Below are 56,876 nucleotides of genomic sequence, written 5' to 3'. Positions count from 1 at the left end.
GCCCAGCCAGTGTTGCTCAGTGGTTGAGCATCGACGCAGTGGGCGGGGGGAAGGTGTGTGCGAGGTAGCCAACCAATGATTCTCTCTCATCACTGATGTTTCTATCCCTATCTTCCTCTCCCTTCCTCTCTGAAATCAATAAAAATATATTTTAAAAAAGATAAGATCCCTTCTAGCTTTCACATTAAAAAAAGGGGGGGGGGGTAATCATTAGGTTCTTACAAGTAAATACCTTCCAAGGTATTTGTTCCATGTAAATCTAAAAAAGACAGTTAAAGCAGAGAGTTTACACTGGCCAGTATTTTGATTTGAGCTAAGGTCTTTTTAAGCATGGGTCAACGGATTGGAGTTTCTGTTTTTTCTTATGTAAATCACAGACATAATGTATCATCTATAATTTTTAGTGTTTCTTTAAAGTGGACCTGGAACTTAAAAATACAAGGGAAAGAATCTGAACTGAGAGTCTTAGATTTTTCTTTTTTGCAGTCCTCCCTATCATTTACAATTCTATTGAGCACCTGACTTGACACCAACTTGTCTTAGGTCTTCATCTCTAAAGTTTCCCCAACGTTCCTCATAAATAATTTTTCATACTCATATTTCATTGGATTATGTAATATTTAACATAATTACAGCAATGACTGCTACTTGCATAAACGGATTTGGGAATAAACAATTCACTAGAGGTAAACATACAACTTACTTCTCCAGGATACTAGGGGGGTCTGCAGTGAGCCTTCTAGTCAGTATGCTTTAATCTGGTTAGCCAATCCAGCTGAAGGAGGGGTACAAGGATGGGTAAAAACTGCCTTTATTATAAGCAAACATCCATCTTTTAAAAATCAGTCGCAGGGCACACACACATCCTAGACTACCCAACACTGTAGGGCCTGAAGCAAGAGTACAAATGGAGGCCAACCCTGATATTTTAAAGTGTCTGAACAGGTAAGAATAAACTAGACTAGCCTGTTCTTCCCCCAAGCCCCTGGGTCTGTCTCCATTTACTTGTAACGTCACCTTTGCCAGAAGGGCCCTGGTATGCATGTATATGGACTCCCCAGTCTGCATTACTAAGCCACACTCCTCACAAACTCCCGCCCCTTAAGTATGGAGGTGTATACACCTGTAGAGCATTCTGTCTTCAGGATGGACCTGGGAAAGAGGCCTGCATGTGTTCTGGAAGCAAGCTCTGGGTTGGTTCAGCAGGGAATTCTACGCAGAGGAATGCGAACTCTGAGTGGGTGCAATCCTTGGCTCCTTCACTTTTTCATTCCATGGAGGCACCACCAGAGTGAGGATCAGGGCAGGGACTCTTCTTGCCCAAGTCTTAGTGCATGAATATGCTCATGGTATCATATATCTATATTGATATATCTATCTATCTATCTATCTATATCTGTCTGTCTATCTATCTATATATATGTATATATATATATAGACTTGCTTTTTCCATTTCATATCATGAATACTCTTCCATTAACAGCATATTCTATAACAGCTGTGTAAAGTTTCTTGAAAATTCCACAATCTAATCATCCCAGCAACCTGCAAAAGGAGCATAAACACACTACTAGTACCATGTGGTGTAACTATGAAATAGGGCGTAGTAAGGGAAACAGAAAAGTAGAGGGCACACAATTTCCTGAGCTCTTATCCCACAGAGATCCAGCTAGGGACAGCACTTCCCATAATGGTCTACATATTTCTAACATTTATGGATTGGGGGTGGGGGATGATGGCAGGCAGAATATACCTGAACAAATACACAGCAACAGTAGCTTGCTACTGCAGCAAGTCAGAAAAGGGAGCCTTCGGAATACAAGTCGCCCGTTCTTTTTTCAGTTAACAATTACTTTGCTTGTATTTGCCATCATAGTGAGTATATATATGAGAAATACCTAGAAATGGAATTACATTGTCAAAGGTAAGTGTATTTAAACTCTCGCTATTGCTAAATTGTTCTCCAGAAATCTTGCAGCAATTCACCCTCCATCTTTAATATGAGGCTACTGGTTTCTCAATATCTTTATCACACTCCTCTCCCTATGACTCAAGACTACCTAGGTTCCCTTCATTTTTCTCTTGGTGAAAATGATCTTAGTTACAGGAGTTCCAGCTTCACCTAGCCACCAATTTCTTTTTTCTCCTAAATTGACTTAATGTTAGAATACACATTTTAAGTTTTAGGTTCTAGTTCTTAACTCTTAGCTATCATCGACCTGCAATCTGAGATGTGACAAGCTCCAAAGTCCCTAACTTCAAGCATGTTTCACCTTCCATCAATAGCTGCACTGTCCTAAAATGGCAACTACACAGAACTTTCCATCATTGCATGAAATTCTGTTGAAAGTAGTGCCCCTTTGAGTGCAAACTATGACTTTTTTTTATCTTGTCATCCTCAAAAGCACATTGTATATTTTTAATGAGAACTGATAAAATGCACGCACTGAAGCCAAAGAAAGCAGAAAAAAGAAGTTTAATTTTTAGATGAGATATTCCAGGTGCTTTTGTAAGAATTTAACTTGGTCATTCTACACAGAGCACACAATCATTTCAACGTACAAATTACTCCACTTTGAATACACTATTTTAAAGTTAAAAACCATTTAAAAGGCTTTTTCTTGTTTCCAAGGAAAATGAGGCAATATGTGTATTATAACACTAGTTTGCAGCACTGAGTGTATTATAAGTAGTTCATGTTTTTCATCCACAACTTAAAATTTTAACCTGAGGAATTAGGATTTTGATTATCAGAACTGCATAGCAAAACCGTGTCCAGATGATAACATACCAAATAGTCTATAAATAAAGATAACATGTAAACCATTTAATAAATCCAATTTAAAGCAAAAGTTTTTCTTCGGAGAGACACTAAATGATATCCAGGTTCATGTTTGTTTGTTTTTTTAATGACAATGCAACAAAAGTCTAATGTTAAATGGGCACATACACCTTAAATCATTTATCCAATGACAACAAACTTTAACCATTTGGTTGCTTGGAAATAATTATTTCGGCCAAATTCAGTCTTTGCATACGTGGCACTGAAGAGTCATAAACTGAAAGTGCAAAATGCCTGGATGGAAACAGCTTAGATCATTTATTTATGCTACTATTCTACAGCAACACACACTAATGCTGTGGGAGACATTTTACAGTTATAGAAAGTTGATACAGAGTACAGGCCTAATGAGAAAATACAAAAAGGCCACATCATGCAAACAAAAGAATGTTAAAGGGCACTGTAGTCAGGGTTTTTTTTTTTTTAAATCATGTTTAAAGTCCTAGTGATACCACTTTAAGCACATGCTTTATCAAAGTAAATGGCATCTAGAAATACCCAAACATTTAAATCCAATATTAACTAAAAATAATCCCTTACATTTATGTAGCATTTTACTGTTGTTGAAGCAATTTCATATACTCCATTTCATTTTGTTCCTCACAACAGCCCTGTGAGGTAGGCTGAGTAAGATGTGAGGCAATGGATGCCCAAAGATGAGAAATGATTTATATAGAGGAAATAGATCTAGTGTATGGTAGAGCTAAGGGGATTAATTTTAAATACTTTTTAAAAAATGAAGCCAAATGTTTTTATATTGAGAAATTTTAAAGACTAGTGGTTTTTAATATAAATTACTTTAAAACTTTAGCTATTATTTATCTTACAGTATGAGTTAGGTATAAATTTGATTTTAAAGAGTCTCCCTTAAAAGGTAAACTAGACTCAGTGCTTTGGTACCTAAGAGATATTGGAAAAGTTAAACAAAAAAACAAAAACAAAACGCATTATTCTCATAGCCCTTAGGCTCTCCAAAAAGTTCCAATATGAATAGAAATGCCTTTTACCAATTACTTACATTTTGACTTTAAAAAAAAAAAGGTCTAAACTTAAGCTCCAAGCCAAAGTGAACAACACATTCACCTACCTTCTGCCCTACATACTGTGAAATCTTATGTATGTCTATTCCAAAGGACCAGCTTTTACTGAATGGGTGCCATTAAGAAAATATGTAGTTTAAACTAACATAGCTCAAATGGTTATAAATCAAAAGTTATTACCTTATACTGACCCAGAAATAGTAAATACTGTTTTAATTTAATTGAGTAGTCTGAGGAGAAAGTATTATGGCAATCTCTGGTATTTATAAGCCAATACTAACCTTTATATGCCCAACACTATCTTTTCAACAAAAACAAAATATAATAAATGTAATCTGTTTAACTCCAAATTACTCAAAAAAAACTAAAGTATTTGCATTAATCAAATATTCCAAGTAACAAAGCTATCACAGGTGACATATCAGGATCACAGATATTGGCATAATGTGAATACTGTAAGATACAAACAACTAAAACTACACTGAACATGAGGTATGCTTTCTGTGATGATTAAAGAAACATTCATGATCTCATAATGCTCTAGCACTGGCATTATGAAATGTACATTTTGTTTAAAAATAAATAACTTTATGGTTACTTGGATGTTGAGTAAACTTATGCTGACCATTCACTTCCCTAAAAGAATATATCCAGTGTAAAGATAAAATCAAGGGAGAAACTTTTACAGATCTATTTTATGTGATTACATAAAAATGAACATATTATGTGTAATGTGCTTATCAAAATTTGAATTTTTTAACAAACTGTAACACATTTACCTTTTAAAATTTCTGATTTTTAAGATACAAACTTTGTCATTACACTACCCAAAAGCAGCAAAACTATATGCACAGTAAATCAAACTTCATTAATTTTGGAAATCTGAATATAAAGTATGACTGCCACATCACAGACTTAAAATAATTGTGGTATTACTTAGCCAAAGAATGAACACTGATCTAACAAATATAAGCTTTCTGAAAAAGAATTGTTATGATTTGAAAATATAGTTCTTAGATTTTCTAGCCTGGAACCACATAATTTATAATAAGAAGTCTACACTTCCCTCTTCTGAAATGAATACTCTTTGAAGTAATCACTTTTCATAATATCCTTTTCCAATTGTTAACCTATGTTTCCGAAAGAAACAAACAATATAAATAACGATTATTTATATAGGAAAAAAAGTATATAGGAGAAAAATCATTCTAGGTAAGTCATGAAATAGAGTATCGTAGCCTAATTAAAAGATTTCATGACAAATTATTTGCTTTTATTATTCACACCCAGCAAGGATCAGTCACAAAAATTCAAATGATACATGATATTGTTCATGTTTTAATTTCATAAATGAGTCAATAAAACGAAGCCAATATGTTTCTTTTGATGATAACACGAGAAAAACTGTTTATAGAACAAAGTAGGCCAAGTTTAGCTGTACAGCAGCAGTTCACTGTCATAATGGTACACATGCCGTCAATTAAACCCATGTACACAGACAGGCATGCCTCTAATATTTTCCATTTGTTTACCTACACTGGGAACATTCAAAGAATCACTGTATATTAAATTTCTATGTGCAGTTATTAAATGTTTGTATATACATATTTACCAAAAATTAAAGATGTATGTTACACGGTCAGCCCAAAGAATCAAAATGAATTATAAAAGATTTCTTTTCTAAAGTGCTTAAGGCAATTCCTTCATTTCTTTATCCAATTTACTCAAACTGGTTTGGGATTCAACTGCTAAAAGAGAAATATAATACTAAAAGCATGTTTTTATAAAACACAATTGTTTTAGACCTGTGATACATCCATTACTGTCAACCTCTCATGCATTTCTTTTACAGAAAGCAATCATGTTTGACCTGTCAAAACAAAGAGTAAATAAACCAATAAAGAATGTTTGAAAGGGTATACCAACTAAACACAATGTATTAAATTGAGCAAAAGAGCTCAATATTTTTAATTTAAATGTCAATGACATATATACATATATCAAGTTGAAATAGTTACATTAATTTGAGACTATTTAATTAGGCACTATAGTTCATTTTACTCCAGTGTGAAAATGAAGGTGGCAAATTTTCTCCAGTTTAACACAAATAAACTTATAAACAACTAAACCAAAACCCCACACATTTTGCTCTTTTCTTTTAGAGACCTTTAAGAAGCACAGTAAGAGGTAAGTAAACCTCAGATTCTTATTTTGAATAATAGTATTACTTCAAGTGAATTTTCCAATTGAGAATTAGAGAATTTTCTACGAAGGGTTTCAAATGATAGCATGAGTACAGGAAAGAATCATATGCACTCCAGCAGCCCCTGATTAGTATCTCCTTTCCCCATGCCCCTGCAATAGAAGCCCTCACCAGTTTAACATAATGGCCTCTGGCTTCAATATCAGTTGACACTGAATGGGATATGGGACATGGAGTAAAAAAGAGCATCCTTAGAGGAAGAAGGCACTGAATTAAAGACACATTTATATAAGACTTAATAGTAAACAATTTTATACAAGAATTTCTGGCTTTTTCTGTGTCATTTTTGCTAAAATATACATGTATAACAGTTCACAAAAAGCAGCTCCACCACTAAACCACTGCTTTCAGGTTTGACTCTGTGGAAGATAATTATAACTTTCTGTTTCCTCAGGACCTGGATAACCTGCTATAGGAAAGAGAACATCCAAAAATTTATATCGAAATCTTGGAGAAACAAAAACCAAAATTATATTTGTTTGAAGAATCAAAAGAATATCTATTAATATATTTCATTCTCAAAACTCCCTCATAGTCTTTATACTTTTAAAGACAATGGTGCAGATATGAATGTCCTCTTTAAAAACAATACCCAGTTCAAATAAAATTCCTCATTTAGATTTGTTTCAAAATGAACAAAACATCCTATCAGTAAGCCATAAAATTTAAGAAAGAATGAGCTATTCCTATTCCGCAGGCCTTTCTGTGGATAGCAACTGTAATGTAAGCAGCGTCGGTCACTCCTTGGAAGAAGGTTGTCATAGTACAACATACTTAAAATGAGAATGAATGTTAAAATGTTCCAAAAATTAAGGAACATACCAATTCAGATCTCTTTAAAACACTCAAGAAATTCTTAAAATACTACTGTAATTACAACTTTCAGTTTGGCTCAAAGGATTTGTGTTATAAATTTTAATCAACTTTTAAAAAACAGATATGTTCTCAATAAACATGGGTTTTACTAGTTGTTAACACATTTTTCCTAACTCTGGGGAAGATTATTCTATGTTGATTTTTTTCTAAGTAATGACTGAAAAACTTATATGCCAAATAAGTCAGAGACAGATTTTCCCCCCAAAATGCTTGTTTAAACCATTCCATATCTTATCAAAAGCATTTATAAATGACCAGTAAAGAATAGTTTTAGGCACCTCCCTTTAGAGCCTTTCTTAGGTAAAATTTGAGTAGTGTAGGTTTTCCACCTTCTATATAACTTTAATAAACATTCTTCCTACTAAAAATATTAAAAATCAATGTAAGTATTACCAGTTATTACCAAATCCAAGTGGGAATTTTACCAAAGATAACTACTAAAGATAGTGTTAAACTAGATAGCAAAATCAGAAAATATAAAGCTTTTAAAAATAGTACCCATCATCCAAAACGATGGAATGAAAAGCAGTCTAATTAAATAGGGCAACATATAAAGAATATCCTTTGCTATTGTTAGTGCAGCAGGTAAAACACTGAAATTTGGGTGATTTTAAGCTATTATGTCTAGAAACACTTTCTATCCACTCTTTATTCTGAGTTATAACCACAAGAAAAATACCACGACATTTAGAAAACAGACAATTATATATATTTTAGTCAATAAAACAAAAGAGGATAATTTGGCAAAACTCAACTTATTTATAATAGGGGGAAAACAAATCATTGTAAGAAAACCTGTCTAGAATCCCCAACCAATTTTAATTTTTTGGGAACCTCAGAGGACTGTATATTTTTAAAAGCTTCAGTGTAAGAAATAAATGATTTGCAGTGATAAGAGAAAAAAATAAAGACAAAAGGCAAGATTTAAATGCTTTTTCTTCAGGCCCTAGGGCTACCATATGTAACTAAATATATTAGAAGAGCCAAAGTAATCCAAGAAACACAAAGATGAGTTTCTATTCAAGTAACTATTTAAATACTGCCTTTTTCTCCATTTGCTCTTCAAAATATCAGTTTCTTGCTCAATCTCTGCTTGCGTCGATGACATTGCACAGTAGGTTCCTTTGAATACGTGGTACTGGATGCTTAATGCTAACAGATTCCAGGACTTAAAGCAGAACGTAGCAAACCTCATTTCCACCACGCGTAAGTTTCTATGATTAGACCACCCAAGCGAAAGGAGGGGTGAAGCATTCTGAGTAGGCATTACTGAGTAACAATGTTTAGGCTGCTAGCTGAACCAGTCATGCCATTTTCACTTTTCTGAAGTGTTCTCACAGCACTTGGAACCTGCATCCCAGTACTCAAAGAAAGTCCACCACACCAAACCTAAGAAAAGACAGAAACAAAACTTCAGTCAGATTTCAAATCAAATTAGAATTTAAATGAGCCTTAAATTTCCATCTGAAAGGCAAAATGCCACATATGTGAACATCAGTAAGTTGTAAACTGATAACCTTCATTTTTGAACTGAGGGGAAGTGAAAAGGCTAACTCAAGAGTCTTTTACAATCACAGAAGTCAGAGGGAGTCTTTGTGGTAGCAGAACCCCCTGGAGCTGCACACAGGACAGGGACCCAAGGGCTGCAGAAATGCAGAGGTGAAACTGGATTAATCTAGGCAAAAGGAATTGGCTATCATTACTGATCCTAACTTTCACAACTAAGAGAAGTGCACAAAGAGCCAACTTCCTTATCCCAGTAACAACTTTAGATTTTGATGAGGTGTGCCTTGAGATTATAGGAATCTAACACCCTCCCGTTAACAGTAAAATCCATTAGTTTCTTCCCTAGTGTAACAGTAATAATGCTTTTATAATTTTGTAAAGACTTCTGAGAAAAATAAAAATCCAAATAGCAATATCCACATACAATTGTCATATTCTATTTATTATCAGAAATATGAATGAGTCTATGAAAGATAAAACTGCTTTGCTTGAGAACAAAGAGCAGTGAATGTTTACAGTGCCTTTATTCAGAACTGCCAAAAACTGGAATGTCCAAATGTCCTTTAACTGGTGAATGGATGAAAACCTGTGGTACATACATATTTGGAATACTACTTAGCAATAAAAAAGAAGGGGCTACAGCCCAGCAGGTGTGACTCAGTGGTTGAGCATCAACACATGAACCAAGAGGTCATTGGTTAGATTCCCGGTCATGGCACATGCCCAGTTTTTGGGCTCGATCCCCAGTAGGGGGCGTGCTGGAGATACTTGATCCATGTTTCTATCTCTCTATTCCTCTCCTTTCCTCTTTCTCTAAAATCAATAAAAACGTGTTTGTTTTTAAATGGGGCTACTGACAAACACAACAACACAGATGAATTTCAAATGTACATGGGTGGACCTGGATGGGAGATTATTATGCTAAGTGAAATAAGTCAGAGAAAGACAAATACCATATGATTTTACTTATATGTAGAATTTAATGAACAAAGTACACTGACAGACAAAATAGAAACAGAGGCATGGATCCATAGAACAGACTGACAGATCTCAGAGGGCAAAGGGAAGGGGGAATGGATAAAAGAAGGAGAAGAGATTAGTCAAAGAACATATATGCATAGCCCATGGACACAGACAATAATGTGGTGATGGCTGGAGAGGGAAGTGTGGGAGCTGGGTGGAGGTGGGTAAAGGTGGGGGAAATAGAGGGCATCTGTAATAGTGCCAACAATGGGGGGGGGGAAAGTCTACAAACCATACAATTCCTTTCTATGATATTTTGGAAAAAGCAAAATTTTAGGGACTAAAAACTGGTTAGTGATTGCCAGGGCTGGGTGTGACAGGAAATGTCTACTACAAAGGAGCGTGAAGGAATTTTCTAAGGTGATGAAATGCTCTATGTCAATTATGGTGGTGGTTATACAACTGTATGCATTTGTCAAATCCCATAGCGCTGTACACTATTGTAAATTGTACCTCAATAAACCTGACTTTAAAAAAGAAAATTAAGCCTAACTGGTGTGACTCAGTTGTTGAGCATTGACATGTGAACCAGGAGGTCACAGTTTGATGCCTGGTCAGAGCACATGCCAGGGTTGCAAGCTCCATCCCCAGTGGGGGGAATGCGGGAGGCAGCCAATTAATGATTCTCTCTCACCCTTGATGCTTCTGTCTATCTCTCCCTTCCTCTCTGAAATCAATTTAAAAAATACATTAAAAAGTTAAAAAGACACTAATAAAAGAGGGAAAAGGAAAGCCAGAGTGGAGAAGATATCTATAATACATATGTCTGGCAAAGGACTCAGACTGTATAAAGAACTCCAATCAATCAATAAAAAATAGGAAGAAAACCCAATGGAAATACAGGCAAAAGAGTTGGAACAACCATTTCACAAATGAGTATATTCAAATAGTCAATAAACACATAAAAAGGTGTTCAACAGCAAGTAAGTGCAAATGAAAATCACAATGTAATATGGAAGAACTAGAAAGACTTAAATATAAAAGGACTATAGGACTATCAGGACTAATATAAAAAAGGACAATACCAAGTGTTATTCAAGATGTGGGGGAATTCAAACTCTCAAATATTGCTAATGGTAAATCAGTATAACTAGTGACTTTGAAACACTCTACTATAGTTGATCACATACCACATGATCTAACAACCCCAATCCTAGTTATATACCCAATAAAAAACATATGCATTACTAAAAGACATGAACTAGAATATTCATAGCAGATCTATTTATAAATGTCCCCAAAGGGAAACTACCCAAGTATCCAACTAAATTAGAATGGATAAATTATATGGCATAGTCATATAATGGAAAACTATATGAGAATGAGTGATCTACCACCACATATAATAACATGGATAAACTTCACAACCATGATGTTGAGCCAAAAGATATTGTATGATTCTACTTACATAAAAATGGAAAGGAGGAAAAATTTTTGGTATTAAAATTCAAGATAGTAACCTCTGTGGAGAAGGGCAGTAGGGGCTGGAAATGGGCAAAAGGGGCTTATGAGATTCTGGCAATGTTCCACTTCTTGATCTAGATGTTGGTTACAAAAATGAGCACAATCCTATGAGGAGTCATCAAACTGCATGCTTATGATTTGTGTCCTTTTATGTATTATCATTTACTTCAACAAAATATAACAAAAATACACAGACAATCACAGATTTAAGAAGTGGATTGGTGAAAAGGAGGGGAATATGAAGAAAAAAAATAAGATATTCTACTTCCCAATATGTTATTCTTAAAGTTGCCAAACCAAATAAAATATAAATTAGGTACTCACCATGAAACCAGGTAGTACTGGCTGAGTAAATTTTGTCTTAAAGGAATACAACAACTGTTTTGAGTTTGCATCATAGAAAGAAAGTTGACCTAAAAGGAAAAGAAAAAACCCCGATTATACAAAATATTATAACATCTAATTAAGGCTAACATAAATCATGCATAAAAGTAGCAACTAAATGCATATTTTGACATTAATTGTTTTTGCTACAAACTATAATGGCTGGACTTAATAATTTCTTACTGAAAATCAGTAGAAAACATGCTTAAGAAAAAGTCAAAATCCAGTTCTGTTTCTCTGATTTTCAAGATCTCCAGAGTGCTTCCTTAATCTGGCAGTATTCTACTTATTCAACTATAAACTATTTCTTTATCATTATTTAACAAATGGTTCCCCTGTAAAAACTAAGGTGATTTCTTCCTCATTTTTACTATAACTAGTTTCTACCCAAATCCTATCACCATTTAAAGTTTACTCTATTAAACTTTGTCTTCTAACTACTTGAAGCCATAGTCATACCTCAGTCTCTGAGATCATAGTGTAGTTATCATGGCTTCAGCTTTGTTGATTTTTAAAATCCTCTCACAGTCTATCTTTCAGTATGATCATGCAATTAAAATAATGGTCTATTTGACCCCCTAACTGTCCAATCTGATGGCCTCCTTACAACTGATATCACTTCTTCAAATTCTTATCCATGACTATGCTCTTGGTTTGTATCCTAACCCTGAGGATATCTACTCTTTTTCCCTATTCTAAATGTAGATGCTGGTCCAGGCTCTCCTTTCTCTGCCACCAGAGAAGAAATGAAACTAACATTTATACTACTATTAAAACACTGAGTGCTGCCCAGCAGGCATGGCTCAGTGGTTGAGCATCGACCCATAAACCAGGAGGTCACGGTTCGATTCCTGGTCAGTGCACATGCCCGGGTTACTGACTCAATCCCCAGTATGGGTCATGCAGGAGGCAGCTGACTGATTCTCTCTCATCATTGATGTTTCTCTCTCTCTCTCTCTCTCTCTCTCTCTCTCTCTCTCTCTCTCCTCTCTCTCTCTCACTTCCTCTCTGAAATCAATAACAAAACAAAAAAACCACTGAGTGTTTTACCTCAAAATATTAAGCAGCCTGAGATGGTCACAAAGTTGATAAACAGTAAAGCAGGAACGTTTAGTTGTTCTGTGCAATCTTCAGTAACCACTCTGTGATGCTATCTCTAATAATTAGCTTCGGCTCCTGCTTTTCTTCTGAGTTCTAACACTGAATTTCTAAATATTGCCAGACATGCCATAGTTTGTCCTGCTGGCATCTCATATTTCTCCAGGACTCTCTCTTTCCTACTGATAACACTATCATCCTCTTGTTGACCCTGGCTGGAAACTCAGCCATCTTCAACTCCTCTTTGTCTATCCCTCCAATCTATATTTAGTTTTCAAGTTCTATGAATTCTACCTTCATACCATCAAATCCATTCTTTTTCTTTATTATGTTTTAATCTTCACCCAAGGATGTTTTTGTAAAGTGATTTTGAGTGAAGAAGGGGGAGGGAGGAAAGAAAGGACAGAGGGGAGGAGAGAGGGAGGGAAAGAAACATCGACAGGTTACCTCCCATACATGCCCCTACTGGGGATCGAACCACAACCTTAGGTATGTGACCTGACTCGGATTTGAACCCGTAACCTTTTTTTAGTATACAGGAAAATACTCTAACCAACTGAGATATTCGGCCAGGGCAGCAGATATATTCTTTTTATTATAATATATATTTTTACTGATTTTAGAGAGGGAGGGAGAGGGATAGAGAGATAGAAACATCAGTGATGAAAGAGAATCACTGATCAGCTGCCTCCTGCATGCCCCGCACCGGGGATCAAGCCCGCAACCCAGGCATATGCCCCTGGCCGGAATCAAACCTGGGACCCTTCAGTCCACAGGCCGACGTTCTATCCACTGAGCCAAACCGGCGAAGGCACCAAATCCATTCTTTATTCCTAACTGCTCAGGGCCTACTAATCACTCAGCAAACACTTATTAAGGGCTTACTATGTACAAAGCACTTTCCAGGCAATCCTATATAATAAAACTCTAATATGCAAGTCGACAGAACAGTGGAACAACCAGTTGCTATGACACGCACTGACCACCAGGGGGAAGATGCTCAACGCAGGACCTGCCCCCTGGTGGTCAGTGTGCTCCCACAGGGGGAGTACCCACTCAGCCAGAAGTCGGGCTCATGACTGGTGAACCCAGCAACAGTGGCGGGAGCCTCGGCAGCGCTAAGGATGTCCATCTGATGGCTTAGGGGAGCAGGCCTAAGCCGTCAGCTGGACATCCCCCGAGGGCTCCCAGACTGCAAGAGGGCACAGGCTGCGCTGAGGGACCCCCTGAGTGCACAATTTTCATGCATGGGCCTCTAGTGTTATAATAATTGTATGGTGCCAGTTGAGAACTGGAAATATTGGGGGGAACACTTTGTAGGGTATGTGACTGTCTGGCCACTATGCTGTATATCTGAAACTGATACAAAATAATGTTTAATGTAAACTGTAATTGGGGGGAAATTATTTATTTATTTTAATTTTTAAATATATTTTTATTGATTTCAGAGAGGAAGGGAGAGGGAGAAACATCAATGATGAGAGAGAATAATTGATTGGCTGCCTCCTGCCTGACCCCCCCCCCCCCCACACACACACACATACACTGGGGATTGAGCCGGCAACCTAGGCATGTAACCTTGACCAGAATCAAACCGGGACCCTTCAGTCAGCAGGCTCATACTGAGCCAAACCGGCTACAGTGAAAAATTTTTTTAAATAAACAAAAATGACAGAGTGCTAGAAACTATGCTGTCAAATCACTGCCCTATGATGGCCAGAAGTTGTGTGTACTACTTTAAGAATCAATCTTTAAAAGAAATGTATTGATATAATATACAACCATAGGCAATTAGGGTTTAAAAAAATTAAGAGGAATGACTAATGGTCAGAGAATGTATAATCAGGGAAAAAGCAACAGTATTAATAGTTTTTAAGTAAATAAGGATTATCTTATAAATGTGAATTAGGGAACATAATTCTGTATTTCTTTTAAATATATTTTATTGATTTTTTTACAGAGAGGAAGGGAGAGGGATAGAGAGTTAGAAACATCGATGAGAGAGAAACATCGATCAGCTGCCTCCTGCACACCCCCTACTGGGGATGTGCCCGCAACCAAGGTATATGCCCCTGACAGGAATCAAACCTGGGACCCTTGAGTCCGCAGGCTGATGCTCTATCCACTGAGCAAACCGGTTAGGGTTAATTCTGTATTTCTTAAGATGACAAAATTTAAGAGCAATAGTCTCATAAGTTATTAGAAGACAAAGCGAGTCAATTTAAGTAAAACCTTCTAACCAAGTGCTATCTAACAATGAAAGAGGCTGCCTTCTAAAACATAAACTTCACATAAGAAGGTTCATCAAGCACAGAAGTGGCAATTGCTTGCAGAGATAATGTAAAACGGATTTTATACTGTTTAGTAGATATATTGGGTAATTACTAAGGTCTACCCCAACTAGAAAAATCTGACTCCACCACTCTTTATAGGTAATAAAACAAGGTAAGAAGGAATTAAAATGGACAAAATAAAGTTTATCTTTAAGACTAAAATTAGCAAATTTTTCCTTTCAGACTGAATTAGTATATTATAGACGAGTGCTTCTGTAGGGCTGCAGGCAGACATCACACACCTTTCCAGATAATTCTGGAGCTGAAATTATGCTTATGATTAAATAAATCCTGAGAGGTCAAAATATCCTTACCACAATGTTAATGGAAATTCTCTATAGATGAAAAGTGAAAAGTGCTGAAATATAAGCAACTATGGTGAAATGAATTGTGAGAAAATCAGTAAACTTACCCCCATCAAAATCACAGAATACACCTATTCTCTCAGGAACAGTAACATCCAAGGCTTTGACTTTGTTATTATGCTTTGCTGCAAATGTGTTTTGTAGCCAGTTGTTGACATGGATACACCAACTAGTGTTTGTTTTTCCTAACTGGTCAAATTTCCCCAAAGTCTTGTATGCTACTCCCACACTATAGGATTTACAATCCTTCTGGGCCTTGACCTCCCAATAATGTTGTCCGCTTTCAATAGCAGTGTCTCCTGCAAAAGACCAGAAGGCAAATTTGACTCTTACCTCTTCCTTGTGAGTCACAGAGATTTGTACCTATCTCTTGTCCCATAAAATGGCACAAAAATCTGATTCAGGATGTTAACATTTTACTTATATATTTCTTATTAACTAATTTTTCTGAATATAAAAAGCTTCAGAACTTTTCCTTCTTATTATCCCCTTAAGAGTTATACCTATATGTGCAGCACTATGTAAAATTAAGTAAGTTTTAAACATATCAATAATAAGACAATTTGAAAACTTGTCAAAGTAATTAGGCTTCAAGAGGGAGAAAATTCAGCAAAGATTCATTCACCAGAGGCAATCACTCAAGCTCTTGGTGAGTAGACAGTCCACCAGGATGACTGTGAGACCTTTAATATAAGATAATGAAGAACTGTATTTACCCTACCCAGCACTGTGTATGATTCCCCAGTAAAACGATCTCTGCTGCCTCTTACTGCAGGTGGCCTGGAGCCTACAGATGTCCGTTTGGGGGATGGTGTCCCACTTCTACATTAAGAGGAACGAAAAGAAAAACATATATTCGATGTAAATGTTTCATAAACTAAAATTACAAATTATGAAAGGAACCTTTGGAAAGTTTTAAAAATTATGTTGCACAAATAGCACCATTTAATTTTACATTAATTATTACAAAGAGTTGTCAATGATAAACACTCACGTATAAGAAGTCATCAACACAAAGCAAGCCAAAAACACTAATATCATGCAGACTGAGCAAGGCTTACACAAAGAATACACAGTTGAAATAAGAAACAATGCCAAAATGAAATCAGATACAAAGGGGAGAAAAAGAACTCAAGATAAGAGCTTTTATAGTTTACATTTCTTGCAGTTAAATTTAAATAGAAGCAAAGGCAAAAATAAGCGTATTACAATAAAAACTAAAGAAGTATATATTCTTGTTCTGGATCTTTTCTTCTTAAAAAAGTGAAACAGTGCCCTAGCCGGTTTGGCTCAGTGGATAGAGCGTCGGCCTGCGGACTGAAAAGTCCCAGGTTCGATTCTGGTCAAGGGCATATACCTTGGTTGCGGGCACATTCCCAATAGGGAGTGTGCAGGAGGGAGCTGATCGATGTTTCTCTCTCATCGATGTTTCTAACCCTATCCCTCTCCTTTCCTCTCTGTAAAAAATCAATAAAATATATTTTTTAAAAAATGAAACAGCAATTGCCCAAATCCACGCACAGGATAATGTCAAGTATTAAAAAGCATTTCTCCTACTAGAATGGACAAGATCCAACCTGACCTCCCTTACATCAGATTACATTGTATGGTAAACTGGACTGTCGTATTAGACCTTTCACTAACTCTCAACAACTTAAAATAAATCAAATCCCAAAGATGTTTAAAATTTCAATAATACTGAATCACTGCATTTAAAAACAAAGAATTTATAACTTACCAGTAGTAAAGAAATGAAGGCATGGAAAAAGAAAAACAGACGTAACTACTGAGAATGGCAGTTTAAATTTCAGAGAAAAGTTAAACAAGAACTCTGCCTCCACAACATTCCAGACTTCTGACCCAAAGTACATTTTTGCAAGAAGTACAACGGCTATTAATGTTAAACATGCCCCCCAATCTCTTTAACTATCTGAATTAAGGCTCTTTGTTACCTCTGCTCTGGATTGTTTTACCAGCTTCCGAACGATCTCTTTGCTACCCAATTCACTTTGTTCACTGTTACCAGATAAATGTAACTGTGATTCTCCTACTTTAAAATTTTCCAGTACTTACTTACTGCCTACACAACTCAGTTTGGCATTTCAGGTTCTTGATTTGGTCCCCATTTTGCTTTTCTAGCCCTCTCACCCCTAGAGAGCACTATCCAGTTCACTGCAGTTTCTGCAGGAGTTGCAATTCCCTGCCCCTACCCCCACTCATATGCATATCTGCATTCCTAGCTTAGGCACCTCTATTCAGAGATCCCCTAATTGGTGGGGATCCTCAGCAGAGACCCTTTCCACTGCCTCTGCAGGGACCTACAAGAAGGGGACAGGGATGAGGGTGTAATGTCACTTTGCTCCCCTCTGTCTCAATACTTTTCTATGTCTAACCTTTCCCATTCTTCCATCTTCTTGGCCTCAGGTCCATTAACAACAGGATGAGCCATTTGTTTGGGGCTTTCTTAGAAGATAGATGATATCCACCATCTATGATCTGCTCTGATTTACCTGACCCTCACCTCATTCTGTTGGGAAAAATGGAGCACTGGGGAGCTAGCAGCCTTTCCTTTGTGGCCTCTTGTTTACAGGATTATAGTCAGTGAATAAAAGGCTTGATTGTTACTTTCAGTTTGGGTCGGTGTCCTAATTGACCACTTCAGCACTTGGCAGATCAGAACCTCTTTCTTCCTGTAAATTCCTTTATTCCCACTTACCATTACACACACTCTCCACTTGTATTATTGTTACAGTATTTGTATATAGATATATCTCTCATCTACTTAAGTCAGGGACATTTTCTTGAAGGCAGAGACAATGGTTATCTCTATAAACCCCAAAATATCCAGCTGACATCCTAGAGTGAACAAATATTTATGGAAGGAATAAATGTATATAATATTCCAGAAGTAGCCTACATAAAAATACTCTTAAAAGGAGGGAAGGGAGAAAGAAAAAATAATATGATATGAAATTCTAAACATAAGCATTCAAAAAATCTTCAGGTGACCAAATGAAACTTTATAGACTACTAAATCTAGCAGCATTTTACAATTTATAATATACTAACTATGAAATCACTTTTGCCAATGAGTGAGTAAACTAGAAAAAAAGAGGAAGGTAATTTTGAAAAGAGGATACATTTTGGTTTCTGATAAAGACATGTGGATCTTCCAATTAGCACATTATTACTTGTGCAATTTGAATTGATTCATCTTTTTGGTACTTTCCTAATAATTTCACTTTATAACCTTTACTTTTCATCCCGATGCTCTAAAAAACTGCATGATTATTATAAAATACAGAACACCTCAAACCTGCCTCGTGTCAAATACAAATAAAAGCAAAGCTGTGAAGTTAGATATACTGAATATAGCACAACAAGAAAGATGCTAGGTATAAGTAAATGCAGAAAAAAACCAGATGAGGGAAAATAATTCAAGAAAGACTTTAAGCAGAGTTTATTTTGCTATCATATACAATGTAATCTAAATATTCAGCACACATTAAGGGTGTAAATTCAAAACATAAGCTACTAATACAGACAGTCTACACAGAGCAATATTTTAGCTTATGAAGGCTACTGCAATGGCTTCTGCTTATTGGTTAAAGGAAAAAAATTGAAGTTATTCAGCCAAGCTAAATGTACTAAGTCCTAGAACTAGACAAAGATCATCACCTTGTATGTCTCTTCAGTGAAGTAACAGAGGCACTGTCAGATAAAAATGGGCAACTGTTAAGAGTGCTTTATGACTTAAATTTAACAGCTTATAATAAAATCAGGTCAGAAGTCTGATGAGGAAATTCTTTTTTTTTTATTTGCTGTTGTAACTTACAGTGACATTACCTTATTTCAGTTAGAGGAAAAATTTCCTCTGTTAAAAAAGAAAGAGGCCCCATACTTTGAGACTCTAAATAAGTCTAGCAACAACTAAAGGTCCCAAGCCTCTGGTTTATAAGTTTGCTGATGGGGGGCAAGGCACTGGGCTTGTGCATGCTAAAAACTGCCATTCAAGGCAGACTTTCAGGTAAGACTGGTGATCTAAAATTTAGGAACTACTACTAGGAACTTCTCTCTAAGCACTTCAAGTTGTTATAAATATAAATTTAAAGAAATGGGATAGTGGAATAAAAACGTATAAGTAAGAAGAGAACTAAGAAAGAAACTAAGAAAAAGTAATGAAAATGTTAGTGACAAATTCAAGGACTGACCAACAATATTATATGTTTCACTTTCATGTTACTAACATATCACAAACCATATTGATATACAGAATAAGAATTTCATTACAGTATAAGTTACTGTCAAATAAGAATCAACAGATTTAAAGAACTAACTTACCTGCCCTTGTTCTCTTTTCCTTTAACTTTACTTTCTTGGCCTTTTCCTCCAGTAGGATCCCACTCTACACAGGTATCTTCAACTCTCAGGTTCAAATGGGATGATGAGCTATCCAAACTGAAATTAAGTGCTATAAAAAACATTTCAATTTTGTAAAAATGAAGCACATTCCCACTTTCTGAAGCACAACTAGCATCACATTATTTTCCTACCCAATTTTTTTTAACACTGTATATACAAAATATAGAAAGCCTAATGTTTACCTAGAATCAAGAATTCTTTTATCCTCTATTGTTCTATAAAGAGCACTTTAATTTCAACCTTGCAACTGATCCATTGTTCATTGGAGTCTTTATTTATACAATATTCTAAATACAAATTTACTGACCATAACCACTTCAAGTAATTGTCATGCTATGCAAGTAAGTTAATAGCTTTCAAAATCTCCATGTGAGCAGACATGAACTTACAAAAGGAAAAAATAATTCAGCTTTTCAGTAAAAATGGAACTAGAATGCCTTAATAGATAGGTTACTAAAAAGTTAGGATTAAGCAAAATTGAGACTCTGCACTACAAAGAATGAACTGCCTTAAGAAAACAGGGTTGCCCTAGCTGGTTTGGCTCAGCGGATAGAGCATCAGCCTGTGGACTGAAAGGTCCCAGGTTTGATTCCGGTCAAGGGCATGTACCTTAGTTGTGGGCACATCCCCAGTAGGGGGTGTGCAGGAGGCAGCTGATCGATGTTTCTAACTCTATCCCTTTCCCTTCCTCTCTGTAAAAAATCAGTAAGATATATTTTAAAAAAGAAAAGAAAACAGGGTTGCCCAGTTGGTATGGTTCAGTGGTTGAACATCAACCCATGAAACAGATGGTCATGGCTCGATTCCTGGTCAGGGCACATACCCAGGTTTTCAGCAACTGATGATTATCTCTCATTGACTAGAGGCCCAGTGCACGAAATGCCAGCAGGATACTCCCTCCCTCGCCTCCCCCACCTGCCGCTGGCTGCCACTGCAGAGGCTGGGGCCTCCCTCCCTTCCCCCAGCAGGTCCCACCCCCTGGTCAAACTCCTGGACGAACTCCCAGTGGAGGGGACAATTTGCATATTATGCTTTTATTATATAGAATGTTTCTATTTCTCTCTCCCTTTTCCTTCCTCTCGCTAAAGTCCATAAAATATATATGTATAAACAGGGTTAACCTCTGTATTAGCTATTAGGTAATTTAATGCATGTGAGGGCATTCACATTTTTGAGAGAATGAAAAAGTGGATCTAACTCAAAGGTGCCATCAATTCTCAGTTACTTGTTAAAATGGGAAGGCTGGTTTAAAAAAAATAATTTAAAAAAAGAAAGTAAAAAATCCTCAGGCAGTTCTCTAATGTGTCATATGATGGAGAAGGATGGAGTAAATAGTGGCAGAAAAGGTATCACCTCCAAGTCACCAGAGAGACCAGACTTACCAAATACCACAGCATCCAAATGAAAAGACATGGGTTTCAGTCCCAGGGGTGTAATCCTCACCCCCCCCCCCCTCTCTCTCTCACACACTCACTCACACACACACACACACACACACACACACACACACACACACACACATATGCTATTCCTTTTATGGGACCTCAACTGAGTCATAGAGGCTAAGGTAAAAGGGATAATACTGTATAGTTGTTTGTTTTTAAAAAAGACCGGCTCCAACTGTGAGAAAACACTGGACACATCTCAATGATGTTTATGTATTTATACTAAACTGAAATTTGTAAACTAAGCACCCACCTGAGAATATAACACTATCATCTCAGTCTATTTCACCTATCTGAATACCATGATAAAGTAAAAACTAATGAAACCACTACTATAGTTCTAATTTCTCCATCTTAAAATTCCTATTGTTGGGAATTCCGGGTCGGGGGAGGAGGGATAGAACCATGCCTCAGATAAATCCAGATGCTGCATACATAGCTACTGACCTTACCTTTGGTCTCCAGAGTCACTGGGTCAGAACACTCTCCAGCCACAGCTTTGTTACAAGCTCGTACTCTGAAATTCATATACTTTGAATCAAACCTTAAACCTGAAAAAATGAAAATGGTTTTCAGATATGAAAAGTAAAGGAATCTACTCTAAAAGTAGGAGTATGAACCTTCAGACAGACATTTTTCCCTTTGTGAAACTTTCTCTTTACTCAGGAAGATTATAAATTTATGTTAAAACAGTAGTAATGCATGAAATCAGAGGAATAATGATTTATCTATTGTTTTCTTCAAAATAAATAAGTTATACAGTTTATCAATGAATTTTTTAAAACATAGTGATAAGAGATTCTGTCAAGCCTCATTAAAAGTAATGTTGCATTCAAGGACAGAAGCTGGAATTTAAAATAACATTCAATTTCTAGAAAGTAAACTCCCTAAGGAATTTTATATTTATGAAACACTGTCATTTTTTAAAAATATATTTTATTGATTTTTTACAGAGAGGAAGGGAGAGGGATAGAGAGTTAAAATATCGATGAGAAAGAAACATCGATCAGCTGCCTCCTGCATATCCCCTACTGGGGATGTGCCCTCAACCAAGGTACATGCCCTTGACCGGAATTGAACCTGGGACCCTTCAGTCCGCAGGCTGACGCTATCCACTGAAACAAACCGGTTAGGGCAACACTGTCATTTTTTGTGAAATATAAATTTAAAGAAAAGTGAAGCATATGGATTAATAGCAAAACTCTGAAGTTAGTCATGTCTAAATTAAAATAGTCTAAAAATTACTAGCTGTGGGACTTTCAACAACATAACAGAGCTATAGTTTTGAATCTGTAAAACAGAAATAATAAAACCAACCTCATAATTCTACATAGTAAATGAGATGTTATTATACTGGTTATTTGAGATGTACTATGTAATACATTTCAGCCTGGCTTCTGACAAATGTTCAGTGTTCAATAATGGTAAAGTTACTAATGTTATTGATCATCCATAAGAAGCATTTACTAACTCAGGCAGCATTAGGTCATTTCAAATACCCAAGGTCCCCTATATATAGAGATACCTTTTTAAAGACTTTGAAAAGGCTAACAAACAAATTTCTAATACCAAGTCACAGTTCTACTCTAAGTATTACTGTGAAGGTAATCCTAAAAGGATTAAAGGCAATAATATTTGTGGTTCTGTGTGTACATCTAGAAAGTTGACAGTTTTTTGGATGATAGAAAACCAAGGTAAAAATTAAATGTTATTCTGAAATATTGTTTCCAGAACATCCCTTCATGCTTGTTCTACATACATTGTTTTACCAGGTTGCAAATATCCAGAAGTAATTTAAATTATGGAAGAGAAATTCACTTCTATAATGAATACATAAAAAATTGGCTAAAGAAACTTAACGTTATCTTTTAAAGTAACTAAGAATATTTTCTTAATTACATTTATTTTCTGAGAAAGATTCATGAAATGCAGTCATTTTACCTGAAAGTGTATATTCAGTACCCTTAATATTATCAATTATGTCCCAGCATCGCTCATCCTTTACACGTGGAAGTCCATCAAAATTAGTTTTCCTATATTCCAGTATAAAATGATCAATCTTATTATCTTCTTCTGGCATTCTCCAAGCTACTGTTACAGCATTGTCAGCCACCAAACACTCTACTGGATCTATCTCTGGAGCTTTGGGGACTGAAGGAAAAAGAAAAAGGCTAATTTATTCTGGTACTAATCCAATATTTATGTCTGTCATTCAAACTATGGTTTTCATGTTGCTTTTGAACTATTCAATTGAATCAGGCTAAGAGAAGAGATATCCTATAAATACAATATATTTTTCAAAGCTCTGTTTAAAAATTCATTTTTAAAAGTTTTTTCATAGACTTATTCAAAGTTTATTAAATCCTAGTTGGCAAAAAGCAATTCAAACATGCTAAGAATAAAGAATCAAGAATTACTTGTTACTTCTCAACATGTACTTTTAATCTATTTCAAACAGCTGTAGGCTATAAATTAAATCACTATTGAGAAAATAACTTGCTTTAACTCCAATAATTAAAATAATTCAAAATATTTTCAATGTATTTTAAAAATCTTTGTTTATAAAATAATTGTAATTCCTCACACTAAACAAAAATGAACTCCTCAATACCCAAATACTTATGAACTTTAAAGTGTTTTTCAGAGTTTTCTGAATCATCAAAATAAATAGGGATAAATGAGTAACAATTAACATGTATGAACATGAATCAACTTCTTTTCCATAAAAGAGATTTTTCCATAGATCCTCAACATTAACAGATGTTTCATTTACATATCAACAAGCGAATTGGAGATTGTGATCCTCCACTGATACGAATGTCTCTGAAATGTGTGAAACTGTGCAGGTATTATATTTAAACATTTTGTCACTGAAAAAAGTTTTAGTGACACTGCTATCTAACAGTGTATTTAAAGTTTAAGTAAATGCAGTAAGACAAGAAAAGGAAGTAAAAGGTATATAGATTACAGAGGAAGAAATATAACTGTCTTTGTTTGCTGATGACATGATTATCTATGGAGAAAACCCAAAGAATCAATGAAAAATTTCTTGGAATTAGCAAGAGATTATAGCAAGTAAGTAGCAGCCAGGATTAAAATCTAAGAAGTCTGTGTGCAGGATCCAGTGCATTACATTGTGGTGTACTGCTGTGTCAAACTAACAATAAAATATATCCCTTAATGGGATTCTTAAAAATGAAATTTTAACTACCAGTAAAATAATTCTCTAAAAATAAAGTCTTGCAAATTTAATTATTCCTAGAATGAAAAAACTTATACTATATTTCTTTAATATTTACATTCCAATATTTATACAGAAACATCTTGCAGAAAATATATTTTTATATATAAACTAGAGGCCCTGTGCATGAGATTTGTGCACTGGGGGTGGGGGCATCCCTCAGCCCAGCCTGCACCCTCTTGCAGTCCAGGACCCTTTGGGGGATTTCCGCCTGCCAGCTTAGACCCAATCCCCCAAGGGATTGGGCCTAAGCCGGCAGTCAGACATCCCTTTCGCAGTCTGGGGCTCTTGCAGTCCAGTACGCCTCGCTCCTTACTGCCTGCCTGCAGCAGAGGTGGGAGAGGCTCCTGCCACCACCGCTGCACTTGCCAGCTGTGAGCCGACCTCTGGTTGAGCGGTGCTCCTCCTGTGGGAGCACACTGACCATTAGGGGGCAGTTCCTGCATTGAGCATCTGCCCTCTGGTGGTCAGTGCACACCATAGCGAATGGTTGTTCCACCGTTCGGTTGATTTGCATATTAGGCTTTTATTATATAGAATTTACATGTAATATGTACGCTTACTCACCTGGCAAAAACTTCAAAGTCTGCAACATCTGTCTTTCCTGAGAAAAATCCACCATTAAATGAGTCATGTTGTCACTGACCTTTGGTTTCAAAGAAAGGCGAAAGGCTGAAGCCATTGTTACTCTGCAGCAAATACAAACATACTTTTAAAAATAAGAGAATGGGAAGTATCATATATTTAATTTATAAAATGAATAGAAATGATTTCACTCTAGTGATTTCAGAAATTTTAACAAAGATAACCCAACTAAATAGAAATTTGCTTAGTCTTTGAAAATTAACTAAATAAAAAAAACTGTAAAGTGTTTTTAAATTTAAAGACACTTTCCACCAGCCAGTTTTATAAAACTGCATTCAAATACAAGTATCACAAGAGACAAATATTCAGTATAAATCATCTTTAACAGACCCAACAGCCATCTAAATCTCTGTACACTCAAGCTTACCGACTTCCTGATGCCAGCCTCACTCCTTTTCATATGCCAAATGATGATCTGTACATATACCCTGATTCAAACATTCTCCCTAGTAGTAACAGCTATTCCATGTGTCCTCAAATAAGAGTAGAGGTACATTGACCAAATACTGGATAGCTTGGTAGTGGCTAAGGACAGGCCATAGATGAGAAAGGAGAGAAGTGAAATCACTAGTAGGTGTCACTCTGATTGTCAACATCAGCTACATGGAAGGATACAGGAGAAACACCACTGTGAAACCATACACAGAAATAGCAGGAGTTCAAGAAATATTAGATGAATGTGGTATAAAAAAAACAAAAACAAAAAAAGAAAGAAGCCATACCAGACCTCATTTAATCCACAGTATGGGAAACCTGTTCTGTCAATTAAAACTGGGAAGAAAAGAAATTATCATGTTCTGGCCCGGCCGGCGTAGCTCAGTGTTTGAGCGTCGACCTATGAACCAGGAGTTCACAATTCTATTCCCAGTCCCATGCTCAGGTTGTGGGCTTGATCCCCAGTGTGGGGTGTGCAGGAGGCAGCCGATCAATGATTTTCTCTCATCATGGATGTTTCTATCTCTCTCCCCCTCTCCCGTCCTCTCTGAAATCAATAAAAATATATTTTTAAAATATATATTAAAAACTATATTTAAAAAAATTATATTCTATTAATTTGTCATTTTGTTTCAAATTTCAGTTTTTCATATTACAATAAATTTCCACAAGTATCACATAGTATCTTTTGTCAAAGAATAATACAAAAGTTAATATTCATGAGTGTTGTCCTCCTAGTACACAATTTGGGAGAGGAATAGAGCTGGAGGAACAAAGAGAATAGCATGCCTAGTCATTCAGATCTGCCAAATCTACTCTACAAATCAATGATTTAAAAGATACCAAACTTGTTGCTGTAGTCAGTCATTTTAGGATGAAAAATGTCTAACTGTTGCTGTATCCAGTTATTTTTAAAACTAGGAAAGTAATCACTTTATTTAGAAACAAAGTTAACTGATCTATTTATCAAGAAAAAAGTGTTATGCTTAAATACAATTTATGGAGAAGGGAATTCACACTTACTGAACTCCAGTCATAACACTGAGTTTCTCACATACTACTTTAAGCGGCTGGTTCTCAATAATAAAATTTCAGATGACATCAATAAGGAGTTAAGAACAAAGGCTAAGTCTTACATACTTTGTTCTTTACAGCCCTAAGTATCTTTTGATTTGAAGATTCTGAGAGAGCTATATTCAGATAGGTACTTAGTAAATGCCCACAGAATCAATGAATGGGTTTGAACCTACTTAGTTGCTTCTAAACCTTATTATTAAAATGCATCTTTTGAACTTTTGAGAAAAAAATATCTGAAAGTATTTTAGGAAATTTAATTCTGAAACTTTACCTGCAAAACTTGATTTAATCACTAAGGCCTCAAAGAAAAAGAATGTTCTCCCAAAAACCAATAGAAAGGTCTATCAAAGCCTAAAAAACAAGAATAATTACCTTCATTTTCTAGTCAATGAAAATTTCAGTCTCCATAAATCAAGTTAGATGTACAACAATGCTATAATCTTTCAAAAGACTGAACATTTTATTTTTAAACTGAATACATTTAAACAATTGTGCCTCAAAGCCCCAACTAATAATGTGAAATCCATAGATAATTATATTATAGGATCTATGTCATTACAAATGTTTTTATTCACCCTGACTTTCTTGATTTATTTCTAATAGTAAAGCTGAATACAAGGCTCACACTTCTCCATTTTATTTTTGCAAAAATAAAATAACTGCAAAACATACAGATGGACACTTTTAATTTCCTCAAACTACCTACCTAATTAACAACTCTTCCTTTCATGACCCCTCCCCTACTGGGAGACCCAGTAACTCCCGCAATATACCTCAAAAAATCATCTTCCAACATTACTAAGCACCCAGACATGTATACCAGTGCTCTGTAAAGAGATCTGCTATTTATCATCTTCTCATTTCTGTCTTTAGTGTTTCCTGTCACTCCATTATTTTACAACTTCTGTCATACCAAATGATAAATACTGAGTTCTCACAGATACTTTCATTTTCATATATTTGATTCCTTGCTCAGATTATGTTACACACTCTTCCTTAAAATACCACTTTCAACCTCATATAAGGGGATAATCCTTTCTTCACTTAGTAAAAATATTTTATTATGACCCTCTGTTTTCATATTATGAACAGCAATAATGGAATTCTAGAAGCTTGCTTCCTTGAAGCACCTAAAAACTGTATCAGAGAAAATGGACATTATGAAACTAAAAATCAAGCTTAAAAAATTAAACCCAAATCCAGAAGCGTTCCTTAGGTAAGAAGTAAACATTTTGTGGGCAGCCTAAAAAAACATTATAGGCTGTGAAAAGCAAAACCAAACAAACAAATAAATGGAGTTTGCTCTGGCCAAAATAAGAAACTCTGACTTCTGAGATCCCTTGGATACTGATGAAATCAAGCCAACAATTTGGCTTAGAAGTAGAGGAAAAGAGGTCAAGTTTCACTGAAGAATATATTCAGCCGTGAACACTGATCATAACATTAAATCCTGACAAACAAATCTGGATGGTGAGGGGTAAGGACAGAATTCCCCGAAGCACAAAACCATAGAGATTCCTAGGAGAAGAACAGGGAGGATATTGCAAGGTCTCTCACAAAGTCTTTGGACAGCCCAAAGCCTGATTAGGCAGTGACTTCTAACCCAGATAATCAGGGACCAGAGCACGATTTAGTGGAATAGGTGGCTAAATAGAAGAATAATCTAGCCAGGGTGGGAAGAAGGATCGCTCACAGTGAATTCCAACAAACACAACCCAAAACTATCTTATCCAAAACACTATCTAGCATCCAATCCTCAAACACCAATATTTTCACCTTCAAACTCTCCTAATCTCCTTTCTACATTTAGGATTTATAACAATGATCCATGTTTTTAACCAATCCCGGATACAAAATTTACAAAAAATATAAAAATTAATATTTGTGCTAAAAATGCTACGACTGTCATGTGAATCTTGCCTTAGTCAAATAAACAGCCATGAGAGAAACCCAGAATTAAAGTCTTCAGCCAAGACTAACAACAGAGACACTGGTTTTCACACAACCTACAATGAATAGTTTTTAAATTATCTGATGAAGAATAATTTCACCTAGGATTCAGAGTGGGGATGTGAAGAGCTGTGCCTTTCAGAGAATCTCATAATCCTCCAATGAAGAAACCTAAGTGATCACCTCACTGGAGTCAATGGTCAGTGACTAGCCAGGCAGATCAGAGCCATCCCTCTTGTGGTAACCCAATCCAAAATGCCAGCAGCTCCTTTAGCCTTTTAGTGTATTCATTATAGCAAGTACTCAGCTTCCTTTCTTAATCCTGACTCTGCCAATGAGAGAGACCTTATAAACTAGAGTCTTTCATTATTTTCTTTAATATTCTCTTCCCATAAACTGGTAGTAGTGGCATTAGAAAGAGAAAGAGATGGCACCAGGAACAGGATGAAACGAGAGTACAAAGGTGTTAACCAGGAGAGCAGTGAGAGAGCTTTAGCTCCTGAAGATGATCTAAAATGCTGTGACTTCTCAGAAAATAAGACACACATATAAAATTTAAGAACAACAAAAAATGCATTCCAGGAATATTTTTTTAATTATTCAAATTGGTTCCCCACCATTAGCATAGTCAATTAAGAATTGTAGTAAAACTAGTACTAAAACTAACTATATTATACCAGAAATGAAATTCTTTTAGAAGTACATAATTGTCCACAACTATGTTTTTAAAAAATCTTGCTAACATATTGCTTATTACTGAAAATATGCAGAAGACATTTTTTTTTATTTGACATTTAGGTATTTTTGTTTTAACTAAGAGTCTAGTAAGAAACTGTTCTTGAATTTCATTTCTGATTTCAATATCAACACAAATAAAAATGTAGGTTTTATTCCATACCTATCCTTGATCTGTCTGGCAGCCTTGGAGCAGATCAGGGAGGAGAGAAAGAAGGCAGTTAGTGCTTTTCATGCAAGTTTCAATGGCAGTGACATGCAAGAAAAGTTAGGATATAAACCCTGGAACAGATTAGTTCATATTCACCAAAACATAAATTATAGGAAATTTGTACAGTTTGCATCAGCTTGCATAATGTGATGTTAGAATTACAGTAGAAAATCTAGACCCCATATACAACACCTTAAACGGAGGGAAAACAAACACTTCCAACTAAAACCAGATGACTACAAACGTTTTTTCTTACCTTAAGATTACCATAACACACCTCCACTTTCATTCAGTCAGTCACTCTTCCACTAGAACCACCTCTCTCCTTCCTGGGCACCCATTTCTATACATTCTGATGGTTTTCTTACATATTTCAAATCTGCTCTCCAATTTTTCTTCAGAGATCTCTTTCAAACCACTTCATAATCATTGTTCCAAGTTTTCTCTATATGCCTTCACTGGGCAAAGACTGTATTCTGAGAGCTTGCCTGCTAACATATAAAACTAGGCTGCAGTTCTACATTCCTTTACCCCCCACCCCCAAAGAGTTAAGTTCTAATGGCAAAAATTCAGAGGAAAAATACTTGGAGCAATGGGGTCTTTCCCTCAGATGAATTCATAGAAGCTGCCAACTTAAACTGAAACCTATTCTACATTAAGATCTCTTTTCTTCTCTCTTCTTTCTTCTCTCTTCTCTCTTCTCTCTTCTCTCTTCTCTCTTCTCTCTTCTCTCTTCTCTCTTCTCTCTTCTCTCTTCTCTCTTCTCTCTTCTTCTCTCTTCTCTCTCTCTCTCTCTCTCTCTCTCTCTCTCTCTCTCTCTCTCTCTCTCTCTCTCTCCCTTTCTCCCTCCTTCCCTTCCTTCCTTCCTTCCTTATTTGTTTTTTTAGAATGTTAGCATAAGTTTAGGAAGGGGACACAGCTATTATTTGGTGACAGTCCCAGAAAAATACAAGTAAAAACTGTTATCCCCTCTACATTCACATGCAATATATCCAACGAACTTTTTTTTCCATACTGACCAGAGTGTTTAATGATATATCCATTGAAGATCATATTTTACTTGACACTCCATCCCCAGTCTCTAGCATAAAACTTAGCACACAGTAATACTTAATAATTATTAAATGTAAATGAACATTAAATATGTGTAACAAAGCTTCTGTTGCCCCTCATCTTCAGTTTTAACATTGTTCATACTAACAGTCATTTTTAAACCCATCCTAGAATATTCTGGTATGAAACCTTTCTACACAAAAGAACAAAACTGCAATTTAGATCAGCATATGATGCAGTTCCAGGACTATCATAATCAATCCTGTGATCTTGTATACTAATCATTCTATTTCTTTATTAAGGGATTTGGGTCCTTACTGTTTCTAAAGACCCTTTTTAAGCTCCACATTCTGCACCAGACATCCCAATGCTGTGACATCTATAATATGTTGCTTAAATCATGACACTATTTTGTTACTAAAATAAAAAATGTTATGGTGGTCAAAACATTGGGGGTTTTGTGTGTGTGTTTTTTTAAGTGTCGTCATTACAGCTAGCGTTACAAACCAAAGCTTTTAATATAAATGTCAATGGGAAGAGGAGACTCTTCTCTGTAGTTGATGTTTCTTCACGTACAGAGAAGCTCCACTGGAATTATCCCTTAGCCTCTCTGCTCCCTCATTTCTCCTGGGAAGGTGCAATGACCCAATCTGACTGACTGGCTTTGAAAGGAGACACCAGATATAAGTAGCTCAGCACCTTTCCCTTTTTCTGGCAGCTTGCTTGCCCAAAGAGAACATATATATATTTTGTTCTTTCCCTTGATGCAGTAAGTTTCACTGAAACAGGCTACCCCCACAGACACGTGAGGTAGCCCCCATACTGACCATACCTACGTGGGTAAACCTATTTCTACAATTAGGAAAGTTTGCCCATTGATATAAGCCAAATTCTCCAATACCATTTTAACAATATTTGGCCTCTTATCAGCTTTATTGTTTTATCTTATTTCCCAAATGGTTTAGAACTTGGTTAAAGGAATATTACTAACCAGTCACTCTCAAATAACCCAACAATATAAAGACCATCACAGTTTTTTAAACTGACGCTAATTATTCAATTTTGTTTCTAGTGTTACTTAATTACGAAGGTGCCATTTTTAGTGTGTGCAAGTGTACACATGTACACATGCATATAAAGCTTTCGTTTTATTTAATGTACTTGGCTGTTAGTGACAAACCAGAAATGAACAGATAAAAAGCCAGGTAACTTAGGAAAAACTGTTGGTTAAAAACTATTGATTTATACCCATTTGGTAAAGCTGGAGACTCAGTGCTTCTTCTTTTATTTAGGTTCAAATTTTATAGCACATTCACTGTGTAAATGCAAGAAGGTTGAAAAGTTATTCTGTACAATGACTGAGGGTGGCAGCCCAACCTCCCGATCCGCACTGCTCTGTGCATGACAGAGGGCGGTGCCCCAACTCCCCAATCGGCCCTGCTCTGAGCCCGACCAGGGGCTGCACCTAGGGATTGGGCCTGCCCTCTGCCACCCGGGAGCAGGCCTAAGCCAGCAGGTCGTTATCTCCCGAGGGGTCCCAGACTGCAAGAGGGCACAGGCCGGGCTGAGGGACCCCCCTCTCCCCCGCAAGTGCACAAATTTTTGTGCACCTGGCCTCTAGTGCTTTTATATAGATAGATAGATGTTAGAAGCAAAGTATACTAAAATAATTCTATTTATGGAGCAGCTAAATTGAATAGTATATTCTAAACACAGTTAAAAGAAGTTTTAGGCCTTGCTTATTGTACTCAATGAATCATTTTCCCAAACAGAAAAAAATTTGAGATTTCAAAATTTCTTCCCAATCAGCAGAGATTGTTTTAACTCATCAGCAAAAAATAAGAAGCAATGACCAAAGTTTAAGAGATCTGAGTTTCAGCCCATCATATTAACTAGCAAGTTAGTTAACTCTATTAGGACTCATTTATCTCATACATAAAATGATGAGCACTAAGATATCTTCCAACCCTGAAAGTCCATCCTAAGCCATCTTATATGTAGATAACTTTTAAAAATTATCCAAAATAAATTAAGCATTCTAACAATAGAATTTTCTGAAATATGGGCTGAAATGGAAAAGAGGCGGCAAAGAGTTAGTTAAAATCAGAGAGCACTAAAAAAAAAATCAGAGAGCACTGATAATCAGGAACCAAAATAAGAATATATCTATTTCTGAATTATAATTGCTGAGAGAAAAATACATTAATCCTGTCAAAAGGATGAATCTAGCTAAAGCCAGATGTCAAAACTGGTATTTGTCTGAGAGGATTTATCCTTATTTTGATTTGCGGTAAATCCCAATAGAATTCCTAGTAAAATCTGAATGCCACACAACACTGAGAAACGTTTCCAGTCTTATCTACATGTTACCATTGTTTTATACTTCAAAATTTCCTACTAGATTTGGGACAGATAATTTTGTAATGTTTCCTTGAGACAATCTGAAAATGTATAAGGGGCAAATATTTAATACCTTTTCAATACTTTTTTATAATATACTAGAGGCCTGGTGCACAAAAATTTGTGCACTTGGGGGGGAGGGGGGTCCCTCAGCCTGGCCTGTGCCCTCTCGAAGTCTGGGACCCCTCAGGAGATAACGACCTGCTGGCTTAGGCCTGCTCCCGGGTGGCAGAGGGCAGGCCCAATCCCTAGGTGCAGCCCCTGGTCGGGCTCAGAGCAGGGCTGATTGGGGAGTTGGGGCGCCGCCCCCTGTCATGCACAGAGCAGGGCGGATTGGGAGGTTGCGATGCCACCCTCAGTCACACTCAGGGTAGGGCCGATTGGGGGGTTGGGGCACTGCCCCCTGTCACACTCAAGGCAGGGTCGATGGGGAGGTTGTGGCACCACCCCCTGTCACACACAGAGTAGGGCCGATAGGGGAGTTGGGGCACCGCCCCGTCACACACAGAGCAGGGCAGATCAGGGGGTTGGGGCGCCGCACCCTGTCACACTCAGGGCAGGGCCAATGGGGAGGTTATGGCTCTACCCCGTCACTCACAGAGCAGGGCCCGTGGGGGGCGGTTGGGGCGCTGCCCTCTATCACCCACAGAGCAGGGCCGATCAGGGGGTTGGAGCGCCGCCACTCTCACACTCAGGCCAGGGCCGATGGGGAGGTTTTGGCTCTACCCTGTCACACACAGAGCAGGGCCCGTGGGGGGGTGGGGGGGTTGGGGCGCCGCACCCTGTCACACACAGAGCAGGGCCGATCAGGGGGTTGGGGCACCGCACCCTGTCACACACAGAGCCGCAGGGCGATCAGGGGGTTGGGGAGCTCCCCCCTATCAGGAACAGAGCAGGGCTGATCAGGGGGTTGGGGCACCTTCCCCTGTCACGAATACAGCAGGGCGGATAGGGAGGTTGTGGTCCCGCCCCCTGTCACACACAAAGCCGCAGGGTGATCAGGGGGTTTGGGCGCTGCCCCCTGTCACGCTGATCCCGGTGCCGGGAGGCCTCGCGGCTCCACTGATCCCGGTGCTGGGAGGCATATTACCCTTTTACTATATAGAATAGAGGCCTGGTGCACGGGTAGGGGCCGGCTGGTTTGCCCTGAAGGGTGTCCTCGATCAGGGTGGGGGTCCCCACTGGGGTGCCTGGCCAGCCTGGGTGAGGGGATGATGGCTGTTTGCAGCTGGTCACACACCCTTCAGGGTGGGGGTCCCTACTGGGGTGCCTGGCCAGTCTGGGTGAGGAGCTGAGGGCTGTTTTCAGGCTGGCGGGTGACTGAAGCTCCCAACTGCTCCTTTTTTTCTTTTTCTTTTTTTTATTCTGGGCCAGCTTTAGCTCTGAGGCTTGGCTCCAGCTCTTAGGCCTCGCTGCTGAAAGCAGGTATCTGGTTTGTTTGGGTTCTATAATCGAAACACTGTTTCAATTCCAGCTCTGAGATCTGGGCTGGCTGAAAGCAGGTTTCTGGGGTTGTGTTTAGCTTCTATATTTGTAACAATGTTTCAAACTGCAAGCTCAGAGGCCGGCAGCGGCAGGCAGGGAACGTTGGAGTCCTCCATCATTGAAGCAAGCAAGCCTCATGTTTGCTTCAAGCTGCCTGGCTGCCGGCCGCCATCTTGGCTGGCAGTTAATTTGCATATCGCCCTGATTAGCCAATGGGAAGGGTAGCGGAGGTACAGCTAATTACCATGTTTCTCTTTTATTAGATAGGATAATTGAGACGTCTACCCTCACCCCCCAAATACCATATTAAGAAAATAATTTGGGAAATGAAGGAGACTCAGTTACAGAGAGTGAAAAGAGGTAGTTTCAAAATGCTATTTTTCCTTAGGCAAAAATACCAACTTTCAAAGAAAATAACACTGCATACCAGTTGCTTCCATACATTAGAAGCTTTAAGAGTCTCATGCTCTACCGACTGAGCTAGCCGGGCACCCTAGAAGCTTTATAATTTCAATATAAATGTTTATAAAAAGAACTATTTTTAAAAAACACATTCACAAAGTCATAGTAAATAACTTGAAATAAACTTTGAATATAGTACTGCTCACATCTGTTCTATGACTAAGGACATTTATATAATAGACTACATTTTTATAGAACATAAACACTCAAGTAGAGGGGAAAAATTGTAGCTTGCGCTATTCTTAACAAATATTTAGGTTGGCCCACAGAAGCAGCTTCTGCTCCCTTGGAAATACTGGGGAGCTTCCATCCCTCTCCTTATTTGCTCCTCCCAGTGGTCAGAGCCTGACACTCACTGAACAATATTCCAATGATTGTGCATCAGAAGTGGGAATTACACAAAACCCATTCTCCTTTTTCATCTGTGAGCAAATGTAGAAGATATTATTTCCTTTTTGCCTAAATCTGTACATTTCATTTCATTGTAGGCACCTGGACAGGTAACCATTCCATCCTTTCTAGTCTAAGAAGTGGGTTATGTGTGGCAAGATTGTGATAAAATGGCTGGTTAGTTATATTGACTTGGAAATTGTCCCACAGACTCAGCTCTTCATAAGTATAATTCAAATTACAGATTCAGGGGGTAGGGAAAGATAGGGATATTAATTTTGGCAAAGGGTCCAAGCAGTGTCATGCAGGCCAGCTATTAGCAGAGAACCCAGGTTTGGTGGGTTTTGGCTACTTATCATCCAGAAATAAAGTTAATGATCAGATCTCATTTACTGGTGATCTTTCTGCATATATTTATTGTCAACTAAACTTCTAACAGTCTAAATCAGCCGTGGGCAAACTACGGCCCGCGGGGCCGGATCCGGTCTGTTTGAAATGAATAAAACTATTGAAATAAAAGACCGTACCCTTTTATGTAATGATGTTTACTTTGAATTTATATTAGTTCACACAAACACTCCATCCATGCTTTTGTTCTGGCCCTCCGGTCCAGTTTAAGAACCCACTGTGGCCCTCGAGTCAAAAAGTTTGCCCACCCCTGGTCTAAATAAATGTGAATGTTCTAAAATCTTTTTCCACTTGTGCTATTTTTACTGGTAAATAGCATAGCTTCATATTCAATTTTCATATTGAAGTACAACAATGTGATCATTTAAATATCAGTACTTAAAATTCTTTTTTTAAAGATAGCAAAGTCTAGCCGAAACCGGTTTGGCTCAGTGGATAGAGCGTCGGCCTGCGGACTGAAAGGTCCCAGGTTCGATTCCGGTCAAGGGCATGTACCTGGGTTGCGGGCCCATCCCCAGTAGGAGATGTGCAGGAGGCAGCTGATCGATGTTTCTCTCTCATCGATGTTTCTAACTCTATCTCTCTCCCTTCCTCTCTGTAAAAAATCAATAAAATATATTAAAAAAATAAAAATAAAGATAGCAAAGTCTAAAAAAGATTAATGGTTTGGATTTTAGCCTATGATTTCTTTTGTCCCCAGGAACTATTCATATTAATTGGTTTTAATCAGTTTAATATGGGACATTTGTAAACAGTATACCTTAGAAGAACTTCTTTTTCCAAATATCTGGCAATATACTGCTAGTCCAATAGTTAATCTTCAAAGTCATCTTTTCCTTTTCCTTCAGCAATTAGGTGTTTGGGGCAAGCCTATTAACCATGCAGCTGGCCAGGAAAGTGAACTTAGGTTCTGACTTGGAATCAAACCCTTATCTGGATCCTCTTTGGATATACTCAGAAAATAATTGCAAGCAACTCTCAGTTAAACATTTTTTTAAAATAAGAAACTTAGATTTCTGGCTAGGAAACACTGACAATTTATTTCACCACATCTCTAAATGGTTTAAGCTATTAAGCAATACTGCAAAATGCAGGAAGACAAAACCAAAACTATAAGATAAGCCAACTGGCACATTAAGAATATATTTAAACCACAATGTGATTTATTTTATCAAAACCTTTCTAATTTACAAATAGCTGGGAACAAGTTTTAATTAACAAAGCTAGAAAGAAGAAAAAGGAGAGAGAAAGGGAGAATGATAGCCTTTGAGAGGAAGGCAGAGAAGGACTCAAATGTGAATGAAAAGAGAAACTTGGAAAAAACACACTTTTATCAGAGTTTTTCCAAGCATCAATCCCTATTTAAATGCAACTGAATGCAAGTTATCTTTGAGTACTTGTGCACACATTTTATAGTTTTCCCGTCTTGTTCCTCATTCTCAGGCTCTCAGCTATTAATTCCTGCTGCTATGACTGTGCCTTGTCATTAACAGCTGCTCCAGCCACTATAAGGGAACTCTTGAAAGCTAGGAAACAGAAAGAAAAAAACTAAAAATTTTAGTACCAGGTACATATTAATAGCCAACAGATTCTGAGGCTATTGAATAGAGGATATGACTCTTGCCCATGAACTCTGTAACACTGATCTTGAGGACTCAGACATCTTTTGCTTTCTGCATGTATTTGGCAATGTTCTAGATATTTGAGGTTATCATATATATATGTACTCTCTAAATAGGTGACATATCTATATTTTTAAGTACCTTAAAGTATGATACATTTCCCTCATAATTGCTTTATATAGTAAGTACTACCAAATGCAAAGATGAATTTCCTCACAACCCACCTCCAAATTCAATAATTAATTAGCTCACTAATTTATAGAAAAATAATTTTTGTTTTGATTAATTTTGTTAAAAGAAATTAGTTGTTAGAGTTCATTTTCAAAATGTAGTAATATAAGCCAACAAATGTTACCTTCTCAAGAAAGATTTTTCTACTTTCAAGTTCACAGAAAAATCATAAAAATGAAAACATTAGAAAAAAAAATGAAAACATTAGGTGGACACAAATTGATTATAAAGCCACCTTTCTAACACTAATGCAGTTTGTCCATGAAGACCAAGAAAAATAACATCAAATTAAAATATTTTAGCTTGATAAGATTACTAGTCTATATTTTGCTAATTATATAGCAAAATACCATTAGCTATACCATTTCACACCATTTTTAATATATTCTACACCCTTATTGTATATAAAATATAACAGATTTGATTAATTGGTAATCATTGGAAAACTCCTCTATGTAAAAATAAAAACTAGAAACTAGAATTCAAAATCTCTTAAACACCAGGACCTAGGTTAAAACATTAACAGTCTTTTTGTTCTACTGTTCATATTTTCATACAAACATTCTCCTAAATAAGGAACCTACATTTTCATATTTTAATAAAACATTCCATTTCTTAAGATAAAAGGTGGAACATTAATAAGAACTTTAGTATCAAGATCTCACTAAGTTGCAGTGCTCATCTGCATCAAGTGATGATGTTTCCCAATCAGCTCAGAGAAAGTAAGTCAAAACTAGACTTTATATTCCTTTTAGACTTTATGTTTTTTAGACTAAGTCAAAGTTAAAAGGGAAAATACGATTTTTTTAAAATCAAAACTTTCCTTTGTAAGTGGCTTAGTTTAGATTTTTTGGTTGATTTTTTTTTTTTTGTACCTTTGAAAATTCTTCAGCCTCCTTTATATCTAATGACCGTGTTGCAAATTCTAGCAGTTCTTCAGAGTTCTCCAGGGCATTATTACATTGACTAAGCTGACTCTAGAAAAAAAATTAATCATTAAAATAAAACTTTTGATTGCCATCAGAATCTTAAATATGTAGTATTGTTATAATGAACTTACAATTTTAATAGCAATAACTGAACAAAATATTGTAGAGAGTAAATGAAGCAAGATAATCACTAGTCATATTTTTAACAAATTTTCATGATCTTAATACATTGTATCTAGTATCATGAGCAAAAATAGACAAATGAGACTGTACCAAACTTAAAAACTTCTCCACATTAAGGGAAACAATCAATAGAGTGAAAGGCAACCCGTGGAATGAGAGAAAATAAATGTGTCATATGCCTGACAAGAGGTAAATATCCAGAATATATAAAGAACTCCTACAATTCAACAAAAACCCCACAAATAACCAGATTTAAAAATGTGCAAAAGATCTGAATAGATATTTCTTGAAAAAATATATATAAATGGAAAAGATGCTCAACATCACTAATCACTAGAAAAATGCAAATCAAAACTACAATGAGATATCACCTCACATCCATTAGGATGGCCACTACCAAAAAAATAGAAAGTACATGTACTGGGTAAAGGTGGTCAAAAGATACAAACTTCAAGTTATAAAATAAGTTCAGGAGATGTAATGTACAGCATGGTGACTACAGTTAATAATAGTGTGTTATATATTTGAAAATTGCTAAAAAGAGTAGCTCTTAAAAGTTCTTAGCATAAGAAAAAAATTTGTAACTATATGTGGTGATGGATATCAACTTAGATTTATTGTGGTGATTAAGTAATACATAAATATCAAATCATTATGTTGTACATTTTAAAATAACATTATATGTCAATTATATCTCAAAATAACAATATAAGTAGGAAGTAGAAAGTGTTGGCAAGGATGTGGAGAAATTAAAACCCTTGTGCACTGTTAGTGGGAATGTAATATTATAGCAGCATGAAAAACAGTACGGAAGTTCCTAAAAAACTAAAAATAGAATTACCCTATGAACCAGCAATCCCACTTCTGGGTATATATCTAAAAGAACTGAAAACAAAATCTCTAAGAGATATTTGCACACCCATGTTCACTACAGCATTATTCACAATAAGCAATACGTAGAAGGAACCCCAAATATCCATAGACAGATGAATGAATAAAGAAAAGTGTGATATACATACATTGAAATATTATTCAGTCATAAAAAAGGAAATCCTAGCACATGCTAAAGATGGACAAATCTTGAGGACATTATACTGAGTGAAGTAAGCTGGTCACAAAAGGGACAAATGCTTTACGGTTCCACTTATAGGAGGTATCTAGAGTACTCAAGATAATGAAAACAGAAAATACAATAGTGGTTGCCAGGCAGTGGAAGGAGGGGCAAATGGGAAATTGTTCCAAGGGTATAGAGTTTCGGTTTGCAACATGAAAAAGTTCTAGAGGTCTGTTACACAACTATGTAAATATAGTTAACACTACTTAACTGTACATTTTAAAATGGTTAAGAGGATAAATCACAACATTGGTTTTTATTATAAATTTTTAAAAATTAGATATTAATGACCAAAAAAAGGTAAGAATCATTCTTCTACAAGATAAAAGCACAGTTATACACAGGAATTCACTAATTTTTGCTTTCAATAAATGAAGCATTAGATTAAAATTATTCATATTTAAATAGTTTTATGATCTCACCTGTAACTCTTGTGATTTACGAGCTTGTTCCTGCTTGATACTATTAATCATACTTTCTTTCACTTCATCCAATATAGAGTATAAACTATCAAATTCTTCATCTAGCTCTGAAAGTATGTTAGAAGAATTTTCCTATTTAATAAGCAAAACAAAATTATTTTACTGAAGAGCTGTCAGACATTAAAAACTAAGATATATTTATCAAAAGAGACAAGAGATGCATATTATAAGATCATATGTGTTTTTGTGTTTTTAAAGCATTGTGTCAAATATTAGAATTCTGTTATTTTTATGAGAGTTTCAGCCTAACATCATAAAAATAACAGAATTCTAGTATTTGACACAACGCTTTAAAAACACAAAAAAATCGAAGAAGCTGGCTGTTAATGCTAATAGTATGTATTTCAGCAGTACTATGAGTTAAGCAGCCTTTTATGAATAGCCCATACTCTCTTCACCTTTTATAATGCTGTTTCCATAGGACAATGTGAAAGGTTGTTTTAAGGTGGACAACTTATCCAGACCTTCAGGCTCAAAGCCAGACCCTAAGTCAGTAGTTCTCAACCTTTACTGTGCATCATAATCATTAGTGAAGCATTTTAATAAAACATTTCAGAGATTTTTATTCTATAACTCTTGGACATACAGGGGTGGGGCTGATTTTGTGTAAATTTTTAAATCTTTCAGGCTGTCTAAAATACTGTATTTATAAAAGATATACAGAACTTAAAGACTAAGCAATTCCTTACTAGATTCTAAAAGATTTATCAACCATTGGATTTTAGTGCTAGAAGAACCTCAAAAATCATCTATGACTAGAATTTGTAGTCAAACTGCTAAATTTTATGAAATAAACGACACATAAGTGACTTGCCCAAAGCTATGCCACTAGTTGCTAGTGGCAGAATTAATAAAGCATTTCAAGTCCATTGACTTTTCACTACCTCATTAAGCAATATGCTATTATTTCAACAAGAAATAATTTAAAATATCTCTGAAATCCCTAGATAAGCCATATGTATACAGTACTTGCAAAAATTGAGACAGAAGACATTATCTTAAGGCATTTTTCAACTTAAATGAATCATTCAATTAAGAGAAGCAAATTGGCACTCAGAGAACTAATAAATACAATCTATTGTAATATTATAATCCAAACTTTTGCTTATGTTAATAAAAACCAGACATCATCACACCAGAGTCTTACCAAAAGTGGTGTTAACCATTTTACTAGTTTATTTACAACGATAAAAACAAACTGTGGAAGAAAAAATATGCAGTCTAGAAGGCAGAAGACTTAAATCCCACATCTATCACTCAATAATAATACAACCTTGGACAAGCCACGTAAATTCCTGGACCTCAGTTTACTCATCTAAAAGGAATTGGACTACTCTTCTCCCCTCAATAACCAACTGACGCATTCTTATAGTGTCTTGCTTACTTACTCCCTTGTGTGCACCCATCTTCAGTGACCAGTCTAGTTTAATTACCCCTCTATTTTTTTTCTGGATTCCAAGTTATAGTTCTATTAACCTGGCAATCAGAAAAATATTTTGGGTTAGTTCTATCTTTAGGTCTCTTTGTCCAGATGTTGAATGTAATGATTCTCTCACCCATAGATCAAGAGTTTTAGAACTTTCAGTTTTGCTTACTTTAAAAAAGTGGATTTGTGAATTCACCAAATTTTCCATTAAAATAGTTTAGGGAAGACTGCTAAAGTGGTGAAGTCAACTGACTTCAATTATAGTAAACTCAGTAAGTGAAATACAATGACTATAAGGCCTAACAGGCCAAGGACCAGACAATTACCTAGATTAAAACAAACAAAAACCATAAAAAAGGATTCACTGTTTACAAAAAAAAGTCCTTTAAATTCGTTAAGACACATTCATGGGAGGCATCACCAGCTTATTTGATTATTTACAGTACAGATTATCTCCCAAAATCTGGGACCATTTCCTTAAGTATTCCTCTCCCTCTTCATTGGGCACTTTACCTTTTACTTTTATGTTTTGCATTCATCTGGTTTTATGAGGAAACCTTTTTCTATCTACATTTTCCTTCCATTATTTACTGTAAAAGAATGTTTAGTTTCTCAGTACTTTTGAAAGATACAATTTGCTCTTAGTTAGAAATAGAAAAGACACAAATAAAATGGAAAATGAACACTACAATATTCCTAGAACTGTAATTCCAGAGTTTTCTTTTTCCCTTATTACTTGATCATTCCATGGAGAATGCAAGAATAGCAAAGAAAATATTTTTATCTGATGATTAAAAACCCTGCTCTCATCTCCACTAGTTTATAATCTAGAGTTGAGAGGGTGTTTTTATACTTCTGATTTGATCCAACAATCATTCATTATAACATATTGACACAAACTTTTAAAAGAAATTCATACCTGAACTCCTTTTAGTGTTTGATTTAGTGTATCAATAAAGTTCTGAATTTCATCATTTTTATTTGCCAGAGTTGAAATGATCCTTTGTAAAGCTTCCTAGAATAAAAAAAGAAATATCATGATGTTTTAATAAAAGAGAACTATAACCTTCATTAACAACAATTCTCTAAATAAACCCTTTATGTAAGAGTATATCTATATATATATATTCTTACATGTAAGAGTGTATCTATATATATACTCTTACATATATAAAAACCGAAGTGACTGTTCAACCGGTAGCTATGATGCACACAGACCACCAGGGGGCAGACCCTCAGCGCACAGGCATGGAAACTGATGAATCTCAGAGGGAAAGGGGGTGGAGGGAGGGCAGGAAGAGATTAACCAAAGATCTTATATGCATACTAGAAGCCCGGAGCTTCCGTACACGTGCACCAGTGGGGTCCCTCAGCCTGGCCTGCGTCCTCTCGCAATCTGGGAACCCTTGGGGGATGTCAGAGAGCAGGTTTCATCCCAATCCCCGCAGGCCAGGCTGAGGGACCGCACCGGTGAATGAATCCGTGAACCTGGCCTCTAGTTATGTAATAAATAGGTGCAATGTTAAGCTTCTTGTTCAAACTTTTCAAAAACCCAAAGTTAAAAAGATGGGATATGTACGTGTACTGTTCTAAAATATCTTATTCCTAATAAACAAGTTAATCACCATCATACCTTTCACAATGAAGATGATCACTATTAATTAATTGTTTTATTTTAGGTTATATGGCTGTGGCAAAGAAATAGAACCAAACATTAAACACTGCAAAAACAAATGGAAATTTCTAATACAGTATCAGGATACTAGGAATAAAAACAGACACTGAAATTTGACATTGTTTATTTATAAAAATATAAACATATTTTAGAAATATGAAAGGTAATACATGTGCAACTTAAGTTACAAAATTCATTGTAATATTTACAGATACTACAGAAGCATAATAAGGTAAGTAATTTTAGTAGCAAATAACTCAGACTTTTTGATAATGTTTCCTATTTAAAAAAACACTTGGTTATTTAATGTTCTCATACACTCTAGTTCAGTACTATCCAATAAAATGTTCTGCTATGATGGAAATGTCCTCTATATGTGATGTCCAATATGAAAGTCACTAGCCACATGAAACTAATGCGCTTTTGAAATGTAGATAGAGCAACTGAGAACCTAAATTTATTTTTTAACTTTAATTTCACTTTTTTTTTTATAGCATGTGGAACAAGTACTGACAGCACAGGTACAGCTGTTTAATAACTCTCCATGGGTAGTAACAGCAAAATCCAAACAAAGTATTCGTATTCTCAAAAATCAAATGCAAGTATTTATACTTTATAATTTTCCCACACACACAAGCCTTGTATCTGTAAACACCTACAAGTGTAAATATTTTAATAATTTTGTGTGATAAAGATTCTCCTCAAAATATAAGCAAATGTTGATAAAAGGCTATAAAATCGTCTGATAAAGGGATAATACTTTATGTAAATGCTCATAAAGCATTATGGTAATGAAAAATTAAAAAGAATTACTACAGTTCTCATTTAATTCTCTCACCAATCCCTGTAGATAAGTAAGCCTTATCATCATCCCCTGGGCTGCCTAGGGCTCTGTGCTGTATTTCACGTACCTATACTATTTCTTCCCATCCTCACCGCTGGTGATATTTTAATACATTAATAGCACAAATGAAAGAAGACCCATATCAAGAGTTAGCTGTTTATCCTGTTGGTTTAACTCCCAGAAACAGGTGTACCAAGATTTGAATACCAAGATGACCAGCAGAATGGAGCTGAACTTGGGGGAGGAGCGGGCACAACTGGAGAGACATAGAAAAGGAAGGCAGAGGACTTAAGAATATTCCTAGTAGCCCTGACTGGGTGGTGCAGTGTCACCCTGTGCACCAAAAGGTTGCGCATTCGATTCCCAGTCAGGGCACATACCTAGGTTGCAGGTTCAATCCCGATCGAGTCGTGAACGGGAGTCTCTCTGTCTCTCTCTCTCAAATCAATAAAAAACATATCCTCAGGTAAAGATTAAAAAGAAGAAGAAGAAAAAACAAGTTCCGAAGGAGTATTTATAGAATGAGCCCATTATGACACATATCTGACTTATTTATTATCAAAACCTGATGGTGAAAGAAGGCAAAGAAAACTTTCATCTGCTCCATGGGATCCTATCAATCTGAAAGGATGCCTACAAGGGTCTCAGATTTCATCTCAGATCTCAAGTCTCCTATTACCTTCCAAACATTGATGGACAAAGTGATAAACATAGATGGATAAAGGCAATATACATTACACAAAGCTTGTCTAGATAATTTAATTGTATTTAGCAAGATGTCAGATGACCATAACTAAAAATTCTAGGTGATATACATCTGAAGATATGCTTTGACAAATACCAATTCTGCTGGATCGATGCATGTTTGTTGTTTATAATTTGTATCTTTACCTTTTTCTTCTTCCTCCTCTTCTTAAAGGATACCTTTCAGCATTTCATATAATACTGGTTTGGTGGTGATGAACTCCTTTAGCTTTTCCTTATCTGTGAAGCTCTTTATCTGACCTTCAGTTCTGAATGATAGCTTTGCTGGATAAAGTAATCTTGGTTGTAGGTTCTTGGTATTCATCACTTTGAATATTTCTTGCCATTCCCTTCTGGCCTGCAAAGTTTCTGTTGAGAAATCAGCTGACAGTTGTATGGGTATTCCCTTGTAGGTAACTGAGTTTCTTTCTCTTGCTGCTTTTAAGATTCTTTCTTTGTCTTTTGCTCTTGGCATTTTAATTATGATGTATCTTGGTGTGGTCCTCTTTGGATTCCTTTTGTTTGGGGTTCTCTGCGCTTCCTGGACCTGTAAGTCTATTTCTCTCACCAGGTAGGGAAAGTTTTCTGTCATTATTTCTTCAAATAGGTTTTCAATATCTTGCTCTCTCTCATCTTCTGGCACCCCTATAATTCTGATGTTAGTACACTTGAAGCTGTCCCAGAGGCTCCTTACACTATCTTCGTATTTTCGGATTCTTTTTTCATTTTGCTTTTCCAGTTGGGTGTTTTTTGCTACTTCGCATTTCGAATCTTTGACTTGATTCTTGCGCTCCTCTGGTCTGCTGTTGGGTGTTTGTATAATATTCTTTATTTCAGTCAGTGTATGCTTAATTTCTATTTGGTTCTTTATCACAACATCGAGGGTCTCATTAGATTTCTCGAGGATCTCACTACATTTATCGGCGGCTTCTAGACAGTTCTTGAGAGACCTTAAAAGTGTGGTTCTGCACTCTATATCCTCCATGGACAATTTTGTCCTGTTTCTTTGTCTCCGCATTTTTTATGCTTTCTTGGTGCACCCCCTAGTGGTCTTGTGTGCAGTCTTGTTGTAGTTAAGCCTTGATGGTTGTCGGCAATAGTGGGGGTGATTTGACCTCCAGGCTAACTGGCTATGAGAGTCCACTGTGTCTGCAGTGGGAGAGCTTCTGTGCTGGATCTCTAGGGCGGTGCTAATCTAGCATTTGCCTGAGGCTATTCTGCAAATGGCTCTATGCAGGGCTTGAGCGGGGCGGGTCCCTGGGGATCTATAGGGCGGGCGGAGCAAGCAATTATGGCTGCTCTCAGTTCCATCCCTAGGGGCTCTGCCTCACAGAGTCCCAGCAACCGCTGCAAACCTCGGAGAGAAAGCTGCCTTCAATTTCTGACCGAAGCCAGACAGTTCCGCTTCTCCAGTTTGAGTCTGGGTCCCTAAAGACTCGCCCGGATCTGGAGCTCAGAGTCTGAAACTCCCTCCAGATTGAAAACAACAACTGCGCCCTCCGCCACCAGCCCGCTCCACGCACACTCCGCACCTCAGTATTTCACTTCAGCACTGCGCCTCCTCTGAGTCTGGGTATTATATTCTCTTTCCTCCTAGTTGTAGAATTTCCACTCAGCCAGCCTTCCTGTGGTTCTGGATGATGTCCGTTCCGTCTTTTAGTTGTTTTTTGAAGTGGTTGTTCGAGGCAGCAATATCCCGCGTTAACCTATGCCGCCATCTTGGTTTTTTTTTTCTCTCCAATTCTGCTGGATCATAGTAATATAAGACAAATATCTCCAGAGAAGTGTGCACAGGCAATCTCAGACACAATCCTTTGGTCACACACCCCAGTAACCAGGAAAAGATTTCTGATTCCAATTCTACATTAGTATTTCAGACAGCTGAGATATACAAATCTGGAACCACTGCAAATATTACTAATTGATCTAACACTTAAGAGGGTCAAACTATTATTATAGGCATTTCAGTTAGTATACATTAAGCACTTTATGTGCCAAGCACTGTGCTAAGGATTGAACAAGGAATGTCTTTTTTAATCCTCACAACAGATTTTTGAAAAATAGTATGTTAGTCTTTGAATTTTATGGTTGAAGAAAGGTAAGGTTAAACAAGTTAAGAAATGTTCTTAGATCACACAGCTACAATTCAAATACAGGAAGCTGCCTCCAAATCCTGTACAGGTGTACCAGTTAATAATGTGGATTTTTTTCAATAGATGGAGTTACACATATGTTGATATAAATGTGATTTGATATGTATGCTATTTTGTTGTATTGACAACAAGCTTCAAAACTTCATACATCAAATTTGCTGAAAGTGTTAACATAATAGATATTTTTACACTTAAAAATGTCGAATTTCGTGCCAAAAAAGGAGCATTTGTGGTAAGTTTTAATTCATTACTTTATTTTGAAGAAAAATGCTGCTGAATACTTTGGGAAGCTTATGGTGAACATGCTCCATCTCAAGATACTTGTGACCGCTGGTTTAAACGCTTTAAAAATGATGATTTCGATGTGGAAGACAAAGAACGTCCAGGTCAACCGAAAAAGTTTGAAGACCAACAATTACAAGCATTATTGGAGGAATATACGTGTCAAACTCAAAAACAACTTGCAGAAAGATTCAACGTTGCTCAGCAAACAATTCCGATCATTTACAAGCAATGGGAAAGATTTTAAAGGAAGGAAAATGGGTGAATGGGTGCCACATCAACTGAATGAAAGACAAATGGAAAACCAAAAAGTCTCAGTAAAATGTTGCTTCGAAGGCACGAAAGAAAGTCCTTTTTTGCATCGAACTGTGGCGATGAAAAGTGGATTTATTTTGAGAATCCCAAACGCACAAAATCATGGGTTGATCCAGGTCAACCATCAACATCGACTGCAAGGCCAAATAGCTTCGGAAAGAAGACAATGCTCTGCATTTGGTGGGATCAGGAAGGTGTGGTGTATGATGAGCTTCTAAAACCAGGTGAAACCGTTAATACTGATTGCTACCAACAACAAATAATCAATTTGAACCACACTTTGATCATGAAACGACCAGAATGTGCCAGAAGACACAGCAAAGTAATTTTGCTTCATGATCACACACTTCAAAAACAGTTAAAGACATGTTGAAAGATCTTGCCTGGGAAGTATTAACCCACCCGCTGTATTCACTAGACCTTGCTCCTTCAGGTTACCACTTGTTCCGATGGATGGCACACGCACTTTTTGAGCAGCACTTCAAAACATACGAAGAAGTGGAAAATTGGGTCTCTGAATGGTTTGCCTCAAAACAAGAAAAGTTCTATTGGGACGGTATCCACAAATTATCTGAAAGATGGGGAAATGTGTAGCTAGTGATGGACATTACTTTGAATAAAGCACTTTTGATGTTTCTCTTGAACTTACCGTGTTTTCTTTGATTACAAAATCCGCATTATTAACCGATACATCTAGTACTTTTACACTATCCTAAACTGCTTACACTGGTACTGTACAAAAAATCATATAGTTCCTACAACCAAAGCAAGTGAATCAATGAAACCAACATATAGAATTCCTGGAAAATATACTAATGTTACCAGGAACGATGCCACTTGCATCACCCTACATCAGCAATTTTCAGCCTTTTCTATCTCATGGCACACATAAACTAATCTGCAGCACACCAAAAAAATATCTGACCAAAAAAAGTATAATTTTTATTCATTCACATCAGATGGCTATTGTTGTATTGACTGTCTGGGGTTGTTTTTTTGTTTTGTTTTTTTGTTTGTTTGTTTGTTTGTTTTGACAATCTAAGGAAAAAGAGGTCAATGCCACTGACTAAATAGTCAGGTGTTGCATGTTTTAAAAATTCTTATGGCACCCAGTGTGCCTGCCGCAGCACACCAATTGAAAATCACTGCTTTATACCACAGATCTCTCTTTTGAATTAGGTAACAGGAGTTGAAATCCAGAGAGCTCTATCCAGCTGGTAAGCTAGACAACCAGAATCTTACCAGCTGACCATACCTATGGCAACACAAACAAGAGTACTGTGCTCAGATGTGATGCAAGGAGCTGAAAAATGAGAAGTATATATTGTTGAGGAATACAGGAATCTGAGCATCATAAATAGCTACCTAGCAGAAAGCCATGCCCTCTGTAACGGTGAAACAAGCTGGAACACTATCTGTATACAGATGCAACTAAGGTGATCCACAGGAAAAAAATCTAATCCTCATTCAATCTGGCAGGAACGCTCTTTCCACCTTTGGCCCACTTGTAAGCTATCAAGGCAGAACAGGAGGAACTCTCCCATCTAGAATTTAAGAAAATACAGTGTGTCAGAGGCTGAAGAAGCCTCATCCATGTACAGTGACCTGTGAACTGGCTAGCCTTCCAGTCAGGTTTAGGAAACTGATATTCGGCCAAGGAAATCAGAGGTCCCCACCATCTAATTAAGGGCGGTGGAGTGGCAATGGAAGTAGGGGTACTCTCACATACTGCAGTATAACCTGATACAACTCTTCTGAAGGGCAACTTGGCAATACACATCAAAAGTTTTTTTTAAGTATATACACACTGATTCTCCAATTCTATTTCTTTTTTAAAAAAAATATATTTTATTGATTTTTTATAGAGAGGAAGGGAGAGGGATAGAGAGTTAGAAACATCGACAAGAGAGAAACATCGACCAGCTGCCTCCTGCACACCCCCTACTGGGGATGTGCCCGCAACCAAGGTATATGCCCTTGACAGGAATCGAACCTGGGACTCTTCAGTCTGCAGGCCGACGCTCTATCCACTGAGCCAAACCAGTCAGGACTCCAATTCTATTTTTACTAATTTATTAAGTAAATTCTATTTCTACTAACTTAAGTAAATAAGAGTTTAATCAGAGACTTGGCTACAAGGATGTTCAAATCAATGTGATTTATAACATTAAAAGGTTGGGATGAAGATATATGTACAACAAAAGGGTCCTGATTAAAATTCAAGTAACACATCCATACAAATGAAATGTGCTGTATTATTAAGTTCTGTAAAATTGTATTAATATGGTAAAAGAGTCATAACATATTAAGTGAAAGGCAAATTATAAAACAATATAATGAACATAGTTTTTTAAGTTTCTACATGCATAAAAAAGACTGCAATGTAATACATACAAATGTTAAAGAGGTTATCTCTGGGTGGCAGGATTATGGGTGACTCTTATTTTTATTTATCTATATTTTCCTACAATAAACTTGTATTACTTATATTTATAATGTAACAAAATACACAGCTTGGCTGTGCTAATGCTTTATTATAAATTTGTTAAAAATATAATTAGCTATCAATCATCAAGTATCAATAACTGAGATCAGATGCTATCAGAACCTTGTGCCTGGGAAAAAGTGCCAACTGAGGGTATAAAACATATAAAAAGAAAGATGGAGACGAAATCCACCAACTTCAAAATATTGTACACTCTAGGTCAGTGATGGCGAACCTATGACACGCGTGTCAGAGGTGACACGCGAACTCATTTTTTTGGTTGATTTTTCTTTGTTAAATGGCATTTAAATATATAAAATAAATATTAAAAATATACATCTTTGTTTTACTATGGTTGCAAATATCAAAAAATTTCTATATGTGACATGGCACCAGAGTTAAGTTAGGGTTTTTCAAAATGCTGACACGCCGAGCTCAAAAAGTTCGCCATCACTGCCCTAGGTTGAACACTAAGGGAAACATTCAATGTTTTTGCTGCGTGAATAATTCTTTGTATATTCAGCTAGGCATTGCAAAGAGCATTATGTTAAAAAAATTTTAAAGGTCTGCTTCACTATATTTCTAATTTCTTAAACTGTCATGTTCAATAAGAAATGAAAGCATCTGTATTTAAATGTAGTGATCATGAGTATGTCAGTATGGTCCTGTGAGGAGGGTACCTCATGCCTCCTATATCATCCCAGATTACTTTGATCCATTCCACAGGAATGCTTGCAGTTGTGATTAGCTGGGATGTATAAAAACTCACCTATTCCTGTTCACAGGTCTACTTTAAAAAGCAAGACCCTGCCTCAAAAAAGAAAAAGAACTGTCCAGTCTTATACAATCAAACCTCACCTGACTGTCACTAACCCTTTCCAAGTAGTAGAAAGTAAATAATGCACAAGAAAAAGTGGAGAAAAGCAAACAATTGACAATGTCTGCTTTTGGTGACATCCTTCCTCAGGTATCCCTCCCCCTTCCTCTCTACCTTTATTATTCCTACAGCATCTACCGTTTCCCAGAAATAGCAACCCCTACGAATGTGAATGAACTCCTGTACAAAATTTAACGTAAACTATCAGATTCTACCTGTCGCCATTCTTAAAAGGTGCACGTCTTATTTGTATCAATGGTTTCTTTGAATATACACATTTCATCAGGTAAAGAAACCTTTGGGATTTTATCTTAAAACCACTTACGGACATAATCAAAGGTTTGAGTATCAAACAAAGCCACCTATCCATAACACATCCTGTTCACAAAAGTGTCCCAGAAACTCAATATAAACAAAATCCCTCTGTTTATTTCTAGGAGATAATACTGTGGTTTTCCGTATCCAACAGTATGCCTTACATACCCAAGGCAATTATGCTTTCTTCCTCTACTCAAACAGAGCATCTGTTGCTAACACAACACTGAAGTCCAAGTTATTTTCACGGACAAAAGAGCAGCTGGTCAAGCTAATCCATTTGCTGACTTGCCACCATCAAGCTTCTGTAAGACTGTCCAGTTAACTTAATCTCTATTGTCAGATTGCATGAATCAGAACTTCCAATCCTTTTTCAATTAGGATTTAACAACTCTTCTTTGGCACTACCATTTGAAACCATTTATTACAGATATTAAAACAGAAAACATACTTTAAAACTTAAGGATAAAGGTAACAAATGGCTAGACTGAATTAGAAAAATCCTATATAATAAAAGGCTAATATGCAAATTGACTGAACAGCAGAACAACCAGTCACTATGATGTGCACTGACCACCAGGGGGCAGACGCTCAAAGCAGGAGCTGCTCCCTGGTGGTCAGTGTGCGCTCCCACAGGGGGAGCGCTGCTCAGCCAGAAGCCGGGCTCACGGCTGGCAAGCGCAGTGGCAGTGGCGGGAGCCTCTCCCACCTCCGCTGCAGTGCTAAGGATGTCCAACTGACGGTTTAGGCCTGCTCCCCTAAGCCACCAGTTGGACATCCCCCAAGGGCTCCTGGACTGCGAGAGGGCACAGGCCGGGCTGAGGGACCCCCTTCCAGTGCACAAATTTTGAGCACCAGGCCTCTAGTAGTTACATAAATTATCAACGAAAGGAGAAAGTGATTTTAAAGGTGAGATCATGAAATTTATAATAATACTAACAGAGAGTTCTCATGGGTGCTAGGTATGAAATGATTTTTGAAAGTTAACAGGATACTCACAATAGCCCTTTGAGATAAGAACAATTATTATCTCTATTTTATAGATGAGGAAACAGAGACACACAGCAAATTACCCATGCTCATTGAGCTCATAAATACCACCTGGCTCCAAAACCACCCTCTTAATAATTTAAAGCCCAAATCCCAAAGCCTTACAAAAGGTATATATTCAAACCAACCTCACTCTTTGCCACTTGCAATACCTAACCATTTTCCTTACACTGCCACTATTTCATTGTAACATTTTATAATAGGAAAGAAAAATCACATGAGGGATGTATTACTGTCTTATTTAAGGAGAAATAACTATTCAGTTTACTTCATTATTAATTGAAGTACAACGTGGGACAAAAGTAGGTTTACAGTTGTTTGTATGGAAAATAATACAATAATTAATATATAATAATACAAGAATAAGCCCTAACCGGTTTGGCTCAGTGGATAGAGCATCGGCCTGCAGACTCAAGGGTCCCAGGTTCGATTCCGGTCAAGAGCATGTACCTTGTTTGCGGGCACATACCCAGTGCGGAGTGTGCAGAAGGCAGCTGATCGATGTTTCTCTCTCATCAATGTTTCTGACTCTCTATCCCTCTCCCTTCCTCTCTGTAGAAAATCAATAAAATATAGCCCTAACCAGTTTGGCTCAGTGGATAGAGCAGGGGTCCTCAAACTACGGCCCGCAGGCCACATGCAAATACAAATATTGTATTTGTTCCTCTTTTGTTTTTTTATTTCAAAATAAGATATGTGCAGTGTGCATAGGAATTTGTTCATAGTTTTTTTTTTAAACTATAGTCCGGCCCTCCAACGGTCTGAGGGACAGTGAACTGGCCCCCTGTTTAAAAAGTTTGAGGACCCCTGGGATAGAGCATAGGCCTGCGTACTGAAAGGTCCCAGGTTTGAGTCCAGTCAAGGGCATGTACCTTGGTTGCAGGCACATCCCCAGTAGGGGGTGTGCAGGAGGCAGCTGATCAATTTCTCTCTCATTGATGTTTCTCTCTCATTGATGTTTCTAACTCTCTATTTCTTTCCCTTCTTCTCTGTAAAAAATCAATAATATATATATATTTTTAAAAATCAATAAAATATACTAAAAAAATAATACAAGAATAAACTGTTTCACATAGTCAGAATTGTAAATCTACTTTTCCCCTACCCTGTATATAATTGATTCTGTAGTAATTCATGATAACAATTCATGGTTGTAAGTATTAGCACTAGATACTCATTTTAAGCTATAAAACAAGGGAGTTTTTTTTTAATTTAAAAATATTATTTGATACCACCAATGAAATTCAACACATTTTTTATATTGATAAATTGATTCTCAAAGTTATCACAAATAGCTATATTAGTACCAGGAAGAAAGAGCAGCTGATTCGTTGCTTCCTCTGGGGAAACCGCACATGGTATGTGTTGGTACCCAGACACATCATTTTTGGAATGAGACCAATTAGGTTCAAATCTTAGCACTATGGCTAGTGATAGGACCTTTCAGGAGTTACAACCTCCCTGAGTCCTCATGAAAGTAGGGATAATGCATGCCCTGGCAAAGTAAGGTGATCCATATTAAAATACTTTTTAAAATTATATTTTACAGCACATAGACTATTTCAGTGCTTATTTTTATAGACTTTAAAAACACGGTGTGTGTTTTCATAATGAATTCTTTTACCTGATTTTTACAATGACCCTACAAAATATTCTTACTTCCACGGCATAGATGAGGAAATAGATTAGTCACAGTTAAGTGATTTGCCCCACATCACAGGGCCAGGAAACAGCCGCATGGAAACCAGGTCTCTGGACTCCAAGTCTTTGCCCTTCCATTTGCCCTGAACTAATAATACCCCGTTCAGTTCGCCTATGACTTTCATCTAAAATGTTAAATAAGCTGTGAAATGTTTTACAAATTTAGGCAGGGCTGTTTTAAATGTATACATATTCGAAATACCCAAGATGTAGCTTAAAAAAAAGTCATAGAAATAAAACCTGAGTATACCAAATTGAGTTTCAAGATACAATGACATCACATTCACTTTCGTTAAATACTCTAACAGCCGACACTCCACACATCCCTAGCTATCCCCTCATGCCCCGCATGCTCCTCAAGGAGGCGAGTCCAGGCCAAATTCTAGAAAACACTGTCCTTATAGGTCTTTCCAGTGCTTTCTAGCTAAGAATAGAAAAGAATGGCCGCTTGGATAGGCCCTTGCTTTCCCCTGCTACATTATTAACAACGCTGTGTGTCCTTACTGTACTATATTTCAATTACTATCATCTAACAAAGAGAACAGGGTGGGTTTCTATACAGGGATTATGGCTGGATATGAATAACTAACTTTGAACTGCACTCAAAACATTGGCTATGCTGCCTAAAAATAAATAAATAATCCCTTTTCATTGGACCTGCTAGGTCTCTATACTGTATCCTTCCCTTAACTTGTTCGGAAAGAATGCCACATGTAGAAAACATGCCACAAATCACCACGAAGGTAACTGTGACCCGCAGCAGCGAACTGGCCAAAGAGGGTGCGAGCGCTGCCCTGACAACTGGGAGTTTCTCCCGTCAATTCAACCAACGCGAACCACTCGGACCTGCCTGAGACCCCGCCGCGAGGGGTGGGGCGGCCCCGAGCCGAGTCGGGGCCCATCTGGAGGCGAGGACGGCGCTAGGAGTCCCGGAGCCCGCAGGGTGGAGGGGAGGGCGCCAGCTCGGCGTCGGCCGGCGGACCCCGCGCGCCTTGGTTTCCGCACCTGCCGGGGGGACAGCCCTCACCAGCCGCCGGGAGGCCCAGAGCGCGGCAGGAGTCACGGATGGAGACAGAGGGACGCCTCCCTGTTTACTTAGGGAGCCGGGGCCCAGGACCAAGTGCAGGGCAGAGGCCAGCCGGGGTCACCGGGAGCGGTCCCCGCAGCCGGCCGGGCGCCGCTTCGCTCCCGCCGGGAAGGAAGGCGGGATGGATGGAAGGGTGGACGGCTTCCCCTCCGCCTCTCGGCCCGGCCCGGCCCCCGACCACGAGCCCACCGCCCACCCTGCCCGGGGCGCCCCGCCCACCCTCTGCCCGGCCCCGGCGGGCCCGCGCCCCCTCCTCGCTCACTTTCTGGGAGTCCATGGCCAGAGGCTATGCCCGCTGGGCCCGAGGCCGCGTCGGAGAGCCGCGTGAGGAGGCGAAGGGAGGTCGGACACGCCGGACCGCTAGCCGGGGCCGCTGTCCTGGGCCGCGCCACCGCCTCAGCCTCAGCCTCCGCCCGCAGCGCTGCCTCCCGGCCCCGCCCGTCCGCGCCCCACCCGCGCGCGCGCCGTTGTCGCCGCGGTTGCCAGGCTGCGAGGGCGGCGGCGGGAGGGCGGGGTCAGGGGCGCCCGCGCATGCGCGCTGCCGCCGGACGGGTCAGGTTGGACCGCGTTGGGTACCAGGAGGGAGCGGCGGCGGCGGGGAGGGACTGTGCGCCCCTGTCCCGCGGGTCCTTTGAAAGAGGCTCTCCTTCCCCGCCTCCCGCCATCCTCTCTCCAGCGCTGCAGGCCTTGGAATGGACCATTGGGCATCCAGCAGCCGGCCCGTGGGGAGGACACGGGAGGGAAAGCTCTGGCCCTGGACGGAGATGGGCCGGCCCCCTTTCCACCCTGCACGCCTCCCCGCACTGGCGCTGGAGGAGCAGCCGGGCTAGCCCCGGCCCAGCGGTCCAGTGGGAAGGACAGGGCTGGGATGGGGATGTAGTGGAGACATGGGAAAGGCCGGTAGGGACTTGGCCGAAATGTGGGTAGACCTTTCCCAGAGAGCCCCCCTTCGGCACCTCGCTATCCGTGATTGTGAGCACGTCACTCTCCCTGAGCCTGTTTCACTTTAGTTGTAAAAGAAGAGAAATAATGCGGACTTTGCAGCGCATTGTGAGGATTAAAGAATGAGTTTGAAGGGCCCGGTACACAGTTAATGCTCAGTACATTGCAGTTACCGGTGGGGAGCTAGAATCTTCTTAGTCTGGGCTGAGGGCACAGTGCAGACTGTAGAAAGTCAGGCCTCATCCTCCATTTCGATGGCTCTGACAGGCTCCGAAAAGTTCAACCGGGCAATCACTTATGACGAATGAACAAAAGGGAAATATACATTGAGTGCCCATTAGGTACCAGTTCTATAGCTTACAATCTAGTACGGGAGGCTGACTCGCCCCTCCTCCCCAAATTTAAATAGATAATGTGAGGTGGCTAGAGATGCTATAGATAAAACTACATGGGGTAAAACGGACTCAGAGAATTGAGAGGGCTCCATTTTCCATGGGAAAGTCAGGGAAGGCCTGTCTCCCAGGAGTGACCGGAGCGAAGTGAGAGAATGAACCAGCCAAAGACCTGGAGAACATTCTAGAAGGAACAGCAAATACAAAGACCCCCCAAGAGGGCATGAGATTTATGTGTAAGAAATAGCATTCATTCTACAAGGTTGTAATTATCTCTATACAGGGGTATTTCCCTAACTAGACTGATTTCCTTGATGGTGGAGATTTCTTTTACTGCACTCGTGTCTGTGTCTGCAGCACCAAGCCAGACATCTAGTATACACTCAATAAATCCTTTTTAAAAAATATATTTTTTTATTGATTTCGTAGATGAAGGGATAGGGAATTAGGAACATCAATGATGAAAGAGAATCA

General features: G+C 37.7%; 1 protein-coding gene across 1 annotated transcript; it reads right to left on the bottom strand.

Annotated features, from left to right (window-relative positions):
- Positions 1 to 7,167: 7,167 nt before the first annotated feature.
- Positions 7,168 to 55,504, bottom strand: FSD1L (fibronectin type III and SPRY domain containing 1 like). The gene is made up of 13 exons (XM_081102992.1): positions 55,331 to 55,504; positions 42,460 to 42,555; positions 40,055 to 40,186; positions 38,282 to 38,383; positions 29,308 to 29,330; positions 24,870 to 24,991; positions 23,003 to 23,212; positions 21,514 to 21,612; positions 19,536 to 19,665; positions 15,916 to 16,016; positions 15,242 to 15,493; positions 11,339 to 11,427; positions 7,168 to 8,410 (listed from the first exon to the last, which is right to left on the bottom strand). The coding sequence occupies exons 1-13, from the start codon at positions 55,343 to 55,345 to the stop codon at positions 8,288 to 8,290; spliced, it is 1,494 nt and encodes a 497-aa protein (XP_080959118.1). The 5' UTR covers positions 55,346 to 55,504; the 3' UTR covers positions 7,168 to 8,287.
- Between the last annotated feature and the right edge of the window lie 1,372 nt (positions 55,505 to 56,876).

Source organism: Myotis nattereri (genome assembly GCF_964212035.1).
Source record: "Myotis nattereri genome assembly, chromosome: 12".
NCBI lineage: Eukaryota > Metazoa > Chordata > Mammalia > Chiroptera > Vespertilionidae > Myotis > Myotis nattereri.
The sequence above is the reverse complement of the archived record's forward strand: the minus strand, read 5'-3'. Positions and strand labels throughout refer to the sequence as shown.

Coding starts and splice junctions, on each gene's coding strand:
- FSD1L (XM_081102992.1), bottom strand. Junction 21,613..23,002: donor TACTGAATATACACTTTCAG/GTAAAATGACTG, acceptor TCATTTTTTCAG/GTTTAAGGTTTGATTCAAAG. Junction 15,494..15,915: donor GGAATCATACACAGTGCTGG/GTAGGGTAAATA, acceptor GGTCTTTTGCAG/GAGACACTGCTATTGAAAGC.